Source organism: Molothrus ater, chromosome 1 (assembly GCF_012460135.2).
Source record: "Molothrus ater isolate BHLD 08-10-18 breed brown headed cowbird chromosome 1, BPBGC_Mater_1.1, whole genome shotgun sequence".
Taxonomy (NCBI): Eukaryota; Metazoa; Chordata; class Aves; order Passeriformes; family Icteridae; genus Molothrus; species Molothrus ater.
The window spans coordinates 127,996,649-128,068,737 of record NC_050478.2 but is presented as its reverse complement, the minus strand read 5'-3'; the positions used below and the strand labels follow the sequence as shown (position 1 = coordinate 128,068,737).

Here is a 72,089-nt window from a genome sequence, read left to right as displayed (position 1 = left end):
TTTAACTGACCCTTAGGGCTCTGTTTATAGCCACAGTGTCTCTGGTGACAGCCTACACCCCATCTCTTATCATGTCTTGCCTGTGCTTCTCTACATTGCATTCCATGTCCCTGCTTCCCAAGATCTCTGCTGTTGCCCCAGGTCTGTATTTCTCTGCACTGCATCTGCTTCTGGAGTGGTGCATCTCACCCAGGGCAGACTAGTTGCTTGTTACTCTGACTGTGTCTCACAAAATAAAAGAATTTAGCCACAGACATCTGAACGGTCAGAGAAGTTGCTCTCTCAACCAAGTAAGCTGAGCTGGAGGCAGGTGAGGAAGAGTTCAGGCAAGGCAAGCATGACCATCTTCAGTCCTAAAGGCTTATATCAGAGGTTCATCAGACTTGTATCAAAGCTTATGGTTTGTTACTAGGGTTAGCAATAGGATAGTCCAGGGCTTTGTGCTTACACAGTCCCCTGATGTCCCAGTGTGGTGCTCTGTGCTGCCTGTGTTAGTGAAAACAGAGCAAAACCAAAAGCAACTGCAGAAGCAGATGTGATTTTTTTTCCTGGTAAGACATATGTGACCCACATTATGCCTATCAATTGTCTGTAGGTAAATACCTCTATAACCTAGATGGAGCAAATATCTTGGAAAATCACCTTAAGTACCATAGCCTACAAAGTCCTGAGGCACCAAGTCTTCCATTTACAGAATCACAGATTGGGTCAGGTTGGAGGGGACCACAGGGGGTCATCTGGTCCAACCTCCCTGCTCAGTCAGGGTTGACCTAAAATGCATTACACAGGATTGTATCCAGGAGATTCTTTCTCATATTTTCTTACTTTTATTTTATTTATTTTTATTTACATGTGTTTGCTCCCAGTCTTTCCTCCCATGTTTATAAATCATGATTTCCTGCTTTGCTAAGTCAAACATGAAAACAGAGGTGCTATAAGCAAACTAGAGAAAGACTAGAAAAAGGTTCCTCTAAAATACAGCTCTGAGCAGCCTAAAGCCATGATTTATCTTGCACACATGTGTTTTATGTAAATGTACCTGGCTTAAGGAATTACTTTTATCAGCCTCCCCTAGAGCTGTGAGAGCACCATGGTGGTGACAGACAGACAGTGGCATACAGGAGGTAACACAGAGCTATCAACACTTCTTCATGGTGCTGGGAAGGTTTCTGAATAGCATGGAGTTTCATGCTGTAGGCTGGGGACAGCCTCTTGTAATACCTGGTATTACACTTTTACATAACAAAAATAAAGGAATGTAATAGCTGAATACATGATATCCTGGTTTTAATAGGAAGGAAAACCACAGCTATGTTGTGCAGCTGAACATGTTCTGCAGCCAGACCAAAAATGTGAAGGTTGCCTGCGCCAGCTATTGTGTTTTAAAGCAAAGGGACAAAGATTCACAAACCCCACCAAAATCTGTGAAAGCTTGTCTTCCTACAGGGTCAAATGAAATACAACACTTCCATAACTGGTGTTTCTCCATAGGCGATGAGAAACATCTGAAACCAAGTTCTTGTCACTGTAATGTTTCCCATACCCTACCTTTGACTCACCCGAGACAGATCTGTATCTCTCACCACAGAAGTCATAATCAGCAGCAGAGACATTTTTTAAGTTCCTCTCATTGTCTTATTTGCCAAACATAACCATTAAGGGATCATTAGCAGATAAATGCTACTCAAAATCATGTTCTGATGTGACTGGAAGTGCTTACTGCAATTTTTTACCTACACCCTTGTAATTTTATGTTTACTTGAGGAAATTTGCCAAACAGACCTTACTCTGATCCCTTTAAACTTAAAGCTAAGTTTTTTATTACAAGTTAAAGGGAGGAAAATAAGCCCAGAAGAGATCTTAAAAAAACCTGAGCAGAAATCTGAGACAAGGACTGGCAGAGAGAACTCGCATGAGAAATCTGCAAATTTCCTTGGCAATTATTTCGGTAGTGGGACAAGATGAGTTCAGTTATTATTCACACAGTCATCATGTGATACTTTGGCATGCTAATGAGTCATCTTTGCCCACTTTGTATTGAGTTTGACATGGGGTTTGATCAACTCCTTGTTCCTCAAGGCAAAGCATACAAATCTGAGTGGGATTTCAGGTAAGTTAGGCTGAGCTCTGCCATACTGAGAATAAAAGCTGTATTATGCCCAGGAGTAGATCTCATTAGTTCTCTGATCCAGTAAGCATGTAGTTGTGTGAATCTGGGGCTGGCAGATGAAGGTGTTGAGAATACATGGGCAGAGTAAGGGCAGGGAGGAATCGCCTTCCCTGGAAGTAGCTTGGACTCTGGCTGCAGAGCTGCACTCTAAGGGTGGGTCTGTTCAGGGGTTTCAGTGCTGCTCCTGGGACCTGGCTTCAGGCAACACACTGGAGCAGCTTGCATGGACCTCCTGAGGAACAGAGCAGAGTCTTGGTGCACATCTATCCTTGACCTGCACTGACTGCCACTGTTAGCACTGGATCCCCATTCTGCAGCTGCCTACAGTAACACACACAGCTGCCCTCGCTCATAACAGGGGGCAGGCAGGTTTTAAGCAATAAAGCTGCATTGCCATCTGATGATTTAGTTAAAACTGCTTGCTACCAAGTCTTACCTGGATTCTGTGTATACATTGGCAGGGGTCACAAACTAAGAAGTTTTTTCAGAATACACTACCCATACTATTAAGTGTCCTCATTTTGGTGTATAAGAATCAAATATTCACTGGCCAGAGAGAAGCACCAGGCCATGGCACTGCTACACAACTGTTAAGGTCCATGCTTTAGGCACTCTTTCCACAAATCCTGCACTGCTTCCACAATTTCTTCTGCCTCTGCACTTAATTAATTGTTCCTATTCACATCTTCATCCTTGCTACACACACCATTTCTTGTTCTGTGCTTTGTAGTAGCACATGTTCACACATCTGTAGCTCCTACTGCCTAGAGTTAAGTCCAGAGAGAAGATGGTCTCCAGCTGTATGGTTGTGTGCTCTGGTTTCATCCATCTTTCTGGAGCTGAACTGTTTGAGTGGGATATCTCAGGGTTGGTAGGAGGCTGGCAGGAAAGCTCTGAGCAACAGACATGAAAAGCAGTGCTGTCAATGTAGGATGTGGGCTTTTCCCACTGAGAGCTGCTGCACTGATGCTGTGCATGAATTTATGCACAGCATTCTCCTAAAGGAGTGGACTTGGTTTATGGGTTTGAAGGTGAACCATTCTGGCCACTGGGAAACATAAGAAATGTGATGGGAGTTCTCTGTCCCAGGCAATTGTATCTTCCTGGCAAAGGGATCTCTGCAAGTTCAACTGGGAAGAGAGCTTTGCATTGTTTCTCTCCATGTGAAGTGGCTGATGTGATTAAAGAGTCATTTATTGCTCCTACTGAATAATCTCACTGGTACATGGCTGATTTATACCACTATATTGTGCCTCACACATAAAAAACACAAGGATGAGGACTTCAGCAATCTCTGTTAAAAATTCATAGTATCTGACCTGACATTTCTATAATTTCATGCTGCTTTTTAAAAAATTATTATTATTATTATTATTATTATTATTATTATTATTATTATTATTATTATTATTATTATTATTATTATTTCATCAATAATCTATTGTTTTATAATATATTATGAATATAATATATTGCTTAGGAAATACATTGGCCAATTATTTGCTTATATTAATTCAATATATTATATATTTTTTATATATTGTTTTCTATAACTAGTCCTTACATGAAATTCATTGATTGCAACAGACTAAAGTGCTGTGAAAGTGAAATCTACACAGAATTTAGAAATCCCTCACCATGATCCACTGATTTTGGTGATATTTCTTCTGATTGACTGTAGTGTCTTCTCTGCTTGTAGTTGAAGAGAGGAAAAGACTGTCTTTACATGCTCAGGCAGCATGTCAAAGGCATACCATGAATTTCACCCACTTTCAGAAAAGACCTGAAACAGAAACAGAAAGCTTTGCCATGGCATCACAGAGAATGCAGTTTGGGATCCTTTGGTGATTCAGAAGATATTTTTGGATCACTCTAAACCAGCTGCTCCTAAAACCTGCAGTCACTGTGCACCCTGCAGCTGAGTCATTGCAGCTTCTGTGCAGGAAACTTCTACTTTCTGAAGGGGTACAGCACTGTTGTAGCCTTACCCTGGCCTTCTGGTTTTGCACTGCCCAGTGGCTCACACATATTCCAGCAAAAAAGCCTCCAACCTTTTGTCCTTGCTTCAGTAAGCTTAGACATTCCTGAATGTACAGCTTCAAGAACAAAAATACTTTATGACAAGAATAGTCAGAATTTGGGGAGTTCTTAGCAGTAGTACAGAACATGTATCTATAGAAGAACTTGTAGAGTGAGATGCAAAACAACAGAAAAACTGGAATTAGTTTTCTTGTCGATGTTCCCAGATATGTTAAGATGGCATTGAAGGAAAAGGAAAGTAAAGGAAGCACAGAGCATCAGAAAGTTATAACTAAAAGTTATACAACCTGGAAAATGGTATCCAGATTGTAACTTGAGATGAAGTAACTTGTAATATCCTTAGAACATCCAAGCATCTTTGGCTCTGCTCTGCAAAGATGAAATCCCATAGCCATCCCATTTCTCTTGAGAAGGAGATAACAATAGTACCAGAGATGGAGGAAAAGCACAGAAAGGGAGAAAAAAGGAATTATGATTCTGAAGAAGCAACTGACCTTTTTTCCCTCTTTCTCTCTTTCTTTCTTGGGTAGAAGTGCTTACTTGCAACCTTGAGGTGCTTTTGTGGGACTGGATTTTGCACTGTCATATTCTTTGGATGGGAATGACTGGCTTACAATTCTTTCCCTAAAAAGTCAACTAGAAAGAAGCCATTGTGTGTATCTTTTCTCCAGTGCCTCAGTGGAAGGAGGCTTTGTGTCAGGTCATTGCACTACCTAAGGTGATTAAAAGTAATTTTTCTTTTTCTTCCCCATGACATGCCTTCAGCACAGGGCAATATGGGCAAGGGGTGAAGAGTGAAGGAAAAGTAACACATTCTGGTGCCCTGACCGCTACAGCCACAGCAGTAAGAGACAACATCACACCTTAGTTGTGATGCTTTTGTTGTGGTTTTGTACAATGTGTTGTCAGCACGTATGAGACACTCAGTGCACCCCTAAAAGGAGGCCTCTGGCATGACTTTGGTCATCTGGTGAATGTTACCCTTATTTTTTTCTTAACAGAATGAAAGGATTTTCATGCACCATCACAGGTGCTGAGGCCCTCCTGCCTGGGAAGCAGTTTTGCAGAGAAAACCTTGTGAGTGTGGGCAAGAGGGTAATCATGAGCCAACACTGTGGCAAGGAAGCCAACGTACCCCAGGCTGTATTAGGTCAAGTATTGCCAGCAGGTCAAGGCAGGGGATCCTTCCCCTCCGCTCAGCACTGGTGAGGCCCATCTGGAAAGCTGTACCCCTGCTGAGCTTCCCAGCACAAGAGAGACAAGGTCATAATGGAACAAGCCCGGTGCACGTTCACAAAGTTGATGAAAGAGCAGGAGCCTCTGTGATACGAGGAGAGGCTGAAAAGAAATGACTCGGAAAGATCTCATCAGTGTTTGTAGATATCTGATGACGAGTGGTTGTAAATAAGAGGATTCAGAGTTAGAATCGCAGGATCAAAGAATCACTTTGGTTGAAAAATACCTCTGAGATCATTTGAGTCCAATCTACTTCTCAGTCCGACCTCTTCTTGAAGCTCAACTCTTCTTTGTGGTGCCCAGTGTGGGGACAAGAGGCAATAGGGTTACATTGAAATGGGAAATTCCACTCCCACATAAGGAAAATAATATGTTTACTGCTCAGTTGGTCAAACTGAGCAGATTACCCAGAGAGGTGGTGGACTGACAATCCTTGGAGATACTCAAATCCTGACTGGACATGGTCCCAAAAACCTGCTGTAGCCAAGCCTGCTTGAATAAGAGGCTGGACCAGATGGTTTCCAGAGATGTCTATCACCCTCAAGTACTCTTTGATTTTGTGATTTTTTTTTTAAAGACCTTCTTTTAAAAAATCTTGCTTTCACATTATCACTGCTGGGAAGCATTAAGTTTTTGTGGATGTCTCAGTGATGCATCACTAGTAGTCAGCATAGTTCTGTTGGCTTGACTTTGAATTATCTGGCTTCAGAGTAGGTAATTTGGAGTGTGTATTTGTTACCCCTATCTTGCTGATGAGCAGCTTTATCTCCATTCTTGTCTAGAAATGTCTTTGGGCTTTAACAATTAGCATTGAGTCTATAAATAAACACTGAGCAACATCCTTTGCTATTTTTAATGTTTTCTGTTATGGAGTCTGGTGGCAAATCATTCAAATTTTTTCAACTTTTAAGGAAATATTCAGAACAGTCCATAGCAGGCAGAGTTCACTGGCCAGCAAAACCATGCTTGCATTGTCGGAGCAGCAGACAACCAGCCAAGCATTACTTGTCTCTAGTTTTCAAATGTCTGATTTCCTTAGCGCTGTGTTACAAAGATCGGTATTTTGTGAGGGACAGAATAGCTCTTGTTCACCTGTCCTTGAGCCATTACAGAAAATACAAGCATTGCAGGTCAATGGTAGCAATCAGACAGGAGAAAGCTCTCAGCTGTCAACTAGAGCTCACATAAAATAATCACTGAAACAGCTATTGTCTAGAGTATTTACAATGTAATGGTTTTCTAAACCTAGTTGACACATAAGATTACTCTGACTTTAAACTCCAGTTAAAGTTTGGATAATCAGTGATTCAGACTCATTTGACACAGATCCAAGACAAGGAAAGGACATGCAATGAAGCTCTTAAAGACTGTAGAGCTGACGTGAAAAATGGATCAATAGATCCTCATGGCAGTTCTCAGAAAGCTCAAGAAGAGCTGACAGAGCATGTCCTCTGTTTTGCAAACATGAAGTCCATCAAGTATCAGAGTTAGAATGTGACCGTCTAAATGGGTAGACAGCTAGATGAGTAAAAAATTGATTGTGCAGTCAGGATTAAAGAGCAGTGGTTAATGGGAAATAATCCATTGAATTCTGGATGCTGCAGGAGTAGAGTTCAGGGGTCTGTCCTGGGACCTGTAAACTTAAACATCTTTACTGATGACAAAGTGGAGTTTGCTCTCAGCAAGTTTGCATTCAACACTCAACTAGGGGGCAGGAATCGGGCAACATGCTCGAGAGCTCTGTGTCATTGGGCCAAAAGCACAAATTCATTAAAGATAAATGCAAAGTCCTGTACCTGGGAAGGAATAGTAGAATCATAGAGGGGACCTCAGCTGGACTTTAGTGCAGCCTCCTGTTGGAGAGGAGACTTGAGGGGATATGGACATGATTGTACAGGTGATGTGACCTAGTGGAGCTGGCTGGGATGGGAGGGTCCTCAGTTTGATATGGCACGCGTTTGAGAAAACATGCACCATTTTTGAGATTCAAGTTCTGAAGTGCAAACTGTTGTGAAATTTAAACTTTCAGGATTACTGCAAAAGTATGTTGGTCAGGATTTATTACATGTAATAATTTGCTGCAGGAATACTCCTGGTTTTAGCATGAAACAGGAGTATTTGAAACACTGTAGAACAGAAGGGGTTTAGAGGTGGTGTTTTTAAGGGACAGAGCATGCCAGATGGTCTAAATAATCTGTTGGCACTATTCCATGTCAACTCTTGATATTAAGTGGAGAAGCTCTTTGGAAAGGTATTTCCAGAGCATTTCTGCAGAAGCAGGCAGCTACCTGGCATAAGGCACAGACTGTGGCGGGGTGGGCTGGCACAGCATGGGGCAGGGAGCTCAGGGTGCTGGCAGGCTGTCTGCAGGGACGTGGATGCTGCCAGCCCAAACTCAGGCTGGATTTTCAGCAGGATCAGCCAAGACTGAAGGCTGGCAGTGGAGGTGGCAGAAGGTACAGCCCTGGGATCCCCAAAGGAGAAATTGAGATATGGAAAGGACCTGAGGAAGGGAGCAGGGACTTTCAGGATGTGGAGCTGGAGGGAGACCAGGAGGTGAGCTTGGCAGGTGTCTGTAATTCCAGAGCCCTGTGGGAGTTTGTAAAAACAGTGTAAGGACCCTCTCTGTGTCCCAGTGAGTTTGTGGGGATCAAGGAGCAGCATGGGGCCCTCCAGCAACCATGTGCAGCTCTGGATGTGGCTCACCACCAGTGGGCAGGTATCACTCTCCTGAATTCCATTGTACCACTGGAATCCAGATCTGTCCTGTATTCCCCATGGACCCTAAGAGTGCAAACTCTCTGTACTGTAACATTTACCTCCATGGGAACTCACTGTATGTTGATGGACTTGTACTGACTTCAACATTTTTGTCTTGAAATCCACACCCTTTTTTCTCCAAAATCTTTGGTGTGGTAGTTCATGGATGCCTGTGCCATGCTGCCCTACCAGTTATATTTGTGCTGGTGAAGGATCACTCAGTTATTTCCCCTCTGGAGCTAGTAAGTGGCCCTCAGCATCTCTGCTTGTGTGCTGCAGCATTGCTGGCTCAGGGCAGAGCGTCAGCCACCTGTCCAGGTGCATCTTTAGTGCATCCTTCAAATCCATGACAGACAGTATTATATATGGTTGATAAAGCCTAAATTCCCTGTTACAATGCAAGTTGAGAGTAGTATCCATGTTGGTTTCAAGAACAGCAGGACAGCTTGAAAAATTCTCAAAACATAAACATTTCCAGAGACAGCTGTAAATGATTTATGAGCCATTCTCCATCCACATTGACAACTAGCATATGAATAATAAAGAATAAACTTAAATAATTCTGTACAATTACTGCTTCCTCAGATGGTCAGATTATATTACTTAAAAATGTAGTCTATTCTGTTGCTTAACTCTGCTCTTCTTGTGTTTACACAAATGACTGCTTTTGTTACCAGTTGGCTAAACTAATGCAGTGCTTGGAAAATATATTTCCTGAGCTAATGTCACAAACAAATAGCCACAAAAGAGTGAACCATTTACACATTTCTCCTTTGGGATACAAAGTTCAGCATAATTACCACAAACACAAAAGATGCTGTACTGGAGTTTTAATTAAAAACAAAAACAAAATAAAATACACACAATCATTCTGAGTTTGGGAAACAGAAACAAGTTCCATTCTTCTTTGCCACATGGGCTAATTACCGGTTTTAATATGCTGCATTTGTGCCACCAAAGCCATTTATCCTAACCTGTTTTAAGTAAAGAACTTTAATTTTGAGGGAAAAATATCCACAGGCCATTTACATGGTCTTTCAAGTATTGCTTTGTAGTTAAAAGGGAGAAAAATATATAATCTAAGTATTTTATGACATAATTTCATTCACTTCATAAATAAAATCACAATATTCTGCAAAAAAATACAACTTCACAGTTTTACTGAAATTGCTATTTAACCCTGGGCTGTGGAGAGAACACGTCCTGGCCAGCTGCATGGAGTTGTGCCTGCACAGAGATTTTAAATCAGTTTAGGGTAGTTTAAGAATGTGTTTCTCAATCACATTGGGGTGAAGGATCAGCAGCAAGCTCTGTGGTACATTCTGAGTAACCCAGATTTTGGATAGGAAGTGCAGTGGACTCTTTTGCCACTGGATGCCCCAGGAAGACCCTGTCTGCCCACTCAAAAGTACCTTATGGCACTGTCAGTGATGTGTATCCCACTGGCATCCACCAGGTATGGTCAGCTGTGTTTTGATCTTCTTATTCCTTACAACTGTCAGACGAGTGAAAGCAAGACATTTTAGTTGGGCTCTAAAAGAGTCTTATGTTTCTTCTGACACACACCCTCACACAGGCACACCTTGCCACTCTAGAACAGAAAAGCAACCTATTAAATGCAAAGACATATAAGAAAGGGCCATCAAAGAATAGCCCTAGAGGCTGGGTAAGTATTTTGTTGACACAAGGTCAAGTAAACTTCAAATAGGCATAGAGTTGTTACACAGCTTTACACATGTGTGGGGCAAAATCCTTTAAATGATCCTTGGGAAGCCAGCTCCACACTCCCACCACGAGCCCAGTTGTTGATAGTCAAGGCAGCTTGAGAGTTTTCTTTATATTACATGAAAAAGGAGTTATGTATCCTGGACAGGATAAAAAAAGCAAAAAAGAAAAAACAAGAAAACAAAACCCAGACCAACCAAACAAAAACAACAACAGCAAAAAATCAACACAAGAAATCCCCAGATAAATTATCCAAAAATCCCCAGACAATGTGATGCCCAGCTGTGGTGTTGGGAGAGCCTCCAGTCCTGCTTAAGGAGGGAACTATGTAGGTGATTGACTATGATATGAGAGTGGACCAAGACTAGCAGCCAAGATTACATTTCTCCTTCCTCCCCTGTCCCCAGAAAGTTCTTAAAACTATCTAATTTAGTTTTTCCTCTCTCCTTTCCCCCCAAATATCTCCTCCCCCACTGTGTGGGAGGAGCACAGGAGAGCGTTGGGTTGGTCCTGAGGAGCTGCAGGGAGCTGTTAGGGCTGAGTGCTGCAGGAGTGCCACTGACCTGGGCTGGTGGCTGGCAGCCTCTGTGATGCAGCTGAAGCACTGGGCTGCTCCTGTGATGAATGTCACAGCTCTGACCCTTAGCAGGGTGTCAGGAAATCTGTCCACCCTGGCAGATCTGGCCTGAGTCATTTCACATGGGCACTGGAGACAAGCCCATTTTCAGCCAGTTTCTAATGTATCTGGACTGAAGAATACAACCACCAGCTCTGCATTGCAATTTTGTGATATCTAGCCAATTTAGGGTGATATGTCCAGCTGAAGACATGAACTGCCACTGCTATGTAATTACTGAAGTAGCCAAATCTGAAAATTTTTTGCCTTCACCTTTGAAATTTTTGGAAGTGGTGACACAGGACTAAAACCAGACTTCTGTGAAGCTCCAAAACATTTCTGCTTGAATCTCTGGACAAGGGCATGGCCAGACCAAGAAGGCACCTGGGTTGGCTGGTGGGGCCAAAGGTCTGGTGGGGTCAGTAATAACAATCTGAGAAGGGTTTTTTTCTTGGCATCATCTTGATATGGGTTATAAACTATAGAGAAAGGAAGTTTGGATGTTTTAGAAAGGGAGAAGGATATGAGAGGTTATGAGATGCTCCATGATTTGAAGAAAATGCCTGATGTAGAACATGAGGTTTGCTTCCCAGGGAGAAAGATAAAAGCCCAAAGAACAATCAGGAGTGGGGAAGCAGGAAGGCATGGAAAGGTGCATTATATAGTTTGTTTGCATTATGGTTTGTTTGGGTTGCATGAAGAAAGGAATCGTTTGTGTATTAGAAATGTTGACATAATTTGTGTGTCTATGAGACATCATGTGCCTAAATCAAATGCTAGATGTTCTGCTTGAATAGAGGACTAGAGCTGTAGGAAAAGGTCCAAGGTGGGGGTTTTTGCCAAAGAAGAAGGCAAAACAATTGACTACCATCTACATAAATTCCACTAATGTGGATTAGGTCTTTCCCTTCTAGGGACACTGGAGCAGTGGCACTTAGGAAAAAAAAGTTTTTCCATTAAAAAAATGAAACAATCTAATTTTAATGAATATTTAGCAAACTACAGGAAATGTAGGGTTCATACATAACAGACTTCAATAGTTACTCATTATACTAGAGCAAGATTAAATTCTTCATGGCACTTGTGTTCTGAATAAATGGTAGCAAATCAGTTTGACTAAAGAAATGACAAAGATTTTTTCTTTCCAGTAACTGAGATATAAATCTTGTTATGATACTTAAATGAAACAAGGATGAAATTCACTGACTGTTACTGAAAATACTTGGTTGCACTTCCTTTTACAGTCATTTCATCTCATTCATATTTAAACGATCTCTATGGAAAAGATAGAGAAATAAAGAGCTTTCAGTATAATGGTGATGAAGAGGGAAGATCCATTGAGAACTGGTAAATCAAGAAATAGGGAAAGTAATTACAGTGTATTGAACATCTTCCTTTATTCTCATCCAATTGAGTAAAACATTTGCAGCATGCCAAAAGCAAAGAAAAAAAAATTATGTCATAGCACTGATATTTTCTTTGGGAACACTAAAAAGTACTAAATAGGGCATTTGCTAGCTAGGAACAAGTTTTTCAGCAAGAATTATTCACTTTAATTACAGAGCTTTTAAAATATAGTATAATCTATATTTTAGATTTTGAGCTAACTCTCCTTGCAAACTCTCTTCTGTACTGCCTCAGTTTCCCAAAGGGGAGGGAGGAACCAGCCTCAGGCTCGCCTCCTGTCCTGCTTCCAGGCAGTCTGGCTGGTGTCTAAACAATCCTTAACAGTGTCATGGCTATTCTTGAGCTCCTTCAGCAAAGTGTAATTCATCTCATTAGCAATTACAGTTCAACACAAAAGTGTCCTCAAAACAGCTACCTGTCCTATAAATCTTTTTGTTCAAATCAGTTTTTAACCACGTTTGCCTGGTGTTGGAGTATGATCTGTGTTGAGTGCTTGTAGAAAGCTCAGGCTCTGACCGCCTAAATTCAGCTGGAAAGATGTTTTCCTAAAAGCCTCCTTACTCCCCTGTTTTCTGTCAAATGCCTTATTACCTGAGAAATCTTTCATGCTGCAACCTGTTTCCCCCTATTCTTTCCCATATTTACAGAAAATTTTGCAGTTCCAAATTGGCTTGTCCCACCCTGAACACAATCTTTGCCTGATTGCAGGAAAGGAAATGGCTCATGAGTTGTTTTCTTCCTAAAGAAGTACAAATGTTGACAAATGCTAATTGAAGTTTTGATTACTGAAGAAAGGACAATATATGGGAAGCCTGAATGTTGCTTTTCATAAAAATGCAGAAGGAAGTACAGCTGCAAGAATAGAAACCCCTTTTCTTATAAATCACATACTTTACCATTTAATGTCTGATTTTATATTTTGCTTCATTTGATGTATGCTGTTTACCTGTAACAACTTAAATAATTATTTGCTGCAATCACTGTACAAGACTTCAAAACTTATAATGAATTAGTTTAAGATTTAAAAAAAAGTGTATAACCACAGGAAATTTCTTTCATTTTCCACTCTTTGCAGACGACTAGCAGTATTTATATCATCAATAAGAAAATGCTTTTCTTTTACTTTTTCACTACACCAAATTTCTTTTAAGGTGTCATACAGCTAATCCTCTGGTTTTATTAGTAAATATTGGGGTCAAAAACTTTCTGTATCGATCAGAAGAAAAACAGGATCCCACCTTTCAGTTTTTCACACTGGGAGCTCACTTTTTACTAGAGTTATAATGTTATTTATAAATAGACATTTACTTCTCCATATTTGAGTTATCCTTCTCCTGACCAGAACTGTCATGAGCTGCAATTTCCAGTGAGGAGGCTGTGTGCCATCTCTCTTTGCTTGCTTCCATAAGGAATAATATATTTTAAACTGACAGGGAGTAGATTTAGATTAGATATGAAGAAGAAAATCTTCACTGTGAGCATGGTGAAGCACAGGTTGCCCAGAGAGGCTGTGGATGCCTCCTCCTTGGAACTGCTCAGGGCCAGGCTGGCTGGGGTTTGAGCAACCTGGTCCAGTGGGAGGTGTCCCAGCCCATGGCAGGGTAGGTGGAACTTAATGGTCTTTATGGTCCCTTGTAACCCAAAGCAATAATTATCCTGGGAGACAGCATGTCCTGTAAAGTTACAGGACAGATGGGATCCTGTAAATTAGTATCTCATGAAAGTGTAACTATTTCCATAACTCTGCAAACTCATATGTGTTGAGGTTTGTTTTATAATACTCTGTGGGTTTCATTCTCTGTCTTCCTCTTTGTTTTGCCACTTCTTCTTTCTCATAACACTCTATTTCTATACTGATTTTAGTATCATATATTCATTGTGTACAAGAACTAACTTCATTGCATCAACCACTTCCTGCCTAGTAATTTCTTTTTAATATAAAGAAGCTATTCTTTAGCACAACTATGCGAAAGGCAGAAAAGAGAAGACAGAAATTTCAGTCTTTGGTCAAAAGCAGGCAACACAAGGAAAGGCTTTGGAAAGAACTGGGCAAGTATTGCCTTGTAGAACTCAGTCTGCCTTATTTCTTCTTCTTTTTTTTCTTTTTTTTTTTTTTTTTTTGTCAGAAAAAAGAAGAAGAAATAAGGCAGACTGAGTCACTAACAATACCCAAACATCCAAGCTAGACTGGAAAATAATACTTTACTGCAAGTTTCAAGCAGGTTAGCAAAGTTATAAATGCCTTCAAAGTAAGTGAGGGGTAAAAATGGAAATGCCAGACCTGTTTTATAGCAACATTGCCAGATGCTTTGATAGATCCATTATAAATTCAACTTACATTATTCCAAGCTAAGATTGCTATCTAGTTGCTGTTCCTTGGATATATTATTTCTTTTCTTATCTCACTGACTCTTTTCATAGTATACAGTAAGAAATTTATTAGTAATGTATTAGATTTCCTGGTAAGATATAGTCCAACAAATGCTGTTATTATATTTAACTCTTTTTCTCTATATAACCTTTTTCCTTTATCATTTTGTCAGTCTTTGCTGTTTGGGCATCTTCACTGGAGCAATGCTGGCTTCAGTTATCTGGAATAGCATATATTATAGAAAAATGAGATTGGAATTGTTTGGTATTTCATTACAGTGTAACTGTCTGGGGTAAAAACTTTTTGTAGCACGTCCTATTTTTTTGCACTTCCTTTAGGTCTTTTAAAGAATTCAGGTCTTATGTCTGGTGTATTTTTGTTTTGGTATAAAAGCTAATATGATATTAAGTAAATATTTGCATGAAAACACAAAGGAGAAAAAAAGGAATGAAAAGTCAGTTATCAATGTATGAATAGTTTGAGGGTCACTTTAAGCTGAAAATAATCTAGAAGCTGCTTCTTGGAAATGTGTCTTGTGAGTACCCCCAGGTGTACCCCCATCAAGCAGGAGTGCACACAGCATCTTCAGGCTGAGAACTTTCTGTGCTCTTCCCAGTCCATTCCCATTATTGTGACTCAGCAGAGAATACTTCCCCTCTCAAATTTTCTAGAATAATCTCTTGTTCAGTCTCTAGCCAGTCTAACAGTGTTAAAGTGATACCACTTATTTTAAGGGGTTTTAAAAATATATTTTTTCTAAGCAGTGTGATTTTGTAATGAATTAAAGCAGGAATAGGTAAGCAGCTGGGTACATAATGCTAGGGAGGGTGGGAATGCTCAGGCCAGGGACTCACAGAGTCCAAAACAAGGTACATAACTACACCAGGCAAAACTCCAGCCCAAAAGTATGTGCCCATGAATCTGGTCAACAGCTCAGTCTGTGGAGCGAAGGCAGGAATCCCACAGGCAGCCATGAACCAACCAGCATTTATTTCCAAATAAGGTTGTGGTTACAGACCCCTTAATCCAGGATCTCACAGATGCTGTATGCTGTTTTTTGGAAGAGCTAGTTTGGCAGGTGCAGCTCTTCATTGTAACTGTGAAACTGCTAAAAGTGCTTTTTTAAATTTTGATTTTATGTTCCATTTGAAATGCCTATTCTCTCTGCATTTGGAGGTAGCAGCTGTAGCTGGCTCTATAATTTGTTGGAAGTGGCATCTCCTACATAGAGGAGGTTATGAAATATAAACAAAGTAAAGTAAGTTATAGCAGCAAAGAGAGACATTTCCAGCATTCATGAAAAGAAGGATGTGATAAATCTGCACCTTGGGCAGTCACTTCATGATACCTCTTGGACACTCAATAAAGACTCCACAGAGAGATACCAATATCTCAATTTCCTGGGACCGAGTCAGAAGCATTTATGTGGCTATCAATGACAATTAGTCAGCTGAAAACTCCCTGCTTAACTGCTTTCCTGGAGGCTTTTTGGAGCATTCCTCAGCTCTGCCTACAGGAATAGTTCTTTATAGCAAACATCCAGTCAGTGTTTTCAAAGGTTCAAACAATACCTGTATATCATATAAAGATTAGATTCAGCTACCAGCATTAAATACAAACTTTACCCAAGCTCAGCAGTATTTGGATTGGGTTTTTCATTGGGGCCCCTCAGAACTGAGTTTCTACACTCCTGATTCAATCCAAGAGCCATTTACTCATAGCTGCTTTGTTGCTGGCTCCAGACACACTGCTCATCCGGTGCAGCTCATTGGGAATAACAACCCACTGTCATTATTTCATTTCCTCGGATATTTAGAAAATAAAATGCAGTTGTCTTTTTTTAATCTGAATTCCTGCTGTAGCAGTAAAACAGAAACAATAATTAGAGCCATGACTCAAAAACAAGGGTGCAAATATTTACAAATGCTTATGTTTGTTTCTTTCCTTGCTCTCTGGAAGCCAGCCATAAGGAAGGACTATTAGATGATAGCTAATCTTCCTTAGGTAGGAGAAAACAAAGCAGAATAGGGAGTGCTTTCAATGAGATGTGATGTTCAGAGCTCTGAGCTTGCTTTGTTTTTGTCACACAGAGCTGCCACAAAAGGAAGCAATCTTAGTATCCTAAAGAAAAGCCCAAAAACCACTCATCCAGCCTGCATGTTACAATGGCTGAAGCACAGTGTTATCCAAATGATGCTAATCACAGTTGAAATTAATACACATACTGTGTTACTCTCATCATTATCTGTTGAAATGCATTGAGCAATTGCCAGAACAGTAGGATCTCAAGCAGTGACATTTCTAATACCTTTTATGTGCAAGCAAGTTTTGCTAGTCGTTCTGTGGTGATTAAGAAGAAAATTGGGGAAATGGTCATAAATGCACTAATTTTGAAATGATTATCACTTTTTTTGAGTGCAGAAGCATCTACACTGCACTGGCAGACAGAGCAGAAGAAAAACCAGGAGCCATTATGTGACGGTGTTCACAGGGGTTTTCAGATGAGGGAAGAGACGAGAATGTTGACTCCATATTTCAGAAGGCTTGATTTATTATTTTATGATATATATTACATTAAAACTATACTAGAAGAATAGAAGAAAAAGTTCTCATCAGAAGGCTAGCTAAGCTAAGAATAGAAAAGAATGAATAACAAAGGTTTGTGGCTCGGACAGAGAGAGAGCTAGCTGTGCCGTGATTGGCCATTACTTACAAACAAGCACATGAGACCAATCACAGATGCACCTGATGCATTCCACAGCAGCAGACAATCATTGCTTACATTTTGTCCCTGAGGCCACTCAGCTTCTCAGGAGGAAAAAAAATCCTAAGGAAAGGATTTTCATAAAAAGATGTCTGCGACACCATTACTGTACTGTTGTTCAAATTTGTGAACTGTCTGTTCCTCCCATTTTACAGTGACCAATAGTCAACAATGTCAGCAGGGAAATCCAGGAACCAGACAGCCTCAGCAGCTAATGTTTGCTAGAGATAATATTCCCCCATCAGAGGGAATATTATCCCCCCTCAGCCACCACCAGCCAGCAGGCATCCACCTTGATCCCAGAAATTGTGGTACTGACAAGAGTTTGTGAGGGCGTGCTGTGAGTGGGTCATTAAATATTCTCGGTTAAATAACCTGTCAAAAAAATGCAGTGACACCAGCACATCTGGTTGCAGCATATGGGTTGAGAAAGACCAGCTGAAGCTCTTTATCAAAATGTTGTATCTCTGAAGGGAGCTGTGGCCTTAGGTAGCTTTTGGATTGTGGGGTTGATTTCTACATTGTCTGTATGTACTTTACAGAATATTTGATTCTCTAGAAGACACTAGAAATGCTGCCAGTCACTGTCAGCACTTGATGCAAATTGGTGGATATGGGTAAAGTCTGCCCATACAACTCCTTGTCTAAATGAAAGGGGTGGAAATAGTCCCTCCATGTGACCGTAAACTACTTTCTTTCTCATATAGAGCCCAAGGGAATGCAAAAATGCCTTTCTTCAACTGTGTCTTTACTAGGAGGACCAGCCTTTAGGAGCACCAGGCCTTTGAGACAAGGGCAAAGATGGAGCAAGGAGGACTTAACCTTGGTGGAGGATAACCATGTTGAGGCACATTTAAGCAAGTGTGCAACCACGGGACCTGATGGGAGGCACACATGGGTGCTGAGGGTGCTGGCTGATGTCACTGTGAGGCCACTTTTGACTGTTTCTGAAACATCATGGGGTTTGGGAGACATTCCTGGAGAGTGGAAGAAAGCAGATGTTACTCCCATCTTCAAGAATGGAAGGAGGATGATCCAGGGAACTGGTCAGCCTCATTTTGATCCCTGTGAAGGATACAAAGCAACTAATCTCATAAATCATTTGCAGTGAGTATTCAGCATGCATTTACAAAGGGGAATTCACGCTTACTCAGTGTGACAGACTGCAACGAGGTGACTAACTAAGTGGGGGAGGGGAGAGAGCAGTGGATGCTGTTTACCTCGCCCTCCAAAAGGCTTTCACAGAGCCTCCCATAATATTCTCATAGACAAGCTGAGAAACTATTGGGTAGATAATGGACAGTGAGTTGGATTGGAAACTGGGTGAGCTACTGGTCCCAGGGGTCAGGCACAGGAAGTTCAGTCACACAAAGTTCACTAGTGGTGTGTGCCATGGGTTGATACTGGGGCCCATACAGTAATAATAACATCTTCATTACTGACCTGGAAGGGGTGCACCCTCAGAAGCTTTGCAGATGACAATAACCTAAGAGGGATGCCTGATACCCCAGATGGTTGTGTTGCCATTTGGATTGGCCTCAGAGGATAGAAAAATGAAAAGACGAATGTCAATGATCATGGAATCAAATAATAGTTGAGGTTGGAAGGGACCTCTGGAGGTCACCTCCACCCCTCCCTCCCCCTCCTTGCAGGGTCACCTAGACCATGTCCAAATGGTCCATATTGCCCATGTGGGATTCTGTAAACATCTGCTATATGCTGCTATTAAGGGTTCAGTGGAGACTTGGTCTGATTTAATATGCACCTACCTGCATCCCTTAACAGAATATTCCCTTATTTCATAATATGAACAATATGTTCTGCTAAAAGATCATTTCATCTATTCAACCTATAATAATCAGAGACTTTCTCCAGTTATAGATGGTCCACTCTATCTAATTATAGCCCTACATTATGCATAATTTAGATGCTATGAACATTGTGCTATGTTCACCATTCTGTCTGCCAGCTTTCTGAACTTGTTCAGTAGCTGCTTTTGGAAGAGCAAGGATATGGCTGCTCTGTGGACGGGAAACCTGGGCTCAACCTGCTACTTCAGTACTATCGGTGTCTGCTGCAAAACCAGCTGTCTGGAAAACTACATGCAGGGACCTTTCAAGCAAGGACAAATAGATAATGCGCATGCCAGCATTACAGTAGCTACTGATTGGATTCTGTGAAGAGTCCAAGCACAGAACTGAGACTAGTGTACAGCTCTGGATCTTTGAAATCAGAGTCTAAATGAGAGTCTATTTCCAATTTAGAATTCCTTACATGTAGCAAGTAACATCTCTGCAATGGACCAAACTAACTACGACATTTTTGAGAAAAATGAATCTGAAAGGTTAAACATAAACAGTAAAACCATAATTGCAAGTTAGTTCTGAAAATGGCTGGAAAAGGCAATGTATGAAGGATGTTATTGAAAAGGTATTGTAGCTATGTAACAATCCTCTTAGTCTTTTCATTGCTGTTGTCCTTGTGAAGCTGTGTATAAGCCTTTGGTTTGCTTTAAATCTGTTGTCCTCTTTATCAGATGGTCCTGATGACAACTGAGTAAAAGGACTGACTAGTTCAATAGATCAATCCAATAATTGGCAGGATGTTGTGACACATTTCATGTGGGGAGTATGGGTGTCCAGAATTATCTTTCTCCTCTGTACGCACAAATGCATATGAAAACTGTGTCTGCAGAAACCAATAGCAGATTTAAAACAAAAATTGAAGTTCCTCTGCATAACAGTTCTACCCTCCTGTATATAAATTATCTTTATTGTATATAACTTGTGTCTTTATTGTATATTTAAGATGTGTCTTATTCTAAGGACCAAATTCTGACTGTCTACAAAAGTATTTGCACAGATCTCAGTAGGAACATTTTTGGGGTGAAAATTATTAAAGCTTTAAATTTATTTGGGTACTGAATTTCTGCAAGTTTCAAAAGAAGTACCAAAATAGCTAAAATGTTCTAGACCTAAGGCATTACTCAACATAATATTAAATCGTTGAAATTTGGGCCCTGAACTCATTTGCTGATATCTATTACCCTGCCAGAAAAAAGGTAGAAAGTGGCACTTGCAAATTATATGCTATTCTGGTCTTGTGCACAAGTTACTTCCTCATGAATCTTTGTCAAAACCAGAACAATTTCAAAATTGTATTGTGTCTGAGTCATTGAGGGAGGGTATAGGAAAAAAATTACTCATGTGAGATTTTTTACTACTGTCTGTCTCAGTTCCCCACCAAAGTCAAGAGACACACAGCACTGGGAAGAACCTTCAAGTGCTTTACAGCAGTGCCTGTAAGTAACACTTTAAGGTTAATAAGGAACTTTGGACAGTGATCATGGACTGAGCTAGCTGTTCTAAGGTAAAAGGACTTGCTTTAAGTTAACTGTTGTCACCTTACCGATTGGAGAGTCTATTCCTAAAGTTTGTGAAACTATTTACTCCTAAACTCTCCCAAAAGTATGTGTAGAGCCATTCTGTGTAGGAGAGGGACTATGTAATCTCACATGCTCCCTTCCTTCCCTCACACTAGAATTTTCTGTGTTTTGTAGAGTTGTTTTTGGAAATAGGCAAATTGCCATTTGGGTTTCCCAAACTGGGCCTACATTCCTTCCTGTGTTTTAAGGGAAGAATATCTGTAGATTTATTGCATCACAGCTTCCTAACACAGCCCATAGGGTTGTGAGAAAATTTGATTTCTTTTTCTATGTCCCTTCCATAGCTGTCCATCTTCCATGGGTGCCCAAAACATCTTTTCTGTGTCCTTCTCTGAGTACCCAGCTCAGTGAAATACAGCCTGTGCTGGCAATTAGGGAACAAAGGGAGAGGTTCATCTTCCCAGGCTTTGGATAGCTCTGTCTGAGTAACTCAGACACTTTTCACAATTGAGCTAAAGTTCTCATAGAATGCAATCCATCTTCTGTGAGGGTGGACTTCTAAAACAGGTCTGAAGTAATGGTTCTGGGTGGCTGCCCTTTCCTCTTCATTGACATACAGACAGCTCAGAAGTGGACATCACAGAATCACAGAAGACTTGGGTTAGAACCCTTTTTGAAGATCATCAAGTCCAACCTCCAGCTTTAGACATCTCATATATATGACATTTAATCAACTTGTGGTATCCTAGAGAACTTGTCATATTGTGTAGTGCTAAGAATTATCCCAAGCTATTTTCAATACATGAAGAAAAAGAGATCTCACTCAGTTGCTATTTTTGCATGTTTGTTTTTCCTTGTGTATAAATCGTTATATTTGCATTGCTGTGTTGTTTAGTATTTCAAGTTCCTATGTGCACATACATGATTAGATATTTTAGTCATCCCTTCTGTTTAATGCGTTTAGTACCATTTACTTTCTTTCCTCATGCAGCTAAAAGCAAATAATATGAACTTGAGAAATTGTGAGGGTGTCAATGAAGCCCTGGGGATAGCTGCAGTAATGCTGCTGGATTTTTTATTTGGCTGCTATTTCTCTGTTGAATGCCCTGTATTGACCAAAAGAAATAGTGTGGGACTCCCTCCTGTATTTTTGCTTTTACTATGCCATAGTTCAGTACTGGATTTTTTGACGGCATCCAAAAAAGGGAAGTAATTTTCTTGCATTTCCATGTAACTGATTCAGGCTAGAAAAGAAGGCTCCTGAAACTGCCAAAAAAGGAAATATTTCTTTTAAAAGTCTTATTGTGTGCTTTCTATTCTTTAATTCCTGTATAAAATCCCAACAGGATTTGAGGCAAAGATCACTGTGAAGCTGGGTGTCAATGTTTTTCTTAATAAGATTCTGTTTTTATGTATAAGGATCCTGCACACTGTTCTGGGCAAAGGGCCTGCCAAACTTCCATACTGCTCCTGAGATCAGCCCAAACAACAGTGCTGTGCAGAGAAAGTTATATATCAGACTTGATGTGAAGATGCAAAAACTGGGTGGTACTTTCAGTCCTAAATCAATGGCTGTTGTAATCCCCAGGCTTTGCCTGACTTAGGTCTGGATCAAAATAGAAAGTAGACTTAGAGATCTGACTCCTTTTGTCATGCTTTGCCAAATCAGCTGTGTCTCTGTTAAAAACCCCTAATTATTTAGCAAATCCTATTCTTTTACTCACTATATATTTTTAGGAGATACCTGCTTCTTCCTTTGTATTAAAAATTGGCAAGGTGTTTGCATGAGTGACTAATCCACATACTAGACATATAGACCTGCTGTTCATCTCTAAGCAAGCAACCTATGTAGAAAAGATTTCATAAATACTCTCCGAAAATATTTAGAGTTTCAATCTATAGCAGTTGGACTAGATTATTGTTGTTGGCCCTTTCCAACTCAATTGCCCTGTTCTATTCCATTCTATCTGTAGCAAGGCCATCATCAGCTGCAGCGTGAGCAAGGGACTAGGGCAGGACCAAGCTGGTAGCAGAGGCAGCCACAACTGCTTGGAGGATGAATATGGAGGAGTCTCCACAGAAGGCAAGGAGGAATTCATACATTACATAAACACATGCTTTTAAAAAAATTACATAGCTCCAGCACAGGGGTCATGGCTGAGCTGGAAGGACATTTCTAAGGGACTCTTGATGCTTTGTACTTATCTTCTGCTTCCTCAAATCTGTAGCCATATCTGAAAAAACACAAACAGGAACTTAAAATGCTTTTAAATTTGTCTTTTTATTTTAAAATGAAACTAGAAAAATGCCTTTTAAATATGTTGCATTAAATTCAGTACATCACAAGTCTTAAGAACTGTGGCCCAACCTCCTTGCCGGAGAAGCTCCTTTGGAGGATTTGTTTTTATAATTACTCCTGCCAGCATGCCATATGGTAGAAGAATATCATGCTTCAGAGTTGAGTAAATATTTCCTAGAGAGGGAAACTAAAGCATAGAGAGGTTCCCCTTGGACCCAACTAAAAAATCAGTTACAGAATCAGAACTAGAGCACAAGAATTTCCAGCTCCCCTCTGTGGGAGGGGGAGTTTTTCATCACTAGAAACTATGGAGGAAAGAAATTGGCAGTTCAGAGCAAGAAACAGCTTTCCAAGAATCATTCTTTCCTTATGCTACATAAATAGTGGCAGCAGCCCCCACCTTAGTTCATGTTACAGGACAGGAGAAAAAGTATTTTGCTTCAGACTGCAATTGAAATGAAGGTTTTGTTCTTGTCAGCCTCCTGTTATAATTTCTAACTGCACCAAACAGCCTCAGGAAACTTTTGTGATTTATGTTTTTAAGAAGAATCATTCCAGAAAGCTCTCACAATTTACTATTTCTTGAAGTTCTGAATTAGCTCTTTAGTGATGCCAAGAATTTATTTCTACCTCTAAGCCAGAGTATTATTTTCCTTTCCCAAGCATTCACAGCTGTGTAAGTGCCTAGTGAGAGAAGAATGTCAGCCTCCAAAGATTTTTTTTCAGCTTTAGAGTTTTCGTCCTTTGAGTGGTTCTCCTGTACTCAGTGCTGAATATCTATACCTATTGCTGATGCCTCATGTGGGGAAAACTGAGGTGTCAGACAAGCCAGAGAAATGCACACTGTGAGCCTGACTCTTACCCTGGAAAGGTTTAAGCTTAGAGATGGGCTTTTGAGGGGATGAGGATGCTCCCTTTGTGACCTCCAATGACCATGAAGAGACACCTGAGCATCCATGCCACAGGCTCCAAAATTACAAAATGCGTCTTTACAATGACTTTCCTGCCTTAAAGCTCTGGGTTCACGCAGGTCAGGACAAACCTATCATATATGTTCTGAATACTGCAGGAATCTCATGTAACAGGACTGAATCTGTTCAGAAAATGGGACTTTTTGATTCTTTTTGAGTTCTGCCCATATTTTGCAAGTCTCCAGCCTCCCAGTCCAGAGTACTTTATTAAATCTAGGGATGCAGTCATGCCAAAATCCCAGTCACATATTGCAGCCGTTTACTGAATGCTTATAAGCATTAACCCAAATTCACCATACCCATACATACAAATGCTCAAAACCATGTAAAAACTGTGCCTGAGAACAGCTGTGAAATTGGTGCTGCTAAAGAAAACTGAAAATGTGTTATTTTCTTATACAGATGTTTTGGACAATATGAGATAAATAGCCTTCTTGCTTTTTATTTTGTTAAGGTTTCTTAAATCAAGAACAGAATGCCAGATGTATTCACTGTGCAAGGCAATTTTTCTTAGATCTACAAAGAAGTTGTGGCAGCACATACTGTTTAACGATCTGATCACGGAGGTTTCAGGATTTGCTGACAAGGTTTGCTGGCTGTTAGGTCTGGTTCTGCTTGATTTCAGGACCATAAACCTCTCCTTTTAGATTATGTTTCCTAAAAACATCTTTCAGTAGAAAAAGGACAAAGCAGACCATCCATATAAGCAGAAGGGCGGCTCTGCTCATAGCAGAGCTGGAGTGTGCTAACTCTCCTCCCCATTTCACTTGCAGCACCTTCCCAAACATGGAAGGTTTCTTCTACTTACTTCTAGGGCATTCTGCGAAGGAGCTGTTAATTGCTCTCGTACTTCATTTACAACTGAGTTCACTTAGGCACTGGAGGGGAGCAATTTTCTCAGCCTTCCTAGGCCCTGTGATAGTGCTAGGAATTAAACCCCCCCCAAGGGCCTACTGCCCACTGCTTGCCTGTGTGAAGTGGTTAAACACAAAAAACACTCAGCATTTTTCAGAATAGTCCTCAGCACTAAAAAGGATCAAGCCCAAGTAAGGCCAAGGAAAAGCAGCACATCAGTACAACAAGGTCCCAGCTGGTGATGGATGCTTGCTCCCATAATATTCAGCTCCTGTCCTGTTGCGCACAAAGGAGATAATGACACAACTAATAACTAATTACAATGAGAAGGAGGGAGAAATGGTGCAGTGAATGCTAGCAGGATTCATAAAGGCTAATGCTAATAAAATACAGTATGTGTACAAAATTATAGTTTAGTTCCTGGCTACCTGCTGTGCTCAAGGTAAGCAAAAGACAAAGTAATATCTTCAGGATGTATTTTACAAAGACAACTATTCCTTATTTAAGATAAATTTTCCACTGTTTATTTTATTTAATTATTATCTCATTTATTCTAGAATGTTAAAATACTAATATGCATGTGAATTGACCTTGCATCTTTGGACAAATTGCACTATAAATATTATATTATAACATCTCCCATCAAACTGAATTGAATCACAGAAATACTCTGTAATTTACATAACGGGCTTACTGGTAAGCAGGACAGATGGTGACAAGCACAAGCAATTAGGCTTAATAAGGGTTAAACACAAAATGGTAAGGTTGGAAGGGGGCACAGTGAGTCAGTCATCTGCTTCAACCCCCCTGCTCAGGCAGGGTCATCCCAGAGCACATGGCACAGGATTGAATCCAGGTGGTTCTTGAGTATCTCCAGTGATGGAGATTTCACAACCTCTCTGGGAGCCTTTCCCAGTGCCTGGTCACACTCACAGTTATGAGAGGCTGGAATGATTGATGTCTCCAGATGTTTTGGGGTGCATGTGTGTGGGGGAAGGGGCAGGTGGAGCCTTGCCCTGATGAGGAAGTGCCCAGCCCTACAGCCCCAACCCCAGAGCCTGTATCACAGCCTGGCAGTGGCTCCAGTCCCTGGCACACTGGAGGCAAAGCTGCACATGCCGCCCCTGGAGCCCCTTACTCACCTCCTGAGTGACCAAATGACTGGGAGTCCCCCCTGGGGGAAGGGCCAAGGGGTGTTTAAAGGGCAACATGAGGCAAGCATGTCTTGACTCTACAGCCTCTTGGAATTTCTATCAGCTGCACACCACTGGAATCCAGGAGTGGGAGTTTTGTGGCTCCTCTTCTATGTATCTGTGTATTTTCTTTCTGTTCTAATTCTTTCTTCTCAGAATTTTTGTGTAACTTAACATCAGTTTCCTAAGTTAATGCTTTGAGAAGTGTTTTATATTGATTGAATGTTGCACTAAATATTTTGTCAAAGTTCTCTGATTTTCTAAGTCGCCAGCAAAGCTTTTTAGTTGTTTTGACCTCTTGAGAATATCGTGTCCATATTTGTCCTGTGCATCTAACTCAGAGCTTACATGAACAACTGTAAGCCCTTCTAAGAGCCATGTTGAACAAGGGTTTTGGGGATCTTACAAGAGTAAAGAAGTTTTTCCTCAAGTTCTGGTGGAACTTTCTGTGCATCAGTTTCTGCCCATTGGCTCTTGTCCTGTTGCTTGGCATCACTGAGAAGAGCCTTGAGACATTCCCTTCAGCTCCTCATATACATTAATGAGATTCCCCTCTCAATGATCTCTTCTGAAGGCTGAACGGGCTCAGCTCCCTCAGCCTGTCCTCCTGAGAGAGATGCTCCAGTTCCCTCATCATGTTTATAGCCCTTCACTGAGCCTGTTTCAGGAGCTCCAAGTCTCTCTTGTACTGAGGAGCCCAGAACTGGACACAGCACTCCAGATGTGCCTCGCCAGGGCAGAGCAGAGGGGCAGGATCACCTCCCTCAGCCTGCTGTGAATGTTCTTCTTAATGCACTCCAGGATTGGCCTTCTTGGCCATGAGGCACCCTGCTGGCTCATGGACAGCTTGTTGGATATGGACAAATTTGTAGGTGTGCTACTCCAGGGGAGACCCAAAGAAGGAATGGTGCCTCTGAGGCACAATTCCTTTGCTCTGTATTAACCTACCTCCACCTGAAGAAGCTGTGCTTCATTCCCCATCCCCAGGCAGTGTGCACATGCTGCTTTGCCAGCTCCTTCCTCCCTGGCAGCTGCTCTGGCTGCTCCCCGCAGATTGAGCCATGCTCCCCTTCATGGGGCTACCAATAGGAAGTTTCTGTGCTCCTCTCTTTCCCTTCTTGGTGCTTACAAGGCAAAGCTAGCATCTGTGGGGAGCAGTGGGTGCTACAGGAGGCTGGTCTCTTTCTTATACATGCACTCACACCCACCCACACATACACATGTGCATGTGAACTATTGTCTCTACATAGCAAATGAGAAATCAGTGTGCAAAATATAAAAGGGCAAAAGATAAAAATGCTTTTAGAGTCACCTCTTCAGTATTTATATCTGTGATATTGGAGACAAATATTTTGGTCTCATGTGTGGTGGTTCACCCTCATGTCAGATTGTGCAGTGTGAAGAAGTATCAGACAGTCAGTTAAAAGCACATCATTGTCATTAGTGTGACCCTGTAAATAACAGTGTTTTTCTTTTCCTTTCCTTTTAGTTTGAGCCATTGCAGTGTCAGCAACAATCAGAAGAAAATGCAAAAATTCATCTCAATAGCTCAGAATGCATGGGAAATTTTTATATCTGAAAGGAAGCCTGGCTGGAAGTATCAGATGCAGCTTTTTGCAGTTTGCTCTGCAGTTGGCTTCCTCTCCAGCTTTTTGTTTTTCCTTAGCATGCACTTCTCCTTGGCACACCATTCCTTGGGGCCCTTACTGATTTCTGGATTCATCTGGATTTTGTTTTCTATCATACTCTTTTGTTTCAAGCATCTGCGCTGTTTCAGTGTTCTGTTCCTCCTTTCTTGTGGACTGAAAAATGGCAGGGATGCTCTTATTACTGCTGGCATGGGTGTTGTTGTGGCCAGCAATATTCAAAATATTTTTCACAATCTAAAGGTTCTGGCAGACAGTATAACCTGTCATTTAAAGCAGGAGCAATTTGCCTTGATAAAATATTATATTGAGGCAATAAAATGGATTTATGAGGTGGCCAAGCTTCCTGCTGAGCTACCTAAAGATATAGTGGTCCTAAAGCACGAATTCACATCATCTTATTCAATTTTAGATGATGCATTAAAACAAGAGCTAAATGACACAGAGCAAGAAATTCAGAGAATTGCTAACCAGATATCTTTTATGTTGACTATACTGCCCTATATAGGTCAGAAAATATTGCCTGTATTTGGGGTTTTTCTAGTTTCTTTTGGAACTGGCCTCTTTATCAAAAAATTTGTGGGTTCTCATAGTACCAAATTTAAGAATACTTATATCACAAAACAGTTCATTGCATTTGATGAGCAGCAAAAGCAACAGCAAAGACCCTGTCTTCTGCCACTTAACAGAAAAGAGAGAAAAGATTATGTGATGATCCCATCCTTCTTCTTCACAAGAAAGGACAGGAAAAAAATGCTGCGTTATTTTCTCCCTATAATTATTCATCTTTGCATCTGGCTTCTGTTTGCTGCAGTAGACTCTTTGTTTTATTTGTTAATTATTTCTGTGAACAAATATCTCCAAGAAGTACCGGATCTAGACATTCAACTCAGTCTCTTTCAGAATGTAAGTACTTATCAGTACCATATATTTCTTAGTTTATTGCTGAAAAATTTCTCTAAATCTTCAGCAGTTGCAAGAGCAAACATATAGCAATGAGCCATCAATTCTTTCCTGGAATATCATTCATTTCAAAAAGGGTCATTGCCTCAACATACATTGGTTGGATGGAACCAGACAGCTCTTTCCAGAGCATTGTCATATTTCTAGAGAATGGTAAATTTAAGAAGAAGGATTTTCATTCCTCCATTTATACATATGAAGAAAACCAGAGGCTTGAAATTGGAAACTCACAGAACTGAAATTTGGGAAGCACTACTTTTTATAGTCAAAAGTCACTGTGACACTGATGTAAGAGATGTCTACCTTTCTTTTACTGAGTATTGTGAGGATGCATCATTGCTTGTATGGATGGGCGCATACACACAAAATAATGACTTGTTGCCAAAATCTCCAGGTTCCTCTAGCAGGAGCAGCAGCATAGAGAACCATAGATTAGCTAGGTTGGGAGATAAGTCTGGAGGCCATCAAGACCAACCTCATGATCAAACCAAGGACAACTGGTTAGAGCATGGTTCTAATAGCACCAAGTTTTAATGGTGTTGTTTGGTCAAATATTGGACTCAATGATCTTGGAGGTCTTTTCCAATATTAATTGTTCTATGATTCTGTGACCTTTCAGTCGTGCACTGTTCAGGGAGAAGAGAAAATTAGGACAAAGTGAAGGAAATACATTTTTTGTTTACTCTTCAGTTGATCAAACAATAGAACAAGTTTCTGAGATAGGTTGTAGGATGTCCATTCCTGAAGATAATAAGGAGCCAATTGATCACAACCCTAATCAACCTGTTGTTGTGCGCTTTGCTGTGTACTCACTATTTGCTGTGTATTTTTGTGTGTGGTTTTGCCTGTGTTTCTATCCTTTGTACCTTGAAGGCAACCTCTTATCATGAGGAGCTGCCTTGGGTGTGACCTGAGTCAGGGCAAAGGAGCTTAGTCCCACTACCCGTGGACGGAAGTCCTGAGCACTATGCCTGGCTGATTCATGGCTCCTGTGCTATGAATTTTCTCTCTTTGTGTGCATCATTCACTCATGTGGAAAGCTGCTTGACTCTTTCAAAACAGAAAACTAATGCCATCATCAGATTGTTTCTAGTTCCCCAAGGAAAGCTAAGTACATTAAAATGTAAAATTTAATCTCAACAGATTTGTAATATCATGCCTCAAGGCTGCTGAGGCCAGGGAGTCCAGGAAGCTGGGTGAGCAGGACAGACTCAGACACTTGAGATGTTTATTAATTAGCATGAACAGTAAAATTCTTCATGCACTAGTACTCCTGTTTCATACCGAGTTCCTAATGAAGATTTTTCTTGCCTATACATCAGTTCAGTTTAGGGATAAAATGGCCTGAGATAGTTTGGAACAGGATAATGTCAAGGAAGGGCTAACAGGCTGAAGATGGGTAGCATGCTTTGGGAACTTCATTTGTCCAATGAACATCTAACAGAAGTGCTTGGCCTCTGTAGGGTGATTAGAAAAGCCACAAGGAAGACTTTATTATTCCTTTGACATGATCAGAAAAGAGGCTGGGTTATTCAGTGACTCTACAGTGTTCTAATTCACAGAACAGAAAGTTGCCTGATAGTATGGTCCCAGCAGCACAGTCTAATTTACCCTTCTTATTGAGCTTTTCAGTCCACAAGCAGTGAAAGACATCAGCTAAGCAGAGGCAGCTATAAGAGGAGGTCAGGCAGCCTCATTTGTGTGACAGCCTTTGGTCAGAGCACTGCCTGGTCCAGTGCGTGGCTGCAGAGAGGGGACAGAGCTTAGTGCCATGTGGGCATGGCTGGGTTGCTGTTCTAGACCACGCACAACATCACTGCAGGTGTGGTTTCAGGGGGAAAAAAAGGTGAGCACCCTGATCATGCGACGTTTTTGCCTCCCTCTCTCCATTGGGAAGGTTGTCAGGATCAGCCCTGCCCCTCTGCTGCCCATTGCCCTCCTGTTCATCCAAGACTTGACTCAGGCACACGGTGCTGAGAAGCAGCTGCGGGGAACAGAGTGGCAGAAGTGAGCTTGAGCCCAGCCAAGTCTGAGCTGAGCTGAAAGGAGCTGAAAGGAGCTGAGTGGAGCTGGGTGGAGCTGGAGGAGCAGTCAGTAGCACCAGTACTGGAAACTGCTGCACAGAGTTGAGTCCAGTGTCCGAAGCGGTGGCGCAGTGTGGCGAGGACAATCATACTTTCATACTTTCAGGGGTTTGTCTGCTGTTGTTTTCTGCTGTCTCAGGCTCAGGCACAGAGAGAGTGCTGTGGTGAGTGACTGCCACCTTGTCTTTGTCTGGGGACAGCCACGTGGTGCCGGGCATAGGAAGAGCCATCATCCTGGCTTTGTCCCAGGGCCACGTGGAACTAAGTCGAGATGGTGAATACCTTTTGTAGGTAAACCACCTTCTCTTTTTATGTACTTTTGTTAATAATATTGCTGCTGTTACTGTGCATGTCTTATTCCATTGCTTGCTGCTTTCAGTAACTTGCTATCTCCACCCATAGTCTCTGCCTTTGTCCCTATCTTACTGGAAGGGGAGAGGTTTATTTGGAGTTTAATTTCTGGCTGTTGTGGAACCATGGTGTGGAAGCACTGCTGATCATGTGCTGAGACAAAACCAAAGGGACAGACACTCTGCTCTGCAGTTTTACTCTCAACGAAGGACCCCCCAACAGGGCATCCAAGCAGAGTCATAGGAGTGGAAAAATACTAAACTATTATAACAACATTAGCTAAATATTTCCCTGTCAGAGCCACTGAGAAGGTAAGTTTTTAACGATCCAAAGTTCTGGACATTGTCCACCAAGAGAAATTGTGTAAATAGAGTCCAAAACATTTATAAATAGCCAATATATATATTGTTTTGAGCATACTGTATATAGACACTGGATGGTCTAGACGATTTAGAGTCCTTTGTAAATCTGAATGTCCAGTGGAAGAAATATTAAGAAAGGAGGGAATCTGTCTTATAATCAACACCTTTTTTTCCACTTTTCTTGTGCAGAAGAATGAGAAAAGCTATATAATTTCTATGAAGGAGCATATTGGCAAGACTGATTCTTTCAAGATCCCTTTGGTTAAGCAAAACTGCATCCCTCATCCCGAGCTTGCTCTCTCCACAACATGGATTCAGCTTGGAGTCATCATCTTCTTCTTAATAATTTTTGGGTTATTCTCTGGCCTCCTGACCCAACTTAAAATACTCGTGTCAACTTCCTTTTATCCTGATACTGAGATGAAACGGATACATTATTTACATGCAAAATTACTCAAAAAAAGAAAAAAGCTACAAGAGAAAACTGGGAAGAACATGTTTGCAAGAACGGTAAGCCATGAGCTCTGGGGAAAAAAATAAATCCTCCAACTGGGTGGTAGCCAGATGCAGGAAATACTTAAACACTTGTTAACTTCAATTATGTGCTAATAGACTTTCCCCAATGCTCAGGAGCCAGACACACATTGCCTAATGGTAAGATTAGATCATCTAATAGTTTTGTTCTGTACTTCAGCACACATGCCTCAGACATGACATTGGTATACTCAAATGACTATGTACTGGTAAGAAAATACTTCTCAGATTCAGAGTCCTCCAGAGAAGAAACTTTTCATGAACATATGAAAAGCACTTAGAGTATTCCTGAATTTAGATAGCAAGTGCTAGGCAGTAAGAGCAGCCCTAAATGTAGAGAAAGATATTCTGATATTGCTTAGCAATATGGAAGGTGGTATATTTCTATTTTAAAACACAGTATGACTGCATATACTATTAGGAAACAGAACTTTTGCTTGCAAAAACATTTATCCTGTACACATATACATATACACATGCACACACACACAGACACACTAATGGAAACAACTAGCACACATGCATATACCTATGGCATGTCCAGATAGAAAGCTGCAGACATATAGTTTGTTTAAGTTCATTTTTTTAACAGCGTTCAATACTGAATATACAGGGTATCAGTGTCTGGGTGATCTTAACTCAGTGATACTATCATACAGATCATATTTCTGTTTTTTCAGGTCAACTTTTGGTTTCCAATACTCAAGGCAAGAGAGGCAGTGAGGAAGAAAGAAAGGAGTATAGCAGAATGACAGGATGATGTGAAAGAGACCAAGTGAATCTTTGGATATGGCTGAGATGCTTTAGCTCCACCTGTTTTTTGCATCATTTTTCCTATAGAATGTCAATTGTAAAATGTAAAAATGTCACACTCAAAGGCTGAGCAGCAGTATTTTGGAAAAGATGCCATTGTGGATAGTGTGCAGTTCACCACAGATCACTCTGGATTGCATTAACAGTTGTTTTTCAGCTTGGGGTTTGCATTATCTGGTACTTGAGAAAATCGTGGATGATCTGTAATTCTGTCTAAAGCAATAAAATAGTCTGGACCTTTTAGGTCTACACCAGAAACCTCTTTGGATTGAGCTAACAGAGGATGTAGTGACATCAGCAGGTTTGTCTTCTTCAGGTTTGCCAGACACTGAAGATAGAAGACACAGCAGAGGCTGTGCATCCGTTGCTTCTGGAATGGACAAGAACTGGGACTTAGATGTTTCTAGACATTTTTATCCATTTCTCAAGCTTCAAGCCCTTCAGCCTGGATCTTTGTCATCCCTAGTTTCTTGTCTCGTATCTAGTCTCCCTCCCAGAATTCCTTACTTGGTCTTAGTCCCCAGTTCCACATATCCATAGACTGTATCACTAGTGCAGATTGTTCAATGCCTTTGATAATCATGAGAAATCATGTAACAGGCAGAAGTGAGAATGGTCACAAGTGCTAGAATGGAGAGGAATCAGGTGCTGTGCAGGCAAACAAGGTGTCATTAAAGGAGGAGGCATGTAAGTAGAGGTGAACAACATTTCAGATCTTGCAGACTGAGGAAGCTTGAAGAAGGGACAATAATGGGCTTAATCATGTTACATAAGCACCAATTACTTCAATTCAATTAAACTGAGCCAATTGCTTCAGGTGAATAGGTGAAGTGCTTCACCTATTCAACCAACATTGCTGATGTGACCTTCATATGATACAAGAGCAAACGCAAAACACCTAAAGACGTAGGAATGACTTATGTAGCTTTAGAGATTTAATGTAGAGCTAAAAAATATACCCAACAGGCAGTATATTTCTGATTTGCAGCCACAGCCAACTTCCTTTTTTAGTCTGAATAATAGGAAATTCTGCTCTCTTCCTCTATAATACATGCATGGTTTCAGGACAGCCATTGATCAATGTCTCTGTTATCTGAATGAATTAAGACTTAAAACTCTCCAGTAGCAAGTGTCAGAAGTTATTTTGCACTTAAAACACTGAAAAACACAAAGACTGCTCTTCTTTGGGCCTTCCAAAGTCTCACTTCTCCATGCACGCAGGTGGTTCAGGTTGCTGGTGTAACAACAATTTGTCTCTGGGAAACAGTGCTGGATTAAAGCCATGCATTATTGAGGGTTGTGCTGAATGTCTCTGAGAGGCCTGACTATGTCCTTTTTGCTAAAGTGGGACAGCCCTGAATAGCAGCAGAATGTCAGCTTGTATTTTAGGTGCCACTGTCAAGCACCAGTAGCAAGAAGCATTCTGGTGAGAGAGACGCATTTAGAAGGTTGCTCTAAATTTGGACCCAAAACAGAATAGCTACCCAGGTACTATTGATAAGAGGATCACACTCTTGTTATCATTGCAGATGAAAGGGGAAGAGTTACAGGTCAATAAGAGCTAAATATTTTTGGCAGAGTTCTCACTAATTGCAGGCAGGAGTTGGATGTGCTCCTTTCAATCCCAAAGGACGAGCTGGTGCGAAGCCCCAATATGGGGGCAAATCTGACTGACAGCACTACCACAGAACACCATGCACTTATCACCTGGAGGAAAACTTTGGTTTGGAGTTTCTTGCCTGTCCTGTTTGATGGTGCTGCCACTCAGAATACCTTTTCACTCTTGTTCTATGAGGAGCACAGGAAAGCTTTGCAGCCCATGGGAATGGTTCATCAAAATTACTCAGATGCTGGTGAATCTTTGGGAGAGATGCCTAAATCTGCTAGGATTTTGAATTCCATAGTACACTCTCAGGACAGTGCCATTTCTGCATTTTTCATTTACTTAAGGAAATTCAGCCAATGTTGAATGTGGATGCTCACCCCACTACCTGTCAGGACAATTAAACATTGCTTAGCTTGCCCTTCAAACTGATAAAAACCAATCCTTCTTGGGCAACTAACTGTAATTCTGTAAAACATGTTCAGTTCTGGTAAATATTTCACCTAGATGCTTGACCTCACTACCAGTGACAGAAGACATGGAAAAGCCCAAGGTATTTCTTTGTCTTGGTCTTTGCAGGTAAGACTTGTCTTTAGCCATAGACCTCTCAGACTTGAAGGAAAGGCTGGAGCAAGGAGGACTTACCTCTTGTAGTTAGAGAGGACTCAAACACACAGGAGCACTCAAACACTATGAGACATGAAGAGAGGTATCCATGGCTATTGATGGTGCTGGTTGATGTCACTGAAAGGTATCGTGATTTTTTGTAAAAGGTCTTGGTGATCAGGAGGCATTACTGACAACTGGAACGAAGCACATGTCACTCCCATTTTCAAGCAGGGCAAGAAGGAAAATCTGAGAAACTACAGATTTGTCAGACTCATCTCAATCTGTGGGAAGGTGATGGAAAATTTTCCCCTGGTAGCTGCTTCCAAACATAAAGGCCAGGAAGCTGACTGGTATAACACTGAAACACAAGAAAACTTTTTTACTGTGAGGGTGGTCAAACACTGGAATGGGAGACCCAGAGAGGTTATGGAATCTCCAGCCTTGGGAATACTTAAAAGCCACTAGACATTGCTCTGAGCACCTCAGAGCAGCAAAGCTGGAGCAGATATCTCTAGAGCTGCCCAACAGCCTCAGCCATGTTGTGATTATTGATTTTAACACAGCACATTTTAGGAAAAATACTAGATATGCACAGCAAAAGCTTGTTTTAATTTGTGAATATGCTGTGCCAGCGTCAAGGGTGCCAACTGAAAAATATTGTTACAATTACACTGAGAAAAGTCACATACTTGAGTGGACTAATGCATACTTTGTTTGTGATCATACACATGCATACCTGTATGCTGAACATGACCCGAATGGCAGGTAAAAAGGAGATAATTTTGCTCTCCCTCCATCTCCCTAAACCTGGTTTATCAGGGAAAATGGCACATTCTGCACCTTTTTTTAAAAATAATTTTTTAATAAATCAAATCTACCTTCTATGCCTCAAAGGTATTGAGTTTTATCTCAGCAGCAGGACAGTTCTTACCCTGACCTACAGTACTGGACCTATTCCTTCAGTTGCCCAGTGTCTTTCTTTAGCTGTACAGATGAAAAGGCAGGTCTGTCACTCCCCTGAAATTACACAGAGACACACTTCTCTTTCTCTCCAGACCTTACTTTCTTTTTAGTTTCTTCCATTTCTTTATGTCATATGAGCAGGGGAAGTCTAGGGTTTGTTTTTCTTCAGCTGTCTCCTCTGCAAGTTGTTCAGCTATTTCCTTGGCTTTTCTGCTAACCATAACCCTCAACCACAGGATTCAGTTGTTCCTTTTTCTTTAAAAACAAAGTCGATGAATTACAATATAAAAACAGTGTTCCACCCACAATTATTTCTGTTCCTCTTCTTGCCTTCATAGTCTTCTTTCCTCTTTTAGTATGTTTTCTTCACCTCCAACAGATCATTCTTTCTCATCCATAAAAGCATACAATGCTTCTCTTTCTGCTGAGAACAAGAGAACTATAGGTGCAGTTGAAATGAAGCATTTTTATTCATTTGTTGGTGTAATATAAATTTTAATGTCTATTAATATCATGTTACTGGGTTTTGTCTCTAAATGATTCTCTAGGACTTGTCAGAAACACATTCAGCACTAAGAACAAGTGTGAGAAATCTGGATTTGGCTTTTGACTCAGTCATCCCTGTCCTTCTCTCAGCTCACAGCAGAACTCAACTTCCTTTTTAAACATCCTTCACTGGTGGAGGAGCTGTTTGATTTACTGTAAAAAAATCCTCCAATTGGATCAAATCTGGTTTGTAAAATTAATGAAAGGCTGACCTGATTGTCTTGTGAAGGTAATTCAGAGAGACATGCTAGTGCTCCTGACCCTCCTGTCAAACAAGGACATTTCCTTTCAGCAGCTATGTTTATGGACCTCTCCTTATCAGCATCCCATACCCCAAACCTGGCTGGCTTCTAAAGCCAAGCCAAGCCAAGCTAAAGGCTTCTTTTCCTCTGTGCTGGTTTCATTGCAGCATTTCATGTGAGCAGCTGGGTGTGCAAAGGGTGCTGGGTTACAACTGCTGTCACCGTGATCTCTGCTCTGTCAATATTATCACATTGACTCGCTGCCTTCATCCCAGTTTAAATAGTCCAGAGATGCAGTTAAAAAATAAGTGGATAATCAAAGCTTTTCCTCTAATTCTGTTTTACCTCGCAAAAGTGGAGAGTAAGGATCAAAGGATCACTCTCTGCTGCTGATAAAATAAAGCCTGGAAACAGGGATGTTTCTGTCGGCTTTAGGGGCACGGGTTTCCAGCCGTGAGCACGCTTCACGGGTGCTGCTGTGCATGGCAGTACCTTCCTTCCTCCGCCTTTCTCGGCTGAAACCTCGTACCTGCCCTGCCCTCCAGTGGCCCAGTGCAGCCACAGGGCCCAGGACTGCTGCTGCTCTGCAGAGATCCCCCCGTGATGCTTCAGCTGAAGAGAGAAGTGCTGCAGGCGTGGGTGTTTGCACCACAGCCGTGGGTTTCACAGGTGGTGAGCTCAGTGCCAGCAATAAGCACAGACCGTCCATATGAGGCTTTCTCTGGCAAATGATGGTGATGAAAGCACTATTGTGCAATCAGGGATCTGATCTTCCAAATTGCTTTTCTGCTCCTGCCTCTGGAATCCACATCACCAGGGAGAATGGAATACTAAAGATCCCAAATTTCTGTCTGGGTAGGGAGAGAGATGAAAATATGGTTAACAGAATATTTTCCTTACTTTAACAAAGTGTTTGAATCTTCAAGCTTTGTAGCTGCAGCTCTCTCCATAGAGAGAAGCAGGCATGACTTCCCCAGGCATTTTCCAGGAGAAGGCTGTGAGAAAATCAGAAAAAAGAATGATAATGATAAACAAGTCTTATCTCCACTTGCTGCACCTGTTGTTGTGCACATGTGAAATGTGTTATGGAGATTTGTTTACCAAAGGGTGATTTCTTAATTGGACACAGTTTGGATTGATTGACCAACTAGGTAAAAGCTGTATTGGACCGTCTGTAGGGGGATGAGTTTCTTAATTAGTAGAATAGAATAGAGTAGAGTAGAGTAGAGTAGAGTAGAATAGAATAGAATAGAATAGAATAGAATAATTGATCAGCTTTCTGGATTCATGGAGTCAATGCTAATTATTACCTGGCTGAGGACCTGTGACTTTTCCATACAATAAAAGAGATGGAAACCAGTAGCATTCCAAGAAGTGCTAAGCAACAAAAGGATGTTCAGTGTTTTAGCCTTGACAAAACAGTTCCTTGGCTCTTCTGCACAGACACTGCTCCAGAGAAAAAGGGGTTTAATGCAGCAGTATCCCCTCTCAAAGCAATCAGAGTGATCAACAGACTGAAGGAAGAGTCAAAGCAAGGAAACCTTTTTCTCAGTAGGTGGTGGAGAAACCTGAGGATTATGGCTAAATGAGACAGGATTCAAACATCTGGAAAGCAATTATTGTCTTGCTTTCCCATGAAAGGCTCAGGACAACTGTGTGGGCTGCAGAAGTCATCTCTAAACCACCTTTCCAACCTGGTGTGTGGCATCTGTTGTCTTAGCATGACATTTACAGAACAGACAAAGCAGCAACTTGAGAATGTAATGAGCAAGTGATAGCTCAAGGATGTATTGTAGAATGAATTCAGAAGTCTTGTCAGGGTCTAGAGACTGAGATACAACTGAGAGACCAGTCAGTGCTTCTTCCAGTGCTCCAGTTCAGGACCTGTGCTGAAATAACTGTAATCCCATTGAATCCCAAACTATACACCCACTAAAAAAATCCCATGCTTCTGTTTTTGGCTCTGCTATCACTCCTTACTGGTGTTTCAGAATGGAGACCTGGGCAGCCCCAAAATTACATCCCTATGAAGATCCCACCATCATAGCCTAGCCCATGTAAGGGGAAAAAGAACAAGTATGACAGAGATTTACAATCTGACAGTTTCAACATTATTAGGAGTGCCTGAACAGCACAGTTGAAATTCTTTTGATGTCACACAGCTCCTCAAGGGCTATTGCTTGGAACCTTGTGGCTTGAGGCAGGATTCAGGTACTAGGGCCAGCACATGTCATGGCAAAACAAATATTCATAAATATAACAGATTTGACAGGCTCAATAGCTTATTGTACCCAAGGATGAAAAAATACAGCAGATGATTTGGTGTAAATCTCAGTTCACAATATGCAGGTAATTTCTTTCATCTGCACAATAGTTAAGACTCACTGGAATTCAAAAGTAGGTATTTCTTAAACAAAAAATAGTATAGCCCTATAGGAAGAATAGTACATGATACAGAGCAGTAAGTACAAACATAGGGAATTATACATTTTTCCATAGACAATACATGTTCATAGTTTGGAGATTACTCTTATCAAATTTCTGCTCTTCTTCCAATGTAGCAAAAGATTAATTAGGAAGAATGGATTCGTGGTTGACCTGCACTGTTGATGAGTGAAAACATAAGAAAAGACAGGCATCCTTCATACAGGAAAGTTCCAGTTCTGAGAGGTAAAGATGGGCTGAGTGGAAGGCAGCTGCAGAGTAGAAGTCTGCACCATAGCCACACAGACTTTGGAGATAATCAATGGATACAAACCAGTATTGCAAGAAAACTGCCCCCCTCATCCCAAAGAACAGCTCCAGACCAATTTATCTAACCTATGTAAGATCTTGATGCAGAGACAAAAAAAAGTTGCAGAAGTATCTCTTTCTCTGTTGATTGTAAATGGAGACTGGACAACAAACTGAGATGCAGAGCATGACAGTGCAGAAGTCTGTACTGAGCAGTGAACTCTGTTTCCTTGTAATAGTGCTGGATTGTTGGTTGGTTCTGATGTTCTGCCACCCCAAAGATAAACCTGAGAAATGCTGCTAGACCTTCTCGACCATACCCATGACTATCCTCCATCATCCTACAAGGAAAACCCTCTTTTTCTGTTTAGAGACACAAGAACTACTGACCTAATAGGAGTTTATTTTTTATAAAAGCTCATACATCACTGTATGCCTATGAATATAGCAGAAACTGCAAGTCTGCTTTCCACTGTCAAAAATAATATTAATTATCATATGTTTAATGTGTACTTAATGCGTTTGATGTGTCTTAAAATAAGCAGCACTTTCTGTGCCTGTTTGGCCTGTGGGTGCACAGTACAGGTTACGTTGTTTCTACACATAGGACAGCCAACTCACTGTACAGGTGATTTTGTGTTGGCCTCATTTCTCTCTGCGGTGTTTTTGGCTGGGGTAGAGTTAATTTTCTTCACAGTGGCTTGTGTGGGGTTATGTTTTGGATTTGTGCTGGAAGCAGAATTGGTAATTCAAGGATATTTTCATTATCAATGAGCAATGCTCACACAGCATCAAGGCCTTTTCTGTTTCTCACCCACCCCATCAGCAGGAGGGCTGGGCATGCACAAGGAGATGGGATGGGACACAGCCAGGAGAGCTGACCTCAACTGACCCCAGGAATACTCCAGACCATATGCTCATGCTCAGCATGTAAAACTGGGGAGGAAGCAGGGGGAACATTCAGAGTGCTTTCCTGGGGATGCCTGAGCTCCTGCCTGACAATGGGGAGTGAAATTCTTGTTTTGCTTTGCTTGTAGGCGTGGCTTTTGCTTTACCAGTTAAACTGTCTTTATCCCAACCTAAGAGTTTTCTAACTTTTACCCTTCTGATCCTCTTCCCCACCTAACTGGGGAGGGAGGAAATCAAGCAAATGTCTGTGTGGTACTTTGCTGCCAGCTGGGATTAAACCATGACACTCTCAAATTTTTCCCAGTGGCGGCTGCTTAAAATGGACAGCTATTGCATATGAAAGTGCAACTTTAAACAACATTCCAGTTCTCCAAATCAAAATTTGTCTAGACATGGTAGCAGAATAGTGCTTCTGAAAGTACTACAACCTCTGAAAATGGGAATTAGATAAATTGAGGAAAAGAGATACTTTTTTTAAATTAGGAATCCTATCCTACCAAAAAAAAAAGTATTAGTTACACTGGGAAAAACCTAATTTTCAGTTAAAAGGTTTTTTTGATACTAACGCATCATGGTTTTGCTCTGGTGATCTCAGTTCATAAGCCTTCAGGGGATAAGTGTGTCTCTCCATAAAGCCAGAACACGAACTATTACTGTAGGTGAGTTCACAAGTATGGTTGGTATAGGTTTGCCATTTTCTCTTGTTTCTCAACAAGGGAAATACCTGAACCCACCAATAAAAGCTTGGTGGTGCAGTTGGCAGGGGCAAAATATATAAAGTTCTTTAAAAATAGTGACATGGAGATGGGGCAGCAGCTCCAAAATAGTGAGTGTTCTGAATCAGCATTTTTCTGTACTGACCCCTTCCAGATAGAGAAAATTAAAAAAATAAAATTCAGCATCTGCTCTCAGAATTCTCTGCATTGCCAAGCACAACAGAGATCTTCCTAACATATAAAATTAATGGATTAGGGTTCATGTCTTGGGACCCAACGGAGCAGGAGTTTAAAAACCATTCTTAAACACCAGTGTTCATTGCTTTTACTTTATTGGATAGCTGATACCTTCTAAAGATAAACATTAAGAAATACCACCCCAAAACTTACAAGATTTTAAGAATGCACAGCACTGTTGCCACATTATAATTGTAAGGTTTTTAAATTATTACTCCATTTTCTAAAAAGAATTTTCCAATTCTTAAAGCAAAAGTATTTTCAAAGATAAATTTCAATGACAATTTTATGTAGGAAATCAAGTATAATGCTTGTTGGTTACTATTGTTTCATGTTGGCTCTTGAGAAGTTGATTGTGGATTGATTGCTGGACCCAGAAGGAACTGCTGATGGGGGCAGCAAGGTCATTTTCATTTGCTTTTATCTACAGAGAAGAAAAAGACAATACAATATCATCTTTCAAAAGAAAATCTCTTCTTTGCAATTTGTCACTCAGAGGTAATAATGGAGAAGGAGTGCTAGGAGCTAGAAAGAATGATTATTGCTCCCTCACTCTACTGAAGCTTTAGCCTTTAGTCCTCTCTATTAGAAAAGCTTTTCCCCTAGGACAGAGAAAAACAAATAGGATACTGCATTCTGTTGCTGCTACTGCTGCCCTGGATGAGGTTCACTGTAAGGTAGCTTAAAAGAATGATATCATGAAATGTGGAAAAAACCCTCCTACCATAGCAGGTCTGTTTCTGTCCCATATTAATTAGCACTAAGAGCAGACTCATTTTATCTGAGGTACAAACTGGGGCTTTCTGTTCACCTCTTGGGAAATCATTTCTCAAACTAGCTGATCTCATTGTTGATACACATATGCACCCAAAACTTCAGCTTGGATTTTGGCATGTTTCCTGCCACTCACTGTTCCCCCTGCCCATACTAATCAACTCCCCTGCTGTAGCTGACAACATTTCAGCTGCAGCTGGCACAGAGCAGCAGCATGGCTCGACTGTGCTTGCTGAAGGACTTGCCTGGTTTTCACCTTTTCCTGAAGCATTTCCTCTGCTTGTTGAACAGTTGGAGAGTGTGGTGCTGTCACTAGTCCTTGTTCCCAGTGCCTCACCCCACTCATATGCTGCACTGCCCAGGTCTTTGTTTGGTTCTTCTAAGAGACACTTCAACTCACCAAGGCAACAGAAAACTAACCCAGGAAACAAAGCTAATCGATTTCTGCTCACAGAAAGATCTGCCAAGCACCAGGGCATATACAAGGACTGTCAATAACCAAGTTACACACTGTGAACACTGCAGAGGAGGGAAAGGGAGATGCTGGGTGTTGCTCCTGTTAGCAGTGATGAGCTCACACTCATTCAAACACTGCTGGCACTGCCTGCAGCACCTTTATTTGTGGAATCACAGAATGGTGTAGGTTGGAAGGAAGCTTAAAGATCATCTAGTTCCAGCCCCTCTGCCATGGGCAGGGATGTTTTCCATTAAACCAGGTTGCTCAGATCCCCATCCAGCTTGGCCTTGAACACTTCCACAGATGGGGCATCCACAAATTTTCTGGATAACCAGTTCCAGTTCCTTACCAACTTCCCAGTAAAGATTTTTTTCTAATATCTAATCTAAACCTACTCTCTCTTTCAGTGCAATGCCATTCTACCTTGTCCAACTACTCCATGTCCTTGTAAAAAAAATCCCACTCCAGCTCTCTTATAGGCTTCCTTTAGGTACTGAAAGGCTGCTCTAAGGTCTCCCTGGAGCCTTCTCTTTCTGTGAAGACAGCTTTTGGTTTTGCAAAACAAATCTGTCAGCTTAACCCAAACAGCACATTTGTTGGGGGGTTATTGTCTGTAACACAGGACAATAACAAATTTAATTTTTCACATCAAGCTGTTTGTAAATTTGCAAGTCAAACAGTCATGCTTCATTTTGTACTCTTGTTGCTAACCAAACCTAGGTTTTGTATGGGCCTTCATACCCATGTCTCAGTCTAACAGCTAAACTTCATCAGTTTCTTTCAGCTGAACTTTTTAAATAAGGTTCCAATCAAAATGAGGTTTTCCATGCCTGGGATGCCAGACCTTCTTGTTGAATTTACAGATACCAAGACAACTCAGCTTCTGAGAGGGCTTATTTCAGACAAGCCTTTCACCAGATAAACAGCCTGCTACCCTTTTGTTTTCTTGAAGTTTCAGAGAAGCAATAAGTAGTCTTTACTAAGAAAAAGAGATGGTTACCTGCAACAGCCAAAACTGGGGGATGAGCCTGTTGTTTTCGTGTGACAGGTGTTCCTGAGACTGTGCCTGTATATGGTGCCCTCTTGACAGGAACAGGCTGACATACCTGCAAAAAAATACTTTAAATCTTTCACTATTTTGTCTTCTCTTGCAATTGCTAATTGGACAAAATTGAAATAGAAGTCCTATGATAATCTCTTTCTATGAAATGCATCCCAATACTTTCATCTAACTTCTCTCTGGAAAAGATCTCTTGCACTGGGATCAAACTGTTCAGTTCTCAGCTTTCATCAGGAGATGATGACTAAATCTGCTCAACACTGTAGCAATCCAATTCTAAATCCATTTTTTAAGAAACATGTGCCACCTCATTTTATGGATTCTTCTATTTGTTAGAGTATTCACATTTTCCAGTGATGTTTTTAATACATCAAGTAAGAGAGGTAAATAAATATCTATGAAACAAAGCAAATTCTGCCTTGTGTAGGTATCTATCACTCACTATTCCAGTTGCTGGCTGCAGGAGGCTGAGCTGGTTGAAAAATCACTTCTGGAGACATGCTGCAATTGATATTTGGGTTAAGGGAAAATTCTCTCTAGCTTTGATGGGAAATTGTAACCACTACATTCATGGAAGTCCTTCAGAATTGTGTAATTATCAAATTTCTTATAAATTTCAGTTTAGTTTACTTTTGATACTGTATTGTATGTATGAACATGCATACTCATGCTGTGAAATTGTGTTCTTTGGAGGAAAGCATCCTGCAGCCACTTTCACATGCCCTTCTCAGTCCATCAAGACAACAGAAAAAGGAAATATACAAAATTATTTTGGAGGCATTTCACTGGGCCTTATTTCACATGGATTCAGCTTTTAGATCCTGCAATGAATCCCACTGATTCGGGTGGTGATTTTAAAATGTACTTGTTCAGTGTGCTTTACTATTCACAGTACATTAAGGATGCAAAAGTTTCATGGATGCTTGCACAGTAAATAGGCACTGAAAATCCAATCTTTATGTATTTGAAACATTTCTCTTTAAAAAATAGAAGAAAACAAAAGCCTAAATAGAGCTACTTGCTTGGCCCAGCAGTGCCCTTTGCAGATGTTCTGTTTTAACACATTCTTGCTGGAACACAGCAAAATGTTCAGTGGTCTGCAGGGTTAATATCAAAATATCTGATCCATGAAAGAATTAGAAAATTTTTTATTTCTTCTGTGGTGCAATATTTCTTCCTCCATATGAAATTTGGGCTCTCTGATTTTCAGTGAAATCAGTGATGAAATGTAGCAGATTACCCAGAAGCAAAGCTTTGTCCATTTTGATTGCAAGTAGGACATGTTTATTTTTAAAAGTACTGAGGCTTAGTTCACAAGCTGGACAGACTAATGTAAGAGCAGGAACTAGTCTACAATATTTTTCTGTAATATAAAGACCAATAAAATTTGAGTCCTTCGTTTCCTTTCCTCCCACCTTGGCATATTTTGATTAGTAAGGAAAATTACCATTGAATCCCCAAACTTCTTTTCTCAAGAGCTAGTTATCCTCATGTTGTACAAGGCATTTCAGAGATTTATTAGTTTAATTAACCTGTTCCCGCTGTCTGACTCGTTTGTAGACATATGGAGGGAATGGTGGACGGGAGACATATTTGCCTTCTCCTGCTGTGACATTGAAAACTCCACCTTCATAAACCACTTTGCCTCTTGAAACTGTCACAACTGGAACTCCATGGCAGACCATCCCTTCAAATATATTGAAGTTATTTGCCTGGTGATGTGTCTTTGCAGATATTGTCCTGTGTTTGCAAAACAACACACAAAAATTACTATGATTCGTGCATTTGACTTCATTATAAAACGTTGATAAATTGATATAGGAAGAAAATTTAGCAGCATTATTTAACTACAGCCCTGTACAGTACATCAGAGAGCAGCTGTAAAAATAGGATAGCACAATAACATTTCATTGAACAGTAATTGCATTTCAAAAGAATGAAGAGGGAGTCAAAAGGACAGAACTCAGCAGCCTTTAAATGCAAAATTTTCCACTTCAAAAGAGATTAGTGGAAAAAAACCCAGGTTGTAATATTTTCTTTGGATAACATGATTTTATTTTGCCTTGTCAAGCAAATATCTATGCACAATTCGATCAGAAAAAGCTCTGACCTTTTAGCTGGAATGACTTGCAATTTCAAGTTTGAAAAGCATGGCTACAATGTTTCAGAGATTGAGTCTCACAAATAACACAAAGACCATTTCATTGGAAAGTCAGTAGATGGTAATGATTTTTGGTAATGCTTGGTGTGAGCTCAATTGATTCAATGACTGACAGCCCAAATATCTTAAGGCTGCTAAATAATAAAGACATCACACTTCTATATACCTTTCCTCCAAGGGTATTAAGTAAATTAGAACTTCAGAATTCAACAGTATTCATTTGAATGATTGTATTGTTGGGTTTTGTATATATAAACTTCATTCTATATGATTTCCGTTTTTCTAGACCATTTTTTCAATCCCAGCCGGCTACTTTAAAGGCAGAGCCAATGCTAGAGCTGACATTACCGTCTGGAAGTTCCAGGCTGTGTACACCTCCTTTATTGTCCATTTTCCCTCCTAAGCTACTTACTATATACTGTAACAACAGACTTTGAGTTTCAGTTAACTATTTTATTAACTTCCTGTATCCAAGCTACAGATTATATATATATTATTTGAGATTTTATATTTTTATTATCATTTATAGTCTCTGAAAAGAAAGAGGCTTCATGCTTTTGGCTACTAATCGGGCTTTTTCCAGGATGGGTGCTCATGCAGTCAAAAATCTATCATGCATATATTATAATGCATATACGTGCATACATATTGTTCCAGAGACTACATCTTTCTGCAAAGGAATTATCAAAGTCAAAAGAAATATGAAATATTAATAGATTAAAATATTGATCCATTTGGAGAAGAATTTTTTTAAACTTTAATCAATATCCTTACCAAAATGAGAAACACAAAAATCTGTATCTTACTTGAAGTATAGCATTTTCAAAAAGAATCATACTAAATATTAAAAATTATTACATATAAAGAGGAAAAAAGAATTCATGGAGGGACATTTAGTGTTCTTTCATATCATTCTGTTGAACTAAGAGTAATTGGTTCTGCTAAGGGCTACATTTAAATCTTGGTGGTAACTGACATTTCAAAGGCTATATATATGCATATGTAAATACTGTCTATGACCAGTCTACCCATAGAAGTAAAAACTTTGCCTTATACAACACACCTTGAACAGAAAACTTATGCATGCCTGCTCACCAATATCAGCATCACCTTGTAGGTTCACGTTGGGAAAAATCAAACCTCTCTTGTTTTCACTGGTCCTATCGAATGCTGTCAAACGAATTTATGCATGGTTGTTATAATCGCCCTAATAGGAGTTTCTGAACATATTCCTCAGGCTTATTGCATTACCCTTGTGGGTGCAATTTCTAGAACAGTAAGTAAGAACAACTGTAATATTATAATCTTCAGCATTCTCTGCCTATATATCCTATCTACTTGCACAATAGCACCAGGACATGAAAATAAAAATGAAGAGGGTAATTTGAGGAAATGCAGAAAAATAAGCAAGATTCTTCATCAACATGTGAGCTGTTTAAATGTGCAAGAACAGGATCACTAGTGGTAAGCATGTCTCAGAGGTAAGTACGTCCTTCATTTAAAGATACAAAATGAATGGAAGTTGGCACATTTTAAAGTAATATCCATTTGTACAGGTAAATTTTGCAATAGGACAAAACACATTTCCAGAGCTAGCCTCAGCAACAAACCTCAATAGAATTCATTTACAGCTTTTCTGTTGAAACAAGCTGTTGATCACGCTGCCCTTTCTGAAGGTGAAGTGCATTTTCCCTGATGGAAATCACCAAAATTTGCCTGTGATTTAACCCTCTGACATTATCAATGTCAGTAAAAGCTTCAGGTAGCAAGCAAGCAACCAACCAAATAGAACTAGACGGTATGTTTGGGTCTGAAGCTCACAATTCAGCAACCTGATGCAACAGACTGTTTACAGCTGTGTCACCCATTTCAGTAGCAGGCAGCTTAGCAAAGTTCTGATGTTTATTCTCAGCTAACGGCAAAAACAGTTGTAACCCACTAATACTCCAAGAAACCAAGGCTACCACCATGGCAGAGTACAACTTAACAGCTGTCTCCAGGATCCCAAGTGATAAAGCGTTGCTCAGCAGGAAAACAGATTCCTTTCAAAACTTTGTATTGGATTTTTAAAAGAAGACTTGTAAAATTAGCTAATTCTGGTTATAAATTGCAGTGGCTCTCTTTTCAAACAACCCTTTCTCAAATGCAGGCTGAGATCAGAGCAATTACTTCAACATTTAAAAGAACATTCTCCTCTACAAAGAGGATACTCTAAAGACATCAGGTCCTATACTGCTCTTACTCACATCAGTGTTTCCATGCAGTTCACTTCAGCTGCTTTTGATACACCTGGCTTGCAAAGCAATTTGAAGTTATTAATATATACATTGCCATTCCTCTAGTACCAAAGAGGAAGACACGCTTCTGAAATTGTCTTTTTTTCACCATCATACATCTGTCCAACTAATTTAGAGTCAAAGCGTAATTTAGTCTAAGAACAGCTGACAGATTTGCTCTGTGTGAAGATGCAGTGACAAGCAGTACTGTATTTATTTATGCTCTACATGAGAAAGGACTTACAGCCACTCCTAGAGTATTGCAACTAAATAAGACAGAGACTGCAGCTTGAAACTTGAAAAAGAGCAGCAGCTTAGACTAATGCAGCAACACATAGGGTGAAATTCAAGATTATACAGGTAGTCAGCTCAAGTTATGACCTAAAACTTTGTTAAGGAGTTAGAGGGACCAGTTCTCATCTCAAAAACATGCCTATGCTTCAGTCAGAGGTGGAAACAGTAGACATTGAGTTACAGCTGGGCAGGAGGGGGCATGGATGAAGGGAAACCATTGGATATATTAGAGTGATCTTACACCTTTCCTAACGCATAGGACATGAAGGTTCATCAGCTCTAGAACCTAAACTTTGACAGTCATAAGGACTGTCCTTTTAGTTTTCAAGGTCACATAAGCAAGCAAATGAAGAATTTAATTACAGTCAATAGAAATGGCTACATGCCTCACTCAGATTTCTTTAAAAAGTTCAGCGACAGGAATATGAAGGAATGCTGTAGATGACAGCCCTTAGGCAACAATAGCTGTTCAACATTTCAGTAAAGGGAGGACACCTATTTTATAATCAATTAATTACCTAATTTAAAATGTAATAAAAAAGCCTGTAATTGAAAATAGTTGCTTTGTTGACAGCTGCCAAAGAAAACCAGTTTATGTAGGAGTGAGTATTTGAGCTGTAAGTAAATTCTCTCAATGCTTATTGTGCAGTATCTCTGAGCTGTTCAGAGCTGGGGGTAGGTGAGAAATGACACTTGGCTGAGGACACTATCAGCCTTTGTGAATTGCCTCTTCAGATGCCTTTGAACTCTACATATTGTTAACCTGCTTTTCTAAAATCTAGAAAAAAATAAATCTTTCACCTTTCTGTGTTTTCTGAGTCACCACTCATTTATAATGATAATTAAGAGTTTTATTAAAAAGAAAAGCAAAGAACAGGGGAAAAAAAAGTAGAGGAAATATAAGAAAGTCTTCAAATCTGAGTGTAAAAATATAGCTATAAGCCTATAATGTGGATTAAAATCCTTACAGTCTACTTTATATTAAGGAGGTGCAATAACTGCATATGCAAAAATATGCAGGCAACTATTTGTAAAGTTCCTAGCCTCTTAAAAATTATCTTCAATAAACATTGAAGATAATTTGAGTAGTCATATGAATTGAGAAGATTTGTAGATAAAAAGAGGGAGAAAGAGAATGTTTGGGAGCTTCAGATCAAATTGACTTATCTGAAGAAATGGGATATTTATTTCATGCAATCATATCTCCTAAAATTCATCATTTTAAGGGGATTAGACAATGACAACAGAATAATTTTTTTATTATGGTAAGTGGCTCATTTGTAAACAATATTATCCAGTCTGGTCCTACCAATTGTTCCAAGCTGATACAGAATGGAAGTGAACATTTGTGAAAAACTGTGGGCAGAAGAGAAGCAGTAATGAAAAAATAGCTTGCATAAAATAGCTTGCAGAAAAGCATACAAAAAAAGAAGAACACAGCATACAAAAAAAAGAAGAACACAAATTAGTCTATTCAATGACTAGAGAAGATCTTGAAGTGCTTACAAGGGAAAAAGTCAGAATTATGTAAAGGGAAAATAAAGAATTATTTAATTTTTTGGGTAACATTTCTGAGATTCGCTTCTCTGAAGAGACCAAGTGACATTTTGGAGATGGCAAGTTACTAGGGAAACAAGCATCAAGCACTGTCAGAGAGGCTCATCTTGTTACAGGCCACAGAACCAGTGTCACTGAGGTTGGAAAACATCTCTGGATATCATCTATTTCAAGCCCTCTGTTCTGATCAGGGTCAGTCAAAGTAGGCTTCTCAGGGCCATGTTAAATTGGGTTTTGAGTGCCTCCAAGGAGGGACATCCACAATCTCCATGGGCAACCTGTGCCAGTGTTTGATCACCATCACAGAAAAACAATATTATTTATCATGTTGAAATGGAACTTCCTATATTTTAACTTGTGCCTATTGTTTTCTTCTCCCCTTTTACTTAATTTGAGATAAGATGTCTTTGGCAGGTTTCTGGTGAATTAGTGTACATTCATGCATGCACACTGCTTTCACTTGTGCAGAACATGGGGCTATTGAAAATGCCAGAACATACTTGTCCTATGCATAGATATTTGTACACCACATTATTTCATTTTGTCTCATTGTGATTAGATGCAGTCATCCATATATTCAGTATTCAAAATTATGCTCATTCATCAAAAGAGTAAGATAGTTACAGCATTATTTATTCTAAACTTCTGCTAACATCCTGGTTTCTTCCTCTCTTATGTTACTAAAAATTACAGGCAGTTACTTGGCAGGGTGCTTAAACATTGTGAAGTCCCCACTTAAGCCTCTGAGGCTGAAGACTTGACTACAAATGAGACAGACATAGGCTACAGATTTTGGTTCTAACAAATGCAAAAGATTTAGCCATGAACATATCTGCATGGAAGCAAAGGCATATGCCAGGAGACAGGAGAACTCTGACATTTTGCTGATTCACCTCCAGTCACTGTTTCCCTTAAAATGCAAAAATACTAGAAACAAACTAGAAACAAAAATCTTCCTCTGTCATGTCAGGCAGGTAGATTACAGAGTGACCTGTCCCTTTCCTCCCTCCCACCGCCACTAAAGTTTTCCCATATCTCCTGCTGGTCAGGGCCCCCACTCTGGCACTGGGGCTGCAGCCACCCCTGCCCTGCTCAGGGCTTGAGCCCAGCTGCCCCAGCACATGTGGGGCACACACTGCCAAAGAGGGCCACTCCAGCAAAGCCCAAAGAGGATGGTGCTACCTGCACACCCTGCTCTGCCTTTGCAATCAGAAGTATCTAATTTCTCAGCTATATTTAATGAGGGAAAAACACTGGGGAGTGTGGCTTCCCAATTTGCATGTTGTTATAATGAATTGGCTGGACTTAGAAAGTTAAACTCTATTTGAGACAGGTTTTTTATCCTTATGGGTGTTTGATCTTGCCTTTGGGACCTGATCCAGAGTTTACTTGCAAGGCTCCGACAGGCTACAGTGAATTAATTGAGCCCTAATATCTGCTGGGAGCTGGATGTCTCTTTACAAGATCTTTAGGACCTTCTGCCCCTACTTTACAAGGGATGCTCAGCTCTTCCCTGCCAGAATCGGGCACTGCAGTGTTTAGATTCCTTGCTGAGCATTTCTGGAACAAACCTTAAAGATTTTATACTCTTGCTTGCTTTCAAATAGCTAAAGGCATCAGCTATAGAGGACACTGACTTGCTGACAGGTGAAATTCCCTTTCCCTTACTTACCCTGCTTTCTCCTCCTAAAAAAGTCATTACAGTTGCTTTTGTCTCACAGACTTGGGGCTTTTATAATATTTGTGTGCAGCCACAAAAGAAGTCAGTGAATGGTCTTGATCAAAGCACAGATTAAAATAAGATGGTACAGTCAGTACACATTTGCTGCCTACATGCATTTTCCCAAGGAGTTTTCACAGAACAATCCTGTATGCACAGACTGTACTTGGGATGCTGAGGGTGTTGAGGTCTGCAATATGATATTTGGTAGCACATGGCTTGCAATAAACCAACAGATCCCTTTTGTATTTTTGTGGCCTTTAATGAATGGAATAAGTATAAGGAAGCTAACGAAAACACCTACTTTGGGGCAGGACTCACAACCCATCTTTTGTAATGCAGTTTCTAACCAATTTGTACATTTAATGTTTTTTCCCAATAATGCTTGCTGTCATGCAGACCTGCTAAAACGAATATTCAGATGCTTTTAAACACAGTAGCAAATGTTATACTTGTTGATATAGTATTTTCTGCAGAAATTACCAGAAAATGCTACAGGAATAGGCCAGTCAATGAAGCTGACACTTGAAAGCCTCAGCTAGAGCAGCAGTGCTGGAAGCAGAATGTTAAATTGCAATTGCTCCCAGTTTGCAGAGCCGTCACATTGAATTCACTGGGGTTTCGTAACCTAGAAAGGGAAAATCCTGAGAGCTCAGCACCCAACATTATTGGGCAATGATGTGGGTGGGGAAATGCCGCTGATTTTATGGGGATACAAGTTTTTGTATGAAAGAGCTGCACTACCTTTCTAAATGACTCTAGAATCTTCTGTATAGACTTCCTCTGACAGACAGTGATAAGATTGATTCCTCACAGCAATACTTCAGCAACTGTCTAACTCATTAGGCTGGCTTCAATCAGAATTTTAAGACTACAGCAAAATAATCTCAAACCAGAACGGGAAAATTGCAAGACTCATGGTTGCAAATAAGAAAAAAAGTCATGCACAAAAGAGGAAGAACTTAGCAAGAAAGAGGAACAAGCCTATTGTGAAACTGAAAATCACTCCCCAGAATCAACAAAGCACAGGAGGCTGTGCCTTGTGTAACATCTTAAATGGCTGAAATCCATTAGCTAGATCCCTTTTTTCTGCTGGGCTGTTTATGCCCTCTTCAGGATTTGTAGTGAAATTAATAGACAAGTTCCAGTGAGATTTATTTATACTGTCTCATATAGTTCACAAAATTGTACCTGCAGAGAGACTGTTCCCAGCAAACCCAAATGGATCAACAATGGAAACAGTACCAGATCCCGAAGAAAAATATTGGCTGAACCTTAAATAAGCTTGCTCAATAAGAAAACACGGTTTAAATGTTTAAAAAAATGCTTAATGAAAAACTACACCTTCACAGCTAAAGAGGGTGAAAAGGCAATTAGGGCACTCAGGAGAGAGTGAAGGGGAGCAGAAGAAATGTTTGAGGGGCAAAAAAATTAAATAATTACAGGGGCTGACAAAGCACCTTGAAAACATTGTCAGAACTCTGCTATCCATCTAGATTCATTTGTCCCCAGGCAGAGCAGAAGAAAGTTCAGAAAACAATCCTTCAGGGTTTTTTTAAATCAGAGTTCATAGCTCCACTCTCCTGAAATAGCTCAGTGCTGGTATCTCAAAATATGCCTGCTCAACATGCCAGAAGGAATAATGCACATGAAAATCTCCCTGACCCAGCACTGGGCAAGCCTCCATATTTATTTGGGTTGTTGACACTCCTGAAAATTCTTTTGCTGGTACTGTCAGTTTTTTTTGTGGGACTTTTGAATAGCAGCCTGTCACAGACATCTTTTATGAAAAATCCTTTCCTTAGGATTTTCCTCCTGAGAAGCTGAGAGGCCTCAGGAACAAAATGTAAACATTGATTATATGCTGCTGTGGAATGCAACAGGTGGATCTTCTATTGGCCCATGTTGGATGTTCCTAATTAATGGCCAATCACAGGCCAGCTGGCTCAGACAGAGAGCCCGAGCCACAAACCTTTGTTATCATTCCTTCTTATTCTATTCTTAGCCTAGCCTTCTGAGGAAATCCTTTCTTCTATTCTTTTAGTATAGTTTTTATGTAATATATATCATAAAATGATAAATCAGGCCTTCTGAAACATGGAGTCAAGTCCTTGTCTCTTCCCTCAGCCTGAGACCCCTGTGAACACTGTCACAAGCAACTTCCATATCCTCAAATGTTGTAGCTTAAAACACAGAAGACTTCACACTTTCACTTGTTTTTTGTACTCATTAATATACTGAAATGACTGAGAATTGCATATCAAAAATCAAAAACCCAGAAGATTGGTCAAAAGACCTCTGTGTAAGGTAAATCTAGGATTGGGCAGAGGGTGTGCAGCATGTTATCTATTTGGCTACCAAAATTAGACATGTCCAGTTATGCTTCAGAACTTTCCTACACCATGAACAAAGTATTTAACTTTTTCCTTCTCAAAAATCAAAGGCTGAAAGCACAGTTGTATGGTCACACTGCTCACTAGAGCTGAGCCCATGAAGAAAACCACCAGCCCAGAGCACTTCCTGACCTGTTGCTGCTCCTGCTGTGTGCACGGGTGATCAGAGGCAGGGCTTGGCTGTTAGAGGTCCTGCAGACTTGAGTTACCCTGCACAGCACTGGGACAGTGGAGATGCACTCACAGAGCTCGTAGGCAGCTCAGCTGAGACACAACTCCCCAGGAGATCTGGCTCTGACAGACAGCCCTCAGACCATTTCCAGGCAGCTGAAACAAGACCAGGATGGGCACAAGAGCCAGAGCAAGACTCAAGACAAAATTCCTGAAATATTTATAGAGTCCTGATCATGGAGTTGGCTGATGTGTGAATACACCTGAGGACAGGAATCAGCTGTAATGCACACTATGCTGTGTGAGTTCACTTCATGCCCTTTCCATGGTATACCATGGGATCAAATCATGCAGGGTGAGGCACCGGGACACTGTTTGTGCATCTGTTGGTACCACAAGCTCTATTCTAGCAGAATTACTGTGCACACAATCAGAAAACTCATTAAATAAAAGCATAATCATGAAAAGATTGAGCTTCAGAAGTTCAATCTACCTTTGAACATGCTTTAAGTGGCTCTAAGTTCAAAACACAAGTTTGTAATGGGTCATGCTGCAGCAGTCTCTTCTCCCTGCCCTTTGCAGTGGAGGAATTCAAACATACTCCAGCACTAAAAAGAGTTGCTCTAAAATCCCAAAGGAGTTATTTTTACTCTTAGGATACCAAGCTCTGGTTGCATAATGTGCAGACTTTTTAATTTTTGTACTTGGTCAGCAATCAGAGAGAATGCCTTTTAATCCATCTAGAGATCAAAGATCTCTCCTTACCTACACTATTGTTGGAGAAAAACCCTTTAATTAATTCACACAAGGTGCTATTTAAAACTACCATAACCTCAACTAAAGGCTAATTGTTGTACAAAGTCTTTGTGTTGCTTTTTTCCTACAAAAAGGCTGGAAGGGTTGGGGGAAGGGGAGGGAGGGGGGAGAACAACTTCCCATGCATACCTTGTAGCTTTAGGATCCCAAATTACAATGTCAGCATCAGAGCCCACAGCAATTCTGCCCTTCTTTGGGTAAAGGTTAAAGATTTTTGCTGCATTTGTGCTGGTAACAGCTACAAATCTGTTTTCATCCATTTTTCCACTGTGCTGCAAAACAGTACACAAAAGCAAACTCATTACTTTTTTAAACAGAGAATGAAAAAATGTTCTTCTTGTTGAAAAACTAGGGTGAGTGACATCCATCATTTTTTTAAAAGGTCATACTGAAGAATTTAGAAGTAAAAGTAACTGTCTCAGATGCCCATAATGCAATGTACTTTTACTAAATACAGTAACTTTATCTTTATCCCACAGCAAAGAGAAAAAAAAAGACAACTTTAAACCAAACACTCTGTGGATCCAGCCTCAAGTCCACTGAAATGAAATGTTTTAGGTGGCTTTAAAATCTGTAGTTCTGCTTAGCAATTTCCTCAGGAAATGTAGCATCTCTTGAGTATCTTGGTTCTGAAAATGGTGACACAGTATTAAGGGGAGCCTAGAAGGTGATAAGGCAAGGCAAGGTACAATGTGTAATACAGGAAAACTGATTTGCAAATTTCTTTAGCAATGACACAGAGTATAGCAGCGATCAGCAAATGCTGCAATCAAGTAGTATAAAAAACAGATTTCAGCAAAATAGCAAATAACAATGGATATACATTTGTCTTGAGACTGTCCACTGCTGTGTAACTAATTTAATCCAGCTGCCACGAACATTGTTTGTTTGGGAAGCCACCTACACTGGCAGTAATATTGTGCACAGGTCAGTCTGGGAATCAGACTATCACAAAAACGTGTTTATGGTGGTCTGCGAGCAGTCATCTGAGAAGAAAAGTATAATGAAAATGGTGAACACTGCTCTTCTAAGTAATAGTGTGTGGGAGGAAAGGGAAGCTGCTCAAACAAACTTACACAGCTGTGTAATATTTTACAAATGAGAAAAGGGAGGATATTATCAATTGAAGAACTTTTAAAAAATGAACTTGCCCAACAGGATGCACTGCACTGTTCAAAAGTAGCACTGATGAACACATCCATGTCTCAGTTTCATATGAGCCACAAGCTAGATTTCTGTCTACACCATAAGAAATCTCACTAGAGCTGTGCCACAGGGAAGTATAGGCACAAGTGTGAGTTTTGAATATACCAGCTGAAGCTGAATCCCAAATACAGATAAGCAAGAGATATCATGAACCACATTCTCACCAAGTGTGTGAGGTAGGTAATTATACTGTGACAAGTGAATATGCTTCACAGTGCATTGTCAAGGTGACTTCACTACTGCAAGAGAACTTCAATAGAACTGCAGCCTCCAGAACGTCACAGTTTTGCATTAGCCAGAGCAATCATAACACCTAGTATGCAGCAGATTCCTTGAGAGATTTCCTTACCTCCCCCCTCATCAGAAGCACTGACCATTCTTGTGTTGGTATGAGAATCTGAAGTCAGTGGGACTTGAAGCTGCTCATTTCATCTTATCACATTAGAGAAGCATTTCTTAAAACATAAATTAGAAGTTGATAGGCACACCACTGTGCAAACTCCTCCAATGGCTAAGTTGGAGAGAGATCAAAAAGGAAAAAAATACACAGCTGATAGAGTTGAAACTGTAGGTACCTCTTTTATTTTCATTTCACAAGTTGGAAAAAATGCTTCAAGAAAATATACTTGCAGTACCACTGAAACAATAGCAATCCCTTAATGCTAAACACTAGAAATTATTCTTTAGTGAAATACTTTAAACACTAAGAATCTTCTTCCCTCTTCCATAAGCATAAAGTGAGAGCTAATAAAGATTGTTACAATTTTCAATTGAACGAGTTATCTTACGATAAACACACTGGATAAAACTGAAGAGTTAGTACCTGCTGAGAGATCATGTTTTGTGGGAGAAATCAATTACTCTATGTTTGGACATTTTGATTTACTTACAACGCCTTTTTCCCATATGACTGACATCCTATCCTCCACACCATTCACTCCATTAGGGATTTTTGTGAAGTCATCTTTTCCCAGAGCTTTCTGGCATATGTCAAAGGTGCAATTGTCAGTCCCTGTCACAGATAGGTCACCACTGCAGAGAAACAAAGTTCATTATGAATCAGGGCATGTACCAGACAGTAGCACAGAGGAAAACCTGTTGAAGGGCTGGCTAGATAAAGACATCCATCCTTCAAGACAAAAACTGATATGCCCTGCCAGCCTGCCCTCAGTCCCATCCTCCAAGACTGGCTCCACAGGAACAGCCAGTTGCCCTATGAAGCAGTTTCCTCTTCAGAAACCCCTCAGAAGAAAACAAGCACCAACACTGACTCTTTTACTCTGGATATGTCAAAGACATCCCACAAATGGAGGAATTGTCCACTTTGCCCAGAACAAGCAGCTTGGTTTCACCCTCCCATTGAGAAATGAAATTCCCCAGTCTATGTCACTCCATATTACCTCTGAAATTACCATGGATCTGCACAACAGTTATTCTGTGTTCAGGCATACTTTACAGGCTGTTCCATCAAATTCAACCCTTTTGTGCAGTTAACCCTTACTGGTAATGAGATGACACAGCAAACCACACATCTTGTTAAGTGCAGATGTCCTAAAGATTCCTCTTTTTCTACATCCTTCTTAAGTAGATGTTATGAAGTGAATATCTTATATGTACCTTCAGAAGTTAGCAGGCTTGAATTTCAAGTGAAAAAGACATCAGACAACAAACCCCAGAAAATCTGGCTGTGACCTCACCTTTTACACATTTCCCACTGACTTACAGCCTGTCTTCCTGGTCATGTTACAATTTTTCTGTGGTATGAGCAAGGCAAGGCTTATTGAATAAAATCATATGTGGACAGAAGGCTGTAAGAGTTCAGAGAAATAAAATATGAAAAGAGAAATTCTTTCAATCTGTGATTTCACCCTCCATTTCTCCTTTTCTGATAATGTAACATTCTGTACTTAAAAAATCTCCAGAGCATCAGCCAGCTATTATGTACTCCTGACAAAATTTGCTGTGCATTTGGGTATCAGTGTTCACTGTTCATCTGCTTACTTGGCCAGTAAGTTCATGAGGAAACCAGGAGTAGATGGATCTGGTCTCAGTGGGGGTCCCATCACATATGCTGCAGCATGAGCCCAGTCTTTATTCCAGTAGTTGGTGCCATCCGTGCCAAGACTTGCAGCAATAGGCTCCCCATAAACCACCTTTCCTGAAAAATGTAAAGCAAAGGTATCATCCTCAAAAAACATAAAAATACATAACCTGTATTTTCTCTGCTAAGGATCTTTTTGGTGGCAATGAATTTAAATTTGAATGAGTGTTTCAAATTAAACACCTACATATGGAAGGACATAATAAACTAAGCTATAACACAGCATCTTTGTTCTGAATTTTCTGCTAGTGATTTCCCAATATAATTTCCCCTAAGAACATTGCTTGGGCAAGTTTTTTAATTAAATTGTTGATAGATATACTGTAATGGGTTTTACACATTGTTTACTAGGAATGTGATTGAGATTTCAAAAAGAAAGCAGTCCTCAGTTGCATTAATTATGTTTAAGATTCATATACTTGCTAGTACCTGTTTAGTGCTTTGAAATTACTGACTACACAACAGTGTCAGTTAATATATACAGCATACAGACTTTGCAAGGTGGCACTTTCAATTGTCAGGCTATAATTATGCCTGGAAGAACAATATGGCAGGAGACATAAGCCAGAAAGTATAGAAAGATTTCCCAAATCAAAAACTATAAATAACTTGATTTTAAAAGTTATCTCCCAAATTTTAATCTTTTATTCTTTGCTGCACAGTATCCTATTTTCCTCAGAAGAAGACACCAAACCAGACTGGCTGTTAGCCTTCGGACAGAGCTAGCATATTTTAACTACTTTTTTCTTCTGGGAAACATGGATTTGAAACTCATCAGAACAAGATGAACCCTCCCTGAGTGGTCCAGACACTTTGCAGTTCTGCAGCTGACAGGTGGAAATGCCTCCAACTGCAATGGTCACTAAAGAACCAGGATGACCTCCCACACCCTCTGAGAGGCCACTTGGTGCTGGTTAAATGCAACCTCTGCTGGGTCCCAGCAAGAGCCTTCTCCCTCCCCTGGTCCCTACAGACAGTGGGTGTTTTGCATTGGATGCCAGATTTCAGTCCAGGCACAGTTTCTATTGGAACCATCACTGCATTGACCCAGCAAGGCCACAGCTGGGGATTGCTTGGTGATACAACCCTGTGACCTTTCTCTGACTTTCTGAGTGTAAATCATGCAGTCATGGTACTGTGGGAAAAGAAAAAGCAAAGCTTTGCAGATCTCTCTCTGTACATTAGACTGCTACCTCTGTGAGCTACTGGATTGTAACTCCTGCACTGGCATAGGTAGCTACTGAGGAGCTCAATTACCTTCAAAATACACTTCTCATTGCACTAGTGCCATTCCTGAAATCTTTGGTGCTAGATTTGCTAAAAGGCCTCATACAACTTTATCTCTACGTGGTTCAAGGTCTGCTTTGGTGCTACTGTATTGTACATTTATTCCAAGTACTACCTAGTACAACTTTGTCCACAGCCTAAAGCCTCCCTGTTAGCATAACTAATTTGCTACAACAACCTCAGTGTCAGTGCACTCTGACATGCTCAATGTGCTTGTCTCATGTTGATGCTTTGGCTTGGGGCATTCTAAGCTCTCAGTCCCACTTACCTACGTATGTTATAGATTAATACTTGGGCTCAGAGGGAGACCACAATTTTTAGACTTGAAAACATGACTTAGGCAGATATTTACTGGTGTTTTACATCTTATTTTCGGAGCTCAAAAGCACTGACTATGAGGCCATGCATGGAAGTGATATGATCACTCACTGATGAGGAGATGTGAGCAGATCAGTGTTTTCTTAATTCAGAGCTGAATGAGGAAACCTAAGAAGAGACATGGATAAACCCAGGAGAATGGATGAAATTAGGATGAAATCTGGTTCACCTTAGTGCAAGGTCTTCCCTGACTCTTGCAGGAACCCTTAGCCTTCTCTGGCCAACTCCAAACACTGTATTTGAGGGTAGGCTGCCACCAAACTAGAGGTATATAGAGAAGGTCTGGTATATGTAACCAATCTGTCACATTTACCTATTAGTCTTTTGGCAGATTTTTCAAAGCCACCAGAAAGGGGAGGGAGGGAGGGAGGGAGGGAGGGAGGGAGGGAGGGAGGGAGGGGAAGTGTGGCTCGAGTCTCTTCTTCTGCATTTAAACAAGATAAAGAAGCTTTCATCCAAAGTAAACCTGAGCTATGAATCATTAGGACATAGCTACAAATTATTAAAATTAAAATTGCAGGAGAAGAATGATTTTTTTGCTCTAATAAATACTTCAGAGAATAATAGAAAAATAATTTTCTCATCGCAGTTTCACAACATGAAAATGAAAAGAAGTTTCCAAGCTCCCAGTTGGATATGCTGAACTGATTCTAGTTCATGTACCACAGCTGATGACAGTATTTCTGCAGTCAGAGTTTGAGCTGACCAGCTCCCTTTGTTCCCATGAGTGGGGAGGAATAGAAGTTATTCCCTCAAGTGATTTTGAATCTGAACACTGCAGTTTCAACAGACTACCTCTGGACAGTTCTGCTGAATGTGCAACTTCCTGCATTTCACTTGGGCCATGACAAGCCAGCCTGAAGGATACAATAACATCAAGATTCTGCTTTAAACCTAGTGAAAAAGGAAATTCTGCACTAAGGCTCTTTCAGCTGAACTGGCAACAAGGGAATTCTGCATTAAGGTTCTTCTAGCTTGATTGACTTCTGCCTATAGGCATAAAAGTGAAGTAATGCAGTAATAAATCATGTCTTTCAAATTGTTATATTTTCCAGCATTCAATTAAAAAAGGAACCACTAAGTGTTCTGCTGTTTGGTCTTCCTGACACCTCTGAGCAGCTGGTAAACATCTGTGTATTTGGTGACTTTTTATCACATGCCCTAACTGGCTAGCTAAAAAATCTATTTTTAATAGATTACTTTATCAAAAAGTAGAGCATTCAATTGCTATTTTTGTACCACCTACCAGAACTCAAAAAAAGTTGAAATACTGAGTTGAAACACCAACTAACATTGACAGATTTGAAAAACCAGTCCATATGTTCTTATTCTAGTATAAGTTTTAGAAGCACTTAGGATAAGGTCATATGGGGCAAAGATACTCACAAGCTCTGAAAGGAGCAGAACTGCAAAGCAGGGTTTACTGAACCACAGATAGCATTGCATCCATTAGGCTATACACAGCGTGGACCTGAGCTGTCCTGCATGAGACAGCTAAAATTTGACATTTTTAGCTGCATTCCTGTGCTCAGAATCAGTTTGAGAGTTTGTATTCCCTCAGCAATGGACATGCCTTTCCCCTCACCAAGAAGAGACATAACTCGTGACTGTTGGGAGGAAGCAATTTTGTAAGCCTAAGTAAGCTTCTTAGAATCTGGCCAAGGACATATTTTTCTATGCACTTTTTTAAAAAGGAGAAACTTTTATTAAAAATTACTTTTTCAGTAAGATTGTGCTCTCCAGGTTTCCACTAGAAAGTTCCATTCCTGGCTGTAGCAGCACATTAAATGAGAAAAGGGACATGACCTTTAATCATCACACTGTGTGATCCTTAAGATCCCTTCCAACCCAAACCACTCTATGATTCTATGGTTTCCAACTTTAGCTGAGATTTAGGTTAGGATTGAAAGCATTTTTTGGGAGGAAACAGTATAGATCATGTACCACATAATCACATTTTATTAGCCTTGTTCTCTCCACAAGCATTTCTGGTGGCAGGAGTGGTTGACAAGGTCACATTATTTTTCCCCAGTAAGTTCACATCAGGTAATCCTAATAAGGAGAAGGAGCTGCACAGCCTGACACGAGAGCTCTACAGCCTTTTATTCTCATTGGAGGGAAGATTTTACACAAGAGCAGGAAGAGAATCCCTTTTGTCTTCCCACTTGAGGGAATGAGAGTGTCATGCACACAAATATATCAAACTGCCCTTATGTAGAAGAATACAATTCCTCTACCTACTCTGTCCAGATTCAAGGCCATATTTTGCACAGGGATGAAGAAACAGCCCACTGAGACAAGCAAGGACAGAGGTGCTGTCACCCCTGTCACACACTGCTGTTCTCACAGAGGTACTCTCTTTGATCCTCTCAGTGGAGAGCTGATGAACCTTTCTTTTGGCAAACAGGCTGGTAGGACCCCACAAAAATAACAGGGTAGGGGCGTGAGTTAGCTTGTCCCTCTCCAACATGGCCACAGTGTGGAATTTTGGATTCCCTGCTGAATATTCAGCAGCTATTACAGATGTACATGAAAAACATGCTGCTATAATCTGGAGCTCTCCTTCCTTGAGTGGTGTTGCTGGAGATCAGAGCAGACATAGATGGTGAACTCTGGCATGGAAGAGAGAAGGAAAGATTTTTGCTCACCTCATTCTCTTAAATTTGCTTAATCTAGAATAAGAACTGCTGGTCCTTTACAGAGTGTATGACTGATTTTAACCTTCAAGGTCTAAGCCATAGCTCACTGAAGACAGCAGAATTATGCCTAGTGTCTAGAGCAAGCTCTATCAGGCCTTCAGCCTCTAATGGTAGCTCTCGCCTTGTATAGCTAAATGAGTGACAAGGAAGAGCTGGGCTCTGAGTTACATTTTTGACAAGGAAAATTACTATCTCATAGAATTTGAGAAACAATGCAAGAGCTCTTCAATTGCAATTCAATTCTGGTATCACACTGTCAACCAGAAAATAGATTTCACTCACTGAAGACCTGTTTTTCCCCTTCTGAGGTCAGTGATGGAATTGGAAGGGATATCAATCTTCCTCTGACATGGGCAGGGATGAATATGTACACACACTTTGTATTTCATGCTAAGTGCTTGAAAAGAACCATGAAAAATTTCACAATTGTGAATAGCAGGAAGCTATTCAAGCATCAAGACATGGAGAAATGATCTTGAAAAGATGCATAAGCTGTTTTAGAGTGAACATTTCAAATGCTTGAGAGGCTTCCAGTATTTAAGAGTTTACACAACTTTCACATTTAGAGTGGTTTTTAACCTGTCCAACAAAATATTTGAGTTTTATTTATGTCATTCATACAATACTTTGAGAAATTTTTTTGTCTGGAATTCCTTGCTTTTTATTACCACTCTTTACTGAAAAATGAAAATTAACTTCTACTGAATCCAACAATAGTGAATTTTCAATTACCAAAATTCATACAGATCAATCTCATTAAAAAATACAATTCCTGTAACTACCTTTGTGGTACCCTAGTTATCTTTTGACATTTCTTAATCAATCTTATATTTCTTTTTTCTAAACAGTATACTTCTATGCAGATGATATGAATTATGAAGATATGTTATATGTTGCTGTGCACAAAGGAAAGCATTGGTGAATCTGACTGCCGCAGCCCAGGAGGCTATAAAATACAATTTGCTCCCCAATCTGCATCAATTGTCCCAATTTTTTCTTAGTAATATTGGGAAAGCATGCATAGTGGAAAAGCATACATCTATCCTCAGTAATCAAACTGGCACTGCAGACTATTCTTACAACACACACCTCATCCATGTTTTACAGTATTTAGCGTCAGAATAAAATTCTTTACTTGAACAGTATTATAAAATACTATCTTAGCTCTTCTATGTTCACAGACAGTTTGTCATCTTTAATCTGGGTATTTCAACTGTTGTCATAACTTGTAGTTAATGTGCACCCTGTGAATGTACAACCAGCCGGTGGATATAATCCACATTCCTGGCAGCACTGGCATCTAGTGGAGGAATCCAGTATAGCACAGTAGAAAATGTGCCAATAAAATATATTCTGGTAAATTCTTTCACAAACTTGAATTACTGCTAAATCTTATAGAAGTCATGGTCATACATATTGTGCATAAACATATACATCTATATTAGTACAACGACATCACACTGCTTTGATTTATCATGATTGCATACATTTTAATATTAATAATCTGTGCCCCCTGTGTAGGGGCATTATGTAAAGACAAGAAATAGTAAAACTGAGGTATATATGAAATTCGTATCAAGTCAGGTGAAAACAAGCTGTAAATGCAAAAGATGTAAAATCATAGTAAAAAAGATTAAAAAAGATAATGAGGACACATAATTTTAAGTCCTCCAAATCTTGGGCTCCTGTCCTGCTCCTTCCACCTTGATAATGTCTCCTCACAGTGCTGCTGTCCCATGTGCTGATCTGGATGAATTTACAGATGAGGAGATAAAGCATCCTGAATACCTACAGCCTTCAGGCTGCTTCTAGCCTACCTAACAGATGGTCAGGAAAGTCAGGCCCCCTTGGCTGACCAGAGTTATTTGTGAACACTGCAGTGCAAACCTGAGCAGCTCTGCACTGGTGGGAATCAAGGTTTTCAGACACTGTCATCTTCACCATGACTTTTAAATGCCTAGTGAATAGAAGTCATCATGGCACTGTCTGTAAAAATATGGTCTGGTCTCTGTTATAGAATTTCTCATCAAGATATTTGGTAAAGTCTTGCAGACAAACTTGAGAGAGAAGAACAGTAGAGTATTTATTGTTTTGAACTGTTCACATAATTTTTAATGCAATAATGCTGTCCTGACCATCACTTTGACCTTGGAGGTACAGTAAGAAGAGAAAAAATTTGCTCTGGGGAGAATTGTGGTTGCTGTTCTTACACGCTGCTCCCCTTGAGCCCAAAACCACACAGACAGACAGACAGACACACACACACAATTTAGACATCCCACTCCAAGAAATTCACCCATGATCTGAGGCTTATAACACCCATGAAAAGTGAGACACTAATGCTGTGTTTGGTTTTCCATGACCCTTCCCCCAATGCCATTGTCCAAGCATAAAAGAATTACAACTTTTACCTTCTCTTCGTGCATTACTTATCACCTTAGCTGAAGATTTACTCATGACATGGACTACATAAAGGGGGCAGTTCACAGCATTTGCTATGGTAATGGCTCTTTGTGTAGCTTCAGCTTCCACTTCTTCAGGACGACACAGTTCATGACCCTCAGGGCCAGTTATTCCCATTGCCAGCATCTTCTTTGCACCCTGCAGACCCCACACAAGCATGTAAGAGTCAGTTAAAATGTATCTACGGTGTCATGAGCATGCTGCCAGTCAAATGGATTCTGAAGCGGCCATTGCAGCCAGTTCAAGGAAAAAAATCCAGGCAGTTGTGATTTTTTTCCAAAATAAGTTACTGTAGTTTTACCTGAAATCTAATATATCTCTCAGTAAATTCAGGTCTCAGGATACTGAAGTAATTCAGAGAACTCATTTCACTGGCTTGCAGGATTAAATCACTGCTCTTGAAAATCCTACCCCTCTCTCAATATGTACATTAACTATCATGGCCAATGATGTCCAATGATGCTACTAACCCTCACTGGAGAGAAAAAAAGGAAAAATTCTTACCAAGCACAAAGATGCATATCCAGAGCCTCTGAAAACTCCAAGAGGCAAAGAGGTTTTAAGAGGCAAAAAGGTTTCTTCCCTATGCTGTTCCAGGAATTTAAGATTTGCTGATTTGAGTTTATTTAGCAATGAATTAATTTCTGTTACGGGACGTGGGACAGAGTCAAAGCGCTGTTGACTGGAATAGCTGAAGAGAATATTCTATTAGAGCCACTCAAGTTACCACTGATGTCCAGTATTGCCAGTGTAGTTACACCCTCAGGGCCCCAGAGCTCTCAGTGCCTCCCCTCAGCACTAAGGTGGCAGAAGCAAGTATGGAGAGAAGCATTTATGAATTATGCACAGAGGGATGTTGAGACTTCTGTGCCCAGCCAGTGGAGCTTTCTCCATACTTCTGGATCTGCTTCTGCTGCATGAGCTGACTATGACTGGACAGACCTAGGCCTAGGACCTCTATATTCCTGACTTTGATGGACAAAATGTCAAATGTGCACCTGTGCAATTAGTTCCCCATTCTCCGCATGGACTTGAGCAACTGCCCCAAGCTCCTTACAGCAGGAAAAGGCTTCATACAGCTCCTCATCATTGACCATGTATATATCTTTGTAGGCCATAAACATCTTGAAGGAGTTGACACCTTTGTTTTGAACAAGACTTTCCATTTCTTGCTTCACCTGAAAAATACAGCAATTATATTTTACATATTAATAATTTTGTATAAAGAAATTTTAAGTATGGAGGGTGAACCTTTACTCACCATCAAACATATGTTCAAATAGTTACAAATAGTCACATATTTAAAGACTGGTTTAGACTCTTCTTCTTGCATCAAATTGATTCTCAAAGTATATAAAAGGGTAGCACTGCAGTGAAAATATTAGAAGCACAAGCTAATTGCAGGAGGGAATGCTTTTTACAAAAGGTAATGAGGCAGAATTTTATTTCAAATAAACCACCTGGTGCTGAAAACACCCATTCCAATATTACAGTCAATGTGTCCAACTCACACAACATGGACATTTATGCAAAACCGATTTTCAAAATTGGATTGCAGTGGGCTGCAGCTTCTAGCAAACAACACAGTGACAGAAAAGATTTCATCTTTTAGAGCTTTGTCCTGAATCTAAACAACACACACAGCCTTTTGAAACATTTTGTTGTCAAACAAAACAGCTCCAAAATGCTACGTGGAGGGCTGCCTTTTTTTCTTTTTTTTTTTTTTAATTCACTTCTGTTAGGATTCCCTGCTTCTGCTAGAGCCTATGAAGCCCAGCAAAACATTACATCACAAAGAAGAAAGAAAGACACATATTTTAATCTCAAGGCTTCTTGCACAACTGGTTAGCTAGAAACATATATTACATAACTTTGGTTCTCCCCTCCCAGTAAAATGATGGTTACAGTAGTTGATATGCATCTGTAATGCTATTAAAATTTCCATGGATTAATTCCTTTCAAAAAGTAAAATATTATTTTTCATCTTCTCTCTAATAATCTGGTTGAGTCTGCCCAAGAAGGGTAAGATATATAAAAAATTCAAGGAGATATTTTAGTTATCCAGAGGAGGGATGGGAGCACATTTTGAGTGGGAGTTATCAAAGAAGTACCTGAAAAAATGGCACAAATATAGAGGCATGTCATTTATCCTCTTCACTGTTTACTACAACTCACAGAAGGCATTATAAAGAATGTATGCTTTTAATTAATGGTTCAATTAATTAATCCTGATGAGATGAGAGCTGATCAGATGGGTATGACATATCAGTCTTTTTCACCAGGCCTTTTGCAGCTACAAATGCCCAACTTACTTCTTTTAATCTTGGCCTTTAAAAACAGCTACATTCTTAATATAAACTAGAACATTTCATTGATTTACATCACCCTGTTTTTATTGGATTTGTCAGTACAATATTGTCTGCTGAGGCTGTTTCAAATGTACATTACTCATATTTCGTTGGAGAATTCATTTCATGACTTTGCCTTAACTTGGAAGTTGTGTGCAGGCTATTTTAGCACTCGGTACACAGAATACCAAAGATGCCTTTTTTGCAGAGTAAATGCTTTGGTGCATATATTCTAGAATTTAAAAATTAGAAGAAGTACTCATATATAAAATAGGAATTTACTTAGTATATCTGTGTACTGATGCATAGTTCTCCAAGAATCCAAAGTCATCTTGTAAAACATGGGTCTCATTCCAATAGATATCAAGCACCTGAAAAACTAATTTATCAGTGAAGCTTTCAGGGTATCAGCAAACAATCACTTAGCAAAGATGATTCTCCAATATGTAAATTCAAAAACGGATTTTTAGATTATTTCACATTCAATGTACTATTGGCTACAGTCCTGCTTTACTTTACATGGTTTTTACTGCAGCCACCCAGGAAAATAAGTCTTCCTCTATAAATGAAGTCAAGTACCATATTTTTTATGTATATACTTATATTAAAAAAAAACAACCAAACTCATCAGAAGCATAAAATATCAAGTGTTCCAGCAACAAAAGACAAAATTATTGTGAACACCTCTTTCCCCCTCTGACCTGCCTGATCTTTGTCTTGCACAATCCCTACCTTTAACTTTGTGCAGTATTATCCAGAGATATAGGCTATCTGCAGTCTTCTTTCAAATACATATACCCTCAGAAGGGTGTGGGCTATTTCAAATGTTTTTAATCACAAAATCACTAACCAGCAAGCAATATTTAGCACATGAAGACTGATTCCAAGCAGGTGTAGTACAAATTTATGGAATTTAAAATCAGCTCTTGTGTCTACCTTGTTGCTCCACCATGTAACTGCCACATGCAATGAATAATCACAGCAGACTTTAGGGTCTGCCCAGCTTTTCCATGTATCAAAAGCTTCAGTAAGAGAGCAGCCTTTCTGAGGGATGGCAAAGTCGATGATCATAGTGGTTCCTCCTGCTATAGCTGCCTGAAAAGAAGAAAGTTAATATTTAGCAATCAGAAATAATGCAAATTTCCTCCCACCCTCTCTAACTCCTTTACATCAATTAATCTGGAATGAAAAGCCAAAACCCACTGAGGAGTTCCCCGGAGTAAAGTCCAGACGTGAAAAATGATTTTGGAGATTAATTTCATTTGCTTTGAGAAAAATGTTCTCAAAAGCATGTTCAGGAGAATCCAAGTGAAATTCTCACACTGAAGGAGAAGCTTCTCTTTGTGTACAAAAGCTTATCAAAGAAGTGGAGATGTGTCTGTAGTGTTTATGCATCAGTGAGTTTCCTCAAGTGTATGGAATCACTGAGGAAGAAGAGCACTAGAAGAGCACAGTCAGCTTGAGACGTGCTGCCTCAGAGTCTGTGTAGTGGAAAAAACAAGCCTGAGTGACAGGCAAGTGCTAAGGGGCAAATACACAACAGCAAAGAGCCTCATTGAGTTCGAAAATACAATATGAAAACCCCCAAACTCTTGACTAATACTAAAATATTTTACAGGGCTTAAAAACGTATTTTTATTAGAAACAGAATATAATTTAGTAAAACTGCATAGAGGGTTTTAAATAGAATGAGGAATTTACATTCTCTGCATAAATGTTGTAAAGTAATAAAATAAACTACAACTTTACTTAACAGACGAATGGTGATCAAAAATTGCTTTTTAACCAATAATTTCCACTCTTATTAATGGCAAACTGAATTATTACTTTTCTTGCCTTTGGAGGGAAAAAAAGTTACACAGATGCCAGATCCTTGACTAAAAGAAATTGATCCAATACAGAAGTTCCTTTGTTGAAATTGTTGCTTTCTTCCAGATTAGCAAAAGAAATCCTCTCTTTTTCTCTGAGCAATGTCCCTTTGCAAAACAGCAACAACCAATTCAGATCAAAATATGTACAGCTCAAATTCACAGGATCAGAGAATCACAGAATTAGCTAGATTCAAAAAGACCTTTGAGATCAAGTCCAACCTATGACCTAACACCACCTTATCAACTAAACCATGGCACTGAGTGACACATCCAGTCTTTCTTTGAACACCTCCAGGGATGGTGACTCCACCACCTCCCTAGGCAGCCCATTCCAATGCCCAGTCATTCCTCCTGTGAAGAATTTTTTCCTAATGTCTAGCCTAAACTTCCCCTGGCTCAGATTAAGACTGTGTCCTCTTGTCCTGTCGCCAGTTTTCTGGGAGACCAAGCCCCACCTGGCTGCACTCTCCTCTCAGGATGAGGTCTCCCCTGAGCCTCCTCCAGGCTGAACAGCTCCAGCTCCCTCAGCTGCTCCTCACAGGGCTTGTGTTCCAGACCCTTCACCAGCCTTGTTGCCCTTCTCTGGATGCATTTGAGACCTCAATGCTTTCCCTGAATTGAGGGGTCCAGAACTGGACACAGCACTCGAGGTGTGGCCTCACCAGTGCCCAGTACAGTGGAAGAATGACCTCCCTGGTCCTGCTGGCCTGTTGCTGATACAGGCCAGGATGCCATTGGCCTTCTTGGCCATTGGGCACACACTGGCTCATGTTCAGTCTGTTGTCAGCCAGCACCCCCAGGTCCCCTGGGCAGTGTCCAGCCTCTCTGTCCCCAGCCTGTAACACTGCAGGGAGTTGTTGTGGCCAAAGTGCAGGATGCTGCACTTGGACTTGTTAAACCTTGTATTGTTGGACTCAGCCCATCTATCCAACCTGTCCAGGTCCCTCATGCTCTATTACTCTTCCTTTTTCTACGACAATTAGTCTCTTTCTTCCTTCTGCTCATTTAGAATTCAGAAGAATAACTGTAAATATGCCACTATATTTTGCAAAAAGAGAAGTTTGGAGAGTGACACAAGTATTTGTAATTTCTAATGAATTGAGCAAAACATTTTCTCCAGGAAAAGTTGTTCAAACTGTCAAATATTTTTCAACAAGACTGATTGACTTATTTATTAAACAGGATTTAAAGAAAATTTATAGACTTCAAGAAAAAAAAAAAGTCATGGGTTCCACAACTCCACTTGAAGTCTCTTTTTATTCCCTACATCTTCTTCCCCCTCTGTCTGTAAAGAGAGATGCCTTTACTTGTTCAACTGAATGGGTAAATCTTAGCTAATCATTGTAGCATATTTTGCAATACCTGGAATACAACTCTGTCCACTGAATTTCTTGCCAAAATATTTGTCAGAGGATGACCATCAGCGAATAGTCTGAATACTTTCCACACTTTGACCTGGGTTAAGGATAGCCACAATCTCTAACTTTTTGACATCTGATTGCTAAGCTGGATCTAGAATTTTCTTGTAGGCACTGAAGCGACTATCTGGACATCCTGTTTTGTGTATGCAGCCTCTGTCTTGCAGCTTCCCTGTCCTATAAGTACCTCAGAGTTACTGGGAAAACCTTAAAAACTTATTTTCTGTTTTTTAGTAAATCCCAGTTCCCCAGTGAGAGGAGCTGGATTTAGCAATCTCTGTGAAGGTGATGGCTAGCAGACAAACCAAGTGGGGCAATGTGATCCTTTCTGTGAACAAAGGATTTCAGTCTGCACAACAAAGCTCTTAGAAAAGTGCCTTGAAATTTTGGTTATGGAAACTGTATGGAGATGATGCATAATACTGTTAATATGAGTAATTGATACACTATTCATATTCAGGGAATATAATAAGATCAGCTAAAAAGCTGAAAAAACCCCCACTCCAAGTGTAAAACTGGGAGAAATAATGTACTTTCATAAAGTGTATTTGAAGTGGACTTTCATTGAGACACACAGTAAGCACCAAAGTGAATGACAGAAGAAAAGCCTGCATTCCTCATGCTAACAGAGGAGAAAGATCAGATTACCACAAAAGTGCTTAAACAGCACAGGGGAATTAAACTGTTGCTTTAGTTAACCTTTGCTCAGAGAAGTATGAAGCTTGATGCATCAAGGCAGGTTGTAGTCTGCATGCTGACAGCCAGGGTAAATGCCTGCCCCACTTGACCCCTGCAATCACAATAGTTTCTGGAGGAGCCCAAATAACATACTCGTTGGGGGTGGACCTCTGAGTACCCCCCCTGAGTACAGACAAAGGGACAGGAACAACTGGCCATGCTTGATTCACATTCTATTCTCTATTTTAGAAATAATACTGGAGGACCAGCAGGACATCCCTCTCTGAGAAAGCCCAGATGCACACACAGACATGCACATGTGCACCCACCTTGGTTCCAGTGTAGAAGTCATCTTTTGACCTGCTACCCATGAAAGGGAACTCCATGTGTGTGTGAGTATCAATGCCCCCAGGGATCACCAGCTTGTTGGTCGCATCCAGCACAACAAGTCCAGTCGAGGGCTCCGGGTTTAGGTTTGTTCCCACCTGCTGCACCACTCCATCTTCCACGTACACATCAGCCACCACAGAGAGGTCATCATTCACAACTTTTCCCCCTTTGATCAAAAGTCTCTGCCGAGCCTGGGTTTGGGGTGGCATGCCAGCAGGTGAGAGCGAGGCCTCAGCTCAGAAACTTGCTCTTGCCTCAGAGTAGTTCACTGCCCCGTCCTCCCAGAGCAGCAGCTCTCTCCAAATGGCCCTAAACACACAGCACACCATGCTCTTTAAACAGACACCGATGGAACTGCCCCCTCTGCCCCTGGCAGCTCCTCCTCCCTCCTCCCGTGCAGCTCAGTGACACGGATGGGAGCAGGGCACTGCCCTTGGGCCCTCCTGCTCCGGACCCTGCCTGGACAAG

At 40.4% G+C, this 72,089-nt stretch overlaps 2 protein-coding genes across 2 annotated transcripts; one reads left to right on the top strand and one right to left on the bottom strand.

Annotated features, from left to right (window-relative positions):
- Positions 1–27,318: 27,318 nt before the first annotated feature.
- On the top strand, positions 27,319–32,484 carry DCSTAMP (dendrocyte expressed seven transmembrane protein). Its single transcript, XM_036379058.1, has 3 exons — positions 27,319–28,344; positions 31,388–31,708; positions 32,413–32,484. The coding sequence occupies exons 1-3, from the start codon at positions 27,319–27,321 to the stop codon at positions 32,482–32,484; spliced, it is 1,419 nt and encodes a 472-aa protein (XP_036234951.1).
- An 8,974-nt stretch (positions 32,485–41,458) lies between these two features.
- On the bottom strand, positions 41,459–71,830 carry DPYS (dihydropyrimidinase). The gene is made up of 10 exons (XM_036406383.2): positions 71,561–71,830; positions 68,201–68,359; positions 65,915–66,094; positions 64,865–65,054; positions 57,990–58,146; positions 56,879–57,020; positions 54,912–55,054; positions 44,927–45,134; positions 43,335–43,440; positions 41,459–41,527 (listed from the first exon to the last, which is right to left on the bottom strand). The coding sequence occupies exons 1-10, from the start codon at positions 71,828–71,830 to the stop codon at positions 41,514–41,516; spliced, it is 1,569 nt and encodes a 522-aa protein (XP_036262276.1). The 3' UTR covers positions 41,459–41,513.
- Between the last annotated feature and the right edge of the window lie 259 nt (positions 71,831–72,089).

What these genes read in the sequence shown, in the direction of transcription:
- DCSTAMP (XM_036379058.1), top strand. Translation starts at nt 27,319, where the DNA reads ATGCAAAAATTCATCTCAATAGCTCAGAATGCATGGGAAATTTTTATA. An exon ending in AACTCAGTCTCTTTCAGAAT is followed by an intron (nt 28,345 to 31,387) that starts GTAAGTACTTAT and finishes TTTCTTGTGCAG; the next exon opens with AAGAATGAGAAAAGCTATAT. An exon ending in AGAACATGTTTGCAAGAACG is followed by an intron (nt 31,709 to 32,412) that starts GTAAGCCATGAG and finishes CTGTTTTTTCAG; the next exon opens with GTCAACTTTTGGTTTCCAAT.
- DPYS (XM_036406383.2), bottom strand. Translation starts at nt 71,830, where the DNA reads ATGCCACCCCAAACCCAGGCTCGGCAGAGACTTTTGATCAAAGGGGGA. An exon ending in AAGTAATGCACGAAGAGAAG is followed by an intron (nt 58,147 to 64,864) that starts GTAAAAGTTGTA and finishes TACATTTTTCAG; the next exon opens with GAAAGGTGGTTTATGGGGAG. An exon ending in CTCATGAACTTACTGGCCAA is followed by an intron (nt 57,021 to 57,989) that starts GTAAGCAGATGA and finishes GTTTCTCTGCAG; the next exon opens with TGGTGACCTATCTGTGACAG.